General features: G+C 43.5%; 1 protein-coding gene across 1 annotated transcript; it reads right to left on the bottom strand.

Moving 5' to 3' along the window:
• Positions 1-7,434: 7,434 nt before the first annotated feature.
• LOC124045056 (protein bassoon-like) lies at positions 7,435-51,570 on the bottom strand. The gene is made up of 2 exons (XM_046364276.1): positions 51,293-51,570; positions 7,435-8,656 (listed from the first exon to the last, which is right to left on the bottom strand). The coding sequence occupies exons 1-2, from the start codon at positions 51,460-51,462 to the stop codon at positions 8,101-8,103; spliced, it is 726 nt and encodes a 241-aa protein (XP_046220232.1). The 5' UTR covers positions 51,463-51,570; the 3' UTR covers positions 7,435-8,100.
• Between the last annotated feature and the right edge of the window lie 9,197 nt (positions 51,571-60,767).

Here is a 60,767-nt window from a genome sequence, read left to right as displayed (position 1 = left end):
AGGGAGAGAGAGAGACTAAATGAAACAGAAAGAGAAAGAGAGAGCAGTACAGGCCTCACTGTGGTTCTATACAAGGAAATCTATCCTGACACTGGCTTGGATCCAAAGGCCTTCAGCTCCTCTGTACTCGCTCCTCTCTCCTCCTAAACAACAACAACACAGACTCTACATCATCTCTGCTGCTTTGTGATTGACAATCTATCTGCTCCTGTCCTGGACTTCTGCAAGATTATGGGTAAATGAGTAAAAAGGGGTCTGGGGTGGTGTGGTGTCTTGTCTTCGCTGCGTGACATGCAAGTACAACAGGCTCAGTGGAGGGAGGAGAGAGAGAGAGAAGAGAGAGAGATAGAGAGCAGAGCAGAGCCAGAAGGAAGCTAGCTGATGACTTCTAGTGGAAGCTAATGACTCTGAACACACACCTCTATTAACGGCACGGCGTGCATGCTGTGTCTAAATTTAGCACCCAGCCACAAATAACAACAAACATTAGGCAGGAGCCATACGGCAGGTGCTTCATTACCTTGATGTCACTGGTGAAGGGGTTATGAGGTTCCATGTGATTTGGATTTAGCCTGGTCCCAGATCTGTTTGTGCTCTTTTGCCAACTCCTTGTCACTCATCAACGAGATGGCAAGAGAGCAGAAACAGACTGGCACCCAAGCTCATTTGAATGAAGGATGGGGTAAACCCAGGTAGAGTCTACATTGAGGTAGAGAAGGTTGAGGTTGTATATATGTCTTATACGATCCACCCTCACACTATATGCACAGCATTTGACAAGAATATATTGAGATTTCTGGATTTACTCCCTGTAACTAAAGTCGCTCAATCATTTGTAAACACTGCAACAAGGAGCCATTGTTAAACACACTAAATTACAGTATCAAGACGATACCAAAACAAAAGCCAGAGTGCACATGAACATGTTGTGACGGCCCTGAATTTGTCTGAACAGTCTGTGTTTCTCCTTCCAATGGGGCGCTTCCCCCTTAATTCCCAAATAAATAGCCAGCATTAGCTGAGCAAAAGGGTTGTGATGGTTGTGATGGTTGGTGGTGCCAATGAGGATGTGTTCAACCCTCAGTTCCGAAGCGCCTTTACTCCGGCTGTTTAGTTGTATTTAAAAGTCTGCTTTGTAGCCTGGTCTCAAGTTTAACCAGGATCAGATCCACTCATTCCTTCCTTTAGACTACACATATCAGTTGGTCTCTGCTGCGTCGTCGTGGCCTTTCTCCGCAGGAGGATTGGATTGTCTGACTGACCACAACTGTGTTGCATACGGTATTTCATTTGTTTGAGTGTGATTTATACGGTGTTGATTTGTGGTCAGTTGTAGTTGAAGACTCCTGAGATTTGATACTCTTTATGGTTGTGTGGTAAAAGAGTTGATTGTATGATTGAGACTGGGTTTAGTCTACACTTTTAAGAACGGACAAACTTTGCGTGACCTAGGTCACTTGAGTTCACTGAACTCACTGAACCTGACTGGACTCTTTTAGGCCCGAGATATGGGACTTTTCTTGAGGAACCAGAGCTCATTGTTTGTGATATTATCATGTGTGTGATCATTTATGTTGGTAATACAACCCACGCAGTTTTGAAGTTATTTTCAATGTTTCAAGGGTTTATGAAAAGTGTATGTCCATACTGACTTTTACGGACCAGACGGGACTAATTCCCTCACAATCAATGAGTAGAAAGCAATATTTCCCCTGCTAGACACAACCTACCTGGCACCCCTGCAAACAATAACCTCAAACCCGTTACAATGTGTTACTGTACATTACAGTCAAACACAGTGTAGTGGCTCTAGCATAATCCCTGCCTAATAAGCATCTTTGGCCTCATAAACTCTATAAGCCAACAGCGTGTTACGTCGTACAAATGTTCCTGGATCCAATTAAAATCAGAACCCGATCAGGTTGAGTGTATATGAGATTGATTTGATCTGTTAATGAACAAGCCAGTGGTTACATGGATACATCCGGTGGAGGAGAGGAAGGAAGATGGAAATATGTGTTCCCTAGTCACAGAAAAGCACCAGTGATTCCTTCAATTAACTAAAAGCCTAATTTCATTACAACGACTGCATGAATGACATTTATTACACAAGGGCCACACAAGGGGAGCACAGAGATAGAGTAGTGGCTTTTTAACAGACATGAATGACATTTATTACACAAGGGCCACACAAGGGGAGCACAGAGATAGAGTAGTGGCTTTTTAACAGACATGAAGGACATTTATTACACAAGGGCCACACAAGGGGAGCACAGAGATAGAGTAGTGGCTTTTTAACAGACATGAAGGACATTTATTACACAAGGGCCACACAAGGGGAGCACAGAGATAGAGTAGTGGCTTTTTAACAGACATGAAGGACATTTATTACACAAGGGCCACACAAGGGGAGCACAGAGATAGAGTAGTGGCTTTTTAACAGACATGAATGATGCTAGTCACTCTCACTCAGATATCATATTAAAAACTGTAAACATTTCTCTCCTCCCCTTGGCGAAATATGTAGAATTGCAGCAAAATGTCATTTAGGGCCCCCGAAAGGCTAGTGCTCTGACTGCATTTTTGGGTATGGATGTGGGTACGCAGACCTACGAGCGACTGCGGCTCCTATGATGAGTTCAGATTTTTGGTACCTTCGACCCCCATCAGTTGCCCATCCCTGCTGTAGCGTTTGGGTCTGTTCAGCCTGGGGTCTACTGCAGCTTATCAGCCACCACCACACTGGTGCCTGGTGATAGGGCCTGCAGGCTGGCACACACACACACACACACACATTCACACAGGTGTACAGAGTTGTGTGTGCCATTAGAATAGCAATAATTGTAAAATAATCAAATTATTACGCATTATTATTGAAAGTAACAGTCCCCAATGTGGATATGGAGATTACGTACAGTACCGTTCAAAAGAAAACCAACTCATTCAAGGGTTTTTCTTTACATTTACTTTTTTTCTACATTGTAGAATAATAGTGAAGACATCACAACTATTAAATAACACATAAGGAATCATGTAGTAACCAAAAAAGTATTAAACAAATCAAAATATATTTGAGATTCGTCAAAGTAGCCATCCTTTGACTTGATGACAGCTTTGCAAACTATTGGCATCCTCTCAACCAGCTTCACCTGGAATGCTTTTCCAACAGTCTTGAAGGAGTACCCACATATGCTGAGCACTTGTTGGCTGCTTTTCCTTCACTCTAAGGTCTAACTCCAAAACCATCTCCAAAACCATTTCAATTTGGTTGAGGTCGGGGTATTGAGGAGGCCAGGTCATATGATGCAGCACTCCATCATGTGCCTTTTTGGTCAAATAGTCCTTACAGAGCCTGGAGGTGTGTTGGCTCAGTGTCCTGTTGAAAAACAAATGGTTGTCCCACTAATCCCAAAACAGATGGGATGGCGTATCGCTGCAGAATACTGTGGTAGCCATGCTGGTTAAGTGTGCCTTGAATTCTAAATAAATCATCACACCTCCTCCTCTATGCTTCATGTGGGAAATACACATGCGGAGATCATCCGTTCGCTCACACTGCATCTCACAAAGACACATCGGTTGGAACCAAACATCTGAAATTTGGACTCTAGACCAAAGGACACATTTCCACTGGTCTAATGTCCATTTGCTTGTGTTTCTTGGCCCAAGCAAGTCTTATTGGTGTAGTAGTTTCTTTGCAGCAATTCGACCATGAAGGCCTGATTCACACAGTCTCTTCTGAACAGTTGATGTTGAGAAGTGTCTGTTACTTGAACTCTGTGAAGCATTTATTTGGGCTGCAATTTCTGAGGCTGGTAACTCTAATGAACTTATCCTCTGCAGCAGAGGTATCTCTGGGTCTTCCATTCCCATGGAGGTCCTCATGAGAACCAGTTTCTTCATAGCGCTTGATGGTTTTGCGATTGCACTTGAAGAAACTTTTCAAAGTTCTCAAAATATTCTGTATTGACTGTCCTTCATGTATTAATGTAATGATGACTGTCGTTTCTCTTTTCTTATTTCAGCTGTTCTTTCCATAATATGGACTTGGTATTTTACCAAATAGGGCCATCTTCTGTATACCCACCCCCCTACCTTGTCACAACACAACTGATTGTCTCAAATGCATTAAGAAGGAAAGAAATTCCACAAATGAACTTTTAACAAGGCACACCTGTTAATTGAAATGCATTCCAGTTGACTACCTCAAGAAGCTGGATGAGAGAATACCAAGAGTGTGCAAATCTGTCATCAAGGCAAAGGGTGGCTACTTTGAAGAATCTCAAATATAAAATACACTTTTTTGGTTACTACACGATTCCATATGTGTTATTTTGTGGTTTTGATGTTTTCACTATTATGTAGAAAATAGTAAAAATAAAGAAAAACCCTTGAATTAGTAGGTGTTCTAAAACTTTTGACCGGTAGTTTATGTCCATTTATAATTTGCCGGATGTTGCTTACAATGGGTGCATTCGTAAATTTGCTCTGTGTATGTACTCTGATTTCAGAGCACTCTCGTCTGAGTATCCCAGAGAGCAGAATAACGGATGAATTCACAAACGCTCAATATGACCGGTGTCAGTAATAAATAGTGTGCACTCTGAACGCTTCGATAGTGAAACACTCTGAATTTATGAACGCCCAGAGCGCACTCTGACCGCTCTCTGGCACTCCAGAGTGAATTTACGGACGCACCAAATTGAAGTGAACAGACCCAGAGAGAAGAGAAGGTAATGGGTGAACATTTGAGAGGTGAGAGGCGGAGAGCAAGATTACAACAGTTCACTGTCGGCCATGCCAAGACCATAGAGTGAGTCAGAGGGCGGTAAATGGCTTCCACAATATGGTGGTGTTTACACACACAGACACAGTGTGGAAGTGTTCATACTCACATGATTGGTGAGGGGGAAGCTCTGGTAAAAGTCTTTCATTTCCTGGAATTTGACTGGTTCAAGAAGACTGGTTGTTTTCCAAATGGCACCCTGTTGCCTATAAAATGCACTTATAGAGTGTGTGGGTTCTGGTATTTTCTATTTTACCCTTATTTAATCAGGTAAGCTGACTGAGAACACATTCTTATTTACAGCAATGACCTGGGGAGTAGTTACAGGGGAGACAACTATTTAAGAGTGTAATTTGGGAGGCAACCAGCCTCGTATTGCTCCCCGCTATCTGTACTGCAGGCCACATTCTCTGCCCCCACTGACTTACAAAGCAGTATTAATAGCTGTTAGAAGCAGATGTATGCATGTTAGCTGTGTCTCCTATATCCATACAGGGTGAACACTGGCAGAGGGGTTGATTAAAGGTTATAGGGATTGACTTCGATTTGCTCAAAGACTCTACATCTAGTTTTTTCCACTTCCCCGTACTGTTCCCAGTACTCTTCCCAGTACTCTTCCCAGTACTCTTCCCCGTACTCTTCCCAGTACTCTTCTCCGTACTCTTCCCAGTACTCTTCCCCGTACTCTTCCCAGTACTCTTCCCAGTACTCTTCCCCGTACTCTTCCCAGTACTCTTCTCCGTACTCTTCCCAGTACTCTTCCCTGTACTCTTCCCAGTACTCTTCCCAGTACTCTTCCCCATACGCTTCCCAGTACTCTTCCCCGTACTCTTCCAATACTCTTCCCCGTACTCTTCCCAGTACTCTTCCCAGTACTCTTCCCAGTACCCTTCCCAGTACTCTTCCCAGTACTCTTCCCAGTACTCTTCCCAGTACTCTTCCCAGTACTCTTCCCCTTACTCTTCCCCTTACTCTTCCCAGTACTCTTCCCAGTACTCTTCCCCATACTTTTTCCCGTACTCTTCCCCGTACACTTCCCAGTACTCTTCCCCGTACTCTTCCCCGTACTCTTCCCCGTACTCGTCCCAGTACTCTTCCCCGTACTCTTCCCAGTACTCTTCGCAGTCCTCTTCCCCGTACTCTTCCCCGTACTCTTCCCAGTACCCTTCCCAGTACTCTTCCCCGTACTCTTCCCCGTACTCTTCCCAGTACTCTTCCCCATACTCTTCCCAGTACTCTTCCCCGTACTCTTCCCCGTACTCTTCCCAGTACTCTTCCCAGTACTCTTCCCAGTACTCTTCCCCGTACTCTTCCCAGTACTCTTCCCCGTACTCTTCCCTGTACTCTTCCCAGTACTCTTCCCCGTACTCTTCCCAGTACTCTTCCCCGTACTCTTCCCTGTACTCTTCCCAGTACTCTTCCCAGTACTCTTCCCCGTTCTCTTCCCCGTACTCTTCCCCATACTCTTCCCCGTACACTTCCCAGTACTCTTCCCCGTACTCTTCCCCGTTCTCTTCCCAATACACTTCCCAGTACTCTTCCCCGTACTCTTCCCAGTACTCTTCCCCGTACACTTCCCTCTTTCCCAGTAAATATATATATTTTTCTACTATTGTGTTATTGACTGTACATTTGTTTATCCCATGTGTAACTCAACGTTGTTGTTTGTGTCGCACTGCTTTGCTTTATCTTGGCCAGGTCGCAGTTGTAGATGAGAACTTGTTCTCAACTGGCCTACCTGGTTAAATTAAATTAAATTAAAATAACACCTCCCTCTCTTCCCTCTCTCCCCTCTCTCCCCTGTACACCTTCTTTTCCATCTCCACCCTCTCTTCCCCGTACACCTCCCTCTCCTCTTATATCTCCCTAATCCCCCTAGTTTTAAATCCTGCTCAATTTCTTTTTTCCCTCCTCACTCCTTCATCTACCTCCTACTCCTTTTCCTCTCCAGTCTCTCTCTTCATTCCCTCCTCCTCTTATTCATCCTCTTTTCCATCCTCCTCCTCTTATTCATCCTCTTTTCCATCCTCCTCCTCTTATTCATCCTCTTTTCCATCCTCCTCCTCTTATTCATCCTCTTTTCCATCCTCCTCCTCTTATTCATCCTCTTTTCCATCCTCGTCTTCTCTATTCTCTCTTTTTCATGTTCATTTTCTCTTCCTCCCTCCTCCTCAGCACTGAGGGGTGAATGTTTTCTCCGCATCCTCTGTTTTGCTGCCCCTTCTTCACATTACACCTAAGTGCACCTCCGGGCATTCATCCTACACCCTCCACCCTCTGCCCTACACCCTCTGCCCTACACCCTCCACCCTCTGCCCTACACCCTTTGCCATACACCCTCTGCCCTACACCCTCTGCCCTACACCCTCTGCCCTACACCCTCCACCCTTTGCCCTACACCCTCCACCCTCCACCCTCCACCCTCTGCCCTACACCCTATCACAAAATTTGGCCTGCATATTGTATAGTACATATCACTAACAGTGTAAACATGCACATACATATTCCATCATCAGTTTATACATGAACAGACACACTCTTCAAATTGTATACGCTCTCCCCCCTTCTCTCTCTACTTCCCTCCCGTCTCTCTATTTCTCTCTCCCTCCCATCTCTCGCTCTTGGCCCAGTTTCTCTAACACTCCACTTCCCACTCTCTCTTCATAATTTCCCCACATTCTCTTTCCCCTGGTTCTGCTCTCAGAATATAATGCATATAAATGTCCCTCACAATAAAACATGATGGCAGTTGGGACCAGAACTCATCTCAACACTACAGTGGCATTGGCACCGTGCCTCGGAGGCTCTCACAGCTCCGGAGAGAATACCGCTTCACCCACATCCTCGGGGCAAACAATACCCCACGGTGCCTCCTCCCTCACTTCCTCTCTCTGAAACCCACCTGCCTGGTGCCGCCCACATGTTCAGGGGAAGGACAGAGAGACAGCCCCTCCGTTACTCTCCTGCTGTCAAAACAGAGGCTGAAAAACCAGGGAGCGAGCCCGACGGAGACGCTACTGACAGCAGGCTCTGCTGGGCTCCCTTTGAGAAAGAGGTCAGAGGTCACTGACGGAGGACAGGACCTTCATACTCATTAAGGAAGGGCCTTTTCTATGTCTGGGACTTAGAGATTGGAGAAGTCAAAATGACTGTGCATGCCTGCCTGAGAGAAATAGGAGGCTAGATATATGAGGATGTGCCTAATTTTGTGACTTAACATGATGCCCCTTAAGAGCTTATCTGTTTAGTAAACTGGTTTAATTCCCTAAGTATTAAGGTATAGATAACTGATCCTAGATATAGCTGTAATAGAGTCAGCATGTTAACAGGCAGTGGTTTTTACTTACTTCTGTGAGGTGGGGGTTGGGGTTGAAGCCACACTGGTTGCAGACGGTGGAGCGGCACTGTGTGCAGGTGTTGTAGTTTGGCAGGGCCGGCGGATTGGTCAGCTCTGTGGTGGAGCAGAGGGGGCACAGCTTGCTGACGGGCATGGGGGCGATCTGAGGCACCGAGTAGGGTGAGGTGGGGGTGATCCCCCGGTCCGGAGACGCTGAGGAAGAGCGACCCGTCCGGCCTCCCGAGCTGCTGAAGTCCACCTGGAGGTTCCGTCTGGAGGCGTGCTGACCGGGCTGACTGAGGCTCTGGCCATGCTGACCCTGACCGCCACCCATCCCAGAACCCATCCCACCACCCATCCCTGGCCCATGGCCCTGACCCGGGCCAGAGCCATAGTCGGGGCCTGAGCTAGATTGCTGCAACGGCCTGTGGCTCTCTTGGTTGGCCAGTCTCTGACCTCCTCCACCACCCATTCCTCCAGCCATGCCTCCATAGCCAAGCTGCATCCCAGGTTTAGGACTCCCCATAGGAACCCTGAAAATGGGGGGTGAAAAACAGGAATCAAATTAACTTCAAATAGAACATCCCTTCTGTTTAGACGGGACCTAGAGTACAAAGTTAAAGATGCCAACAGGACAAATAAGTTCCATAGATGTTATGGGTAACTATACTAGATCTATACGGTAGTATGACTATGAAGTTCTATCTATTCAGGAGACATAGTTTAGTCTATATCTAGTCTATATCTATAGTCCTATATACATAAATCTACAGGAGCCTTACATAGCCTCTGAAAGTGTTCCTGTTCAGCAGGATTCCTACAACCATCCTGGCTGTGTAGAGAGAACATGGGACATTAAACGAGTTGACATTAGCAGGGAACATTTGTCAGAGAGACTTGGGGCAAAGTATGGAGCCTCACATACCAGGTTAACAGCTCTTATACAGACAGAGAACCAGACAGGCAACTTTATCAGGCAGCTTGTCCCTGTGAGGGACGTTTTGTGTAGCCGTGTATTATCTATTCATTTCCGGGTTTGGTCAGTGTCACTAAATCTTTGCATTTTACTCTACCACCTAAAAACTGCTAGAAGAGAGAGTCATTACTTATACATTCACAATGAATTTCCAAAGGATATGACCTAGCCAATGGAAACACAAAGGCACCAACAAGAGCCTACAAAAAGGAATCAGGAAAGGAATCACAGAACTACATCAACACAACACAACCAAGACACTGAAAAACAACAAGACACTGAAAAACAGAACTGATCTGGGAACAGTGTAAATGTGGAATGGATCAAAAAGATCCACGGTAGTTCCAGCCAATCAGTTGATTCAGTTGTGTCATGTGAGTTTGGATATAAGTATTTGTAGTAAGGACAGACAGGCATATTTTGCGACAGCCCGAGTCGGTAGGAGACATTTGCTTTCAGCTACATGTGAATGTCACGAAATGGCTCTCATCCAACCCCACGCCTTTGCTCTGGAGTTACTGTCTCCAAATGCACATCTACTTAGAGCCCTGCGAGCCAGACTTCACCCAGTGATCATTACATACAGAGGACATATGGAAGCCTTAGTGTGTATGGGTGTGCGTGCGGGACTGCATGGGTGAATGTCTGCTTGCTTCCCTGCATGCCTGCCTATGCACTTAATGCAATCTCATCTGGTCTAATGATGTTAAATGTCTCCTTGCAGCTCTCACAACAGTGTGCCCTCTTCACTCACTGAGAGGTCTATCCTACCCAGGTAAAAGACTCCAACGGTCACAGCAGCTTCAAACCAAGCAGGCGGATGGACCAAAGTGCTATAATGAGGGGTTCCACGCATAGAAAGCAGGCTAAAGTGCATTATTTACCAAAACTGCTGCAGGCTGTCAGGCAGCTTGTACAGGGCTTGACACATTTCAGCACCACATAGCTGTCCATTTCAGCCACATGAGCCATTTCAGTACCACTGAGCTGTCTATTTCAGCCCCATGAGCCAATTCAGCAGAGAGGAAGAGACGATGCGAGAGGGATAACTAGGCCAAATATCTGTGTTCTCCAGCAGGTGGCGCTATTTCGTCCGCGCACCATGCAGGGAGTTTTTGTTTAGAAATCAATGAGTGTCGAATTTGGTCAACAAAAAATGGAATGGCTTATTTGCTACTGATATAAATAGGACACGTGACATCCCAGCAACTTTGAGAAAAAACACTTTATATCAGAGTTGTCTCGAGATTTAAACGATAAAATAGATAGATAGTAAAATACAGATACCCCAAAAAACTACTTAAGTAGTACTTTCAAGTATTTTTACTTAAGTACTTTACACCACTGCGGGGGATGACTGCTCCCCTCCAACGCTTGGAAGAGCACTTTGGGACGGACTTCTCAATCCATTTAACTGTGATCCTGGCGCAGTTGACATACTGGTAAGTGAAATCGAACAGCTGATCGAGCTGTCATGTGACCGTCTCCCTCTGAAAATGTTTGCCGCATTCAAAACAATTGGGAACTCAGATTTCAGTGCGTTCAAGACAACTGGGAACTCGGAAAGAAACGAGCTCCGACTGGAAAAATCGATTTGAACAGCCATCCAACTTGGAATTTCAACTCGGAATATCATTGACATCATGATTTGACTTGAGTTCTCAGTCGTCGTTCTCAGTCGTCTGAAAGCACCATAAAACTCATGGTAGGCTACCCTTCGCCAGCTCATATCTGCTCTCGTCTGCATTAAAACCAAATATGGATCCAGGTTGGATGTGACAGCAGAGATGAGGTGTGCACTGTCAACCAAGCGCCCTGACTGTTAAGAAGCTCCGACGCGACATGCATCAAGCACACCCATCTCATTGGTGGTGGTGAGTTAAGAGACATAATGTCAGACTCATTTGCTATTGACTGCCCCACATTAAAAGTATGTGATGGTGAGTTGAGAAGACAATCAGAAATACTGTTAGAACGTTTTTAAATTGACTGCCACAGCCCCAAATAAAAAAGTAAACACAGGCTGTTTAACTACATACTTTTTTCACATCGGTGTGGTTGCCAAAATCTTCAGATGTCAAATGTGGTTGTGGGCCAAAAACGTTTGAGAACCCCTGGGTTAGGGCCAGGTAGGGCCTGTTTATTCATCAATAACTAGGGTACGGGCAGAGCTCGGGTATCACTAAACTGATCATTCAAATGTTGAAGCTGAGCCATTTGTGCGTGCTCTGCTGCACAGTACAGTTGTGGCCAAAGGTTTTGAGAAGGACACAAATATTAATTTCCACAAAGTTGGCTGCTTCAGTGTCTTTAGATATTTTTTGTCAGATGTTACTATGGAATACTGAAGTAGAATTACAAGCATTTAATAAGTGTCAAAGGCTTTATTGACAATTACATGAAGTTGATGCAAAGAGTCAATATTTGCAGTGCTGGCCCTTTTTTTTCAAGACCTCTGCAATCCACCCTGGCATGCTGTCAATTAACTTCTGGGCCACATCCTGACTGATGGCAGCCCATTCTTGCATAATTAATGCTTGGAGTTTGTCAGAATTTGTGGGTTTTTGTTTGTCCACCCGCCTCTTGAGGATTGACCACAAGTTCTCAATGGGATTAAGGTCTGGGGAGTTTCCTGGCCATGGACCCAAAATATTGATGTTTTGTTCCCCGAGCCACTTAGTTATCACTTTTGCCTTATGGCAAGGTGCTCCATCATGCTGGAAAAGGCATTGTTCATCACCAAACTGTTCCTGGATGGTTGGGAGAAGTTGCTCTCGGAGGATGTGTTGGTACCATTCTTTTTTCATGGCTGTGTTTTTAGGCAAAATTCTGAGTGAGCCCAGACCCTTGGCTGAGAAGCAACCCCACGCATGAATGGTCTCAGGATGCTTTACTGTTGGCATGACACAGGACTGATGGTAGCTCTCACCTTGTCTTCTCCGGACAAGCTTTTTTTCCGGATGCCCCAAACAATCGGAAAGGGGATTCAGAGACAATGACTTCACGCCAGTCCTCAGCAGTCCAATCCATGTACCTTTTGCAGAATATCAGTCTGTCCCTGATGTTTTTCCTGGAGAGAAGTGGCTTCTTTGCTGCCCTTCTTGACACCAGGCCATCCTCCAAAAGTATTTGCCTCACTGTGCGTGCAGATGCACTCACACCGGCCTGCTGCCTTTCCTGAGCAAGCTCTGTACTGGTGGTGCCCCGATCCCACAGCTGAATCAACTTTTGGAGATGGTCCTGGCACTTGCTGTAATTTCTTTGGCGCCCTGAAGCCTTCTTCACAACAATTGAACCGCTCTCCTTGAAGTTCTTGATTGTCCGATAAATGGTTGATTTAGATGAGCTAAAATGTAAACGGCAAACCGTCTTATTTTCACCCAATGCAGAAAGACTCTTGCCCAACTATTGATTGTTATGTGGCCTTTCAAACATGTCTTCCAAGAGAAAGGTTCACAGGGAAATAAAATATGAATGTACAGAAAGGCACTGAAGGGGGTGGTATTTGTTCAGACTGCTGTGACAATCTATCTACAACATAACCTGTTGGAGGAGTAGCAGTGTGTATAAGAGAAGCCTTAAAACTGTTTTCACCTTGTAACAGTCGACTCCTTTCTCTTCCTTGTTTGCCTTTGTGTTATAGTTTCAAAAACAGTTCCTGACAGTACTGAACACAGAAAAACTCACAGAAAAATGATGTACACACACACACACACACACACACACACACACACACACACACACACACACACACACACACACACACACACACACACACACACACACACACACACACACACACACACACACACACACACACACACACACACACACACACACACACACACAAGCCCTAGCAGTTTTGAACGGTTTTGTTTTCTGTTACAAATACATTTTTCTTCAGGGATAGGCTCCTCTATAGGGATTGTCTCTCTCACTCTCCAGATGCTGTAGAAGAAGTAGGACACAAATGTTGTACACATGGGATCTCATCAAAAGAACACCTGGGTTTATTCAGCTTATTACTAGGAGTGGGCGTGTTATTACACATGCAGAGGAGCACATCAAATTAAAGCAGCTCACAAAGGAGACTGCCGCCCAAACTGCTGCCAAGTGGTCATGCCTGCTCGGGTAAGGGGGTGTGGAGAGGGGGAGGGAGAGGATGGTGACTCAACTTTAAAGCCTTTTCATTGATTCACCCAAAGTGCTTGAAGAAAAGAGCATGAAAGAGAGCCAGGGCTGTCAGAAGCTCTCTCTGAGCTCTCTCTAAGCTCTCTCTCTCTTATCTGCGGCAGCAGGAAAACCAGAGAAGCAGAGGGAGGCTTAGGGTGCATCAGCCCCGTTATGTTTCACCATGACCCGGGTGGGTCTGAGCGTGGGCAGAGCAGCTCTTTGTGAAGCTGTCGAGGAGCAGAATGCGACCATACAGACTCGTAGACATCCCGACGGACGCTAATGCCACACCTTGCCACAATAATGCACAAGTCTCATAATTACTCAGCAAAGATGACTTAAAAAACACACTGCTCTGGCGTTCATTTCCCATGGGTCATTTATCAGTATTGCACAAGAAGTAAATGAGTCCGACCTTGCTAGCCTCCTTCTCACTTCAACTGGCTAATACAGGAGGTTAGATTCAGGGTTCGCCAATTAAAGCCGATGTAGCTAGCTGTGCACTAGCTGTAGCTAGCTGTGCATTATGCTGTCATACTGTGGAGCTGGGTCTTCACTGTGGAGCTGGGTCTTCACTGTCATGACTAGGACTAAGTACTATATTTTCCTCAGTCTGTAGCCCTGAATATCCACTGTAGGATATTAAACAAAGTTGTCAGACAGGGCGTAGAGAGATGGTGTAGTCTACTCAGTGAAATCCTTGTGACTGCATCTCAAAAGGCACCCTATTCCCTATTCCCTATTCCCTATTCCCTATTCCCTATTCCCTATTCCCTATTCCCTATTCCCTATTCCCTATTCCCTATTAGGGGGCTATTTGAGATGCATCCTCTGTGACACTGATACCGGCAGAGCTGAGCACGTCGGCGGCGACCTTGCATTAAGGCGTCACTCGATCAGGCAGGCGTCCCATGGCATGCAGGCAGACAGGGACAAACAGCAACCTTATAACTCTGGTCTCAGCACAGCTACAGTGGCCCCTCAGGGCCAAATCTACACCACTGACATTCACAGTCATAGTTCTAACAGACATAGTACATACACTGTACAAAACAAACACACACACAGAGAAAGTGTCACGCGGAGCGGAACAGGTGAACCCAAGAGCAGACTCAGACGAGGAGACTGGGATGAGGTAACCAAGATGTTTATTGAAACACGGGGGAAGATTGAGTGCAGGCCAGGGGAAGCTTGGGTGGGTTACCGGAAACCAGGTTTGGAGGCTGGAGCGAGAGGTGTGGGGCAGAATAAGCAGGTCCGGAGGGGAATCCAAGGGAGCGTAGAGTGGGGAATCCAGGACAGAGTAGCAGAACTGATGAGAAGTCGGACTGGAGACAGGGACCAGAGTCAGAGTGGGCAGAACTGTAGCTGAGAACTGAGAGGAAAACATCGTCAGGCAAGGAGAAACATGGACTGACTGGGCAGAGATTACGATCTGGCAGTGTGGAAGTGGCAGGACTGAGTATTTGTAGATGTCTTGATTATGGAACAGGTTGCAGCTGGTGGGAATCTGCTCTGACTCCAGCACACCTGTCTCCGCCCACACAATCACACACAGAGAGAGGGAGAGGGAGAGAACACTGGGGGAGTGGCGGCAGGTCAGGGAGACACCGGATGAGCACTAGAGGACATGGCAGGAGCAGATGTGACAGAAAGATAGTGTACACAAGGGAGTGTTTACACACACACACACACACACATAGAGATAAAGACGCTAACACACTGGCCTTGATGTGGATAGATCGTGAGGATAGATCTACCAGACACAATGGTTTCATCATAACATCCGTGGTGGAAAAAGTACCCAATTGTCATACTTGAGTAAAAAAATGTAAAGATACAATTTGTAAGTCGCTCTGGATAAGAGTGTCTGCGAAATGACTTAAATGTAATGTAAATGTAAAGATACTTAATAGGAAATGACTCAAGTGAAAGTGAACGTCACCAGTAAAATACAGCTTGAGTAAAAGTCTAAAAGTATTTGGTTTTAAATATACTTAAGTATCAAAACTAAAAGTAAAAATAATTTAAAATTGCTTATATAAAGAGAAATCAGATGCCACAATTTTCTTGTTGTACATTTTTTTTACAGATAGCCAGGGGCACACTCCAACACTCAGACATCATTTACAAATGAAGCGTTTGTGTTTAGTGAGTCTGTCAGATCAGAGGTAGTAGGGATGACCAGGTGATGTTTTCTAGATAAGTGCGTGAATTGGACCATTTTCCTGTCCTGCTAAGGGTTCAAAATGTAACAAGTACTTTTGGGTGTCAGGGAAAATTTATGGAGTAAAAAGTACATTATTTTCTTTAGGAATAGAGTGAAGTAAAAGTTTAAAAAATATAAATAGTTATGTAGAGATACCCCCAAAAAAAGACTTAATGTAACGAGATTCGTCTTCCTCTGACAAGGAGTATGAAAGATTGGACCAATATGCAGCGTGGTACGTGTCCATGTTGATATTTATTAACACTGAACACAAAAAAAAAAAATAACAAGGAGAACGAACGAAAACAAAACAGTTCTGTCTGGTGAAGACACAGAGACAGAAAACAATCACCCGCAACTAAAATGGGGAAAACAGGCTACCTAAGTATGATTCTCAATCAGAGACAACGAATGACACTTGCCTCTGATTGAGAGCCATACCAGGCCAAACACATAAATACTACCTAGAAAAAATAACATAGACTACCCAACCCAACTCACGCCCTGACCAAACTAACACAAAGACAAAATAAAGGAACTAAGGTCAGAACGTGACAGTTAAGGAGTACTTTTAAACCACTGCATAACATTCCTTTACTTTATAGGAGCCATGCCAGAGCACCATATTAAAAATGATGATGAATCAAGTTGCAGGAAGCCTGTATTCCAGCAGTTCTACAAGATGCTCCAACAGATGCTCCACCTTATCCTTTCATTCCCTCTACCTCCTAGCATCCTTATCCTTTCATTCCCTCTACCTCCTAGCATCCTTATCCTTTCATTCCCTCTACCTCCTAGCATCCTTATCCTTTCATTCCCTCTACCTCCTATCATCCTTATCCTTTCATTCCCTCTACCTCCTAGCATCCTTATCCTTTATCTACCTCCCTTTCATTCCCTCTACCTCCTAGCATCCTTATCCTTTCATTCCCTCTACCTCCTAGCATCCTTATCCTTTCATTCCCTCTACCTCCTAGCATCCTTATCCTTTCATTCCCTCTACCTCCTAGCATCCTTATCCTTTCATTCCCTCTACCTCCTAGCATCCTTATCCTTTCATTCATTCCTTTCATTCTACCTCCTAGCATCCTTATCCTTTCATTCCCTCTACCTCCTATCATCCTTATCCTTTCATTCCCTCTACCTCCTAGCATCCTTATCCTTTCATTCCCTCTACCTCCTAGCATCCTTATCCTTTCATTCCCTCTACCTCCTAGCATCCTTATCCTTTCATTCCCTCTACCTCCTATCATCCTTATCCTTTCATTCCCTCTACCTCCTAGCATCCTTATCCTTTCATTCCCTCTACCTCCTAGCATCCTTATCCTTTCATTCCCTCTACCTCCTAGCATCCTTTAACAAACGGGTCTCATACATTTTCTGGAACCTAACCAGATTCATGGCCTTGTCATTTTACATCACTCCCACGTGGGTGGACGCATCTGGCCCAGCCAGATTTAGCACCTACATGCATGTAGCCACATAGTACAGTTCACACTGACACATGTATAAATACACACGCTTGCTTACACATAAACACACACATTGATTTCCCTGCGGCTGCTACATGCACACATTTCTGGGGGAGAACAGGCTCTCTGCTTCCTGCAGTTACATACACCATCAGTACTTCTGTGTGAAAAAGATCATGCACTATGAATCCCAACAACAGATGCGCGCACACACACACACACACACACACACACACACACACACACACACACACACACACACACACACACACACACACACACACACACACACACACACACACACACACACACACACACACACACACTCAGCACATAGGCTGCACTCGCATGCTTGCACACGCTTGTGCATGCACATCAACAAGGTCTCCCGGTTTGACCAATTTGACTTCAGATTCCTACGTTGCCAAACGTCAAATTTCGATGTTGCTCCAAACGTAAAATGTGTAGGGCCCCCAAGGTTGACCCTCATGCTGCGGCTGCACCTGGTTTGCTCCGCTGCTAAATTTAGCATTAACTTAATGATAATAGAGCTCAACGTTGCCTCTAGTGGCCAGTTTTGAAGGAATCTACTGAAATCCTGGATACCTGGACTGGTGGGTCGTAATGTGCAGGTCCCTGCAGTTATATACGTGTGTGGGTTTAGGGTCATGAAATATTGTGTGGATGAAGGGCGAGTGGGTGGCTGGCAGGTTGAATAAATAGAAAACAATGTATTAAAAATCCATATATGTATAATTCTTGTGCAATTCATATCTATAGGCCACATTGAGGTTTTTCTTTCATTATTTCTATCTCTCGTTAGTGTGTAGCCTCTGCATTAGGACCTAACTGTAGTGCTGAACACATGCCAATTGCCAAATTCTTTTGGGAACTTTTGAGAGGAGAAAAAGTTCATGTCTATCCACTGAGGCAAAGGGGACATTGTGGGAGTTAAATTTAATAAGAGAAAAGCTGTGAAATGGAGAGATGAAAATAAAGACAAGGGAGGGCCAGAACAGTATTCCAATGTTTGGGAAAGATTTGGTGAGGTGTTAAAAGAGGATGGAAGCAGTGCCGACTACGTAATCTGTGCTGATTGTGGCGCTAAACAAATTCAATAGTCACAAGACGGGGTCTTCAAAATGCCATTTAAATTTTATTTTTTTTTACCTTTATTTAACCAGGTAGGCTAGTTGAGAACAAGTTCTCATTTGCAACTGCGACCTGGCCAAGATAAAGCATAGCAGTGTGAACAGACAACACAGAGTTACACTTGGAGTAAACAATTAACTCCCGCAGGTAGTATAACTTTTTCATTACATTTCATTACATTTCATTATAGCACAACGGTTTGATTTGTCTAATCTTAGCAATTTCCTCTTAGCTAGCTACATAGACGTCTTTGTATCAAAGATAATTGCGTAATTATCGTATTTCGCAGTCCTAACGTAGTCTTCACTAGCCAGCTAGCTAACGTCCACTGATTAGCTGCACTGGAGAAACTATTACACTCAACTGAACGACTTGATTAGTGTAGTGTTAGCTAGCTACATAGCTGTCTTTGCTGTCTTCGTATCCAAGATAATTGTGTAGTTTAGAGTGTGTATTCTTAGAGTGATTATCTTAATTTACCGAGGTTAGCTATCCAGCTATTTGTCGTCCTTAACGTAGGAGACTCTGCTAGCTAGCCAACAGCTAGCCGACAGCTAGCCAACAGCTAGCCAACGTCTACCGAATAGACTCACAACCCGGTCGCATTCACAGGTAGTATCACATTTTCATTTCATTTCATTACAGTACAACGGTTTGATTTGTTTGATCGTAGCTAGCTACATAGCCGTCTTTGTATCAAAGATAATTGTGTAGACTAGAGCGATTTTCTAGGTTAGCTAGCCAGCTATTGTCGTTCTTTTAACGCAACGTAACGTAAACAACACTGCTAGCTAGCCAGCTAGCCCCCGAATAGCAGCACTGCAGAAACTATTACACTCAACGGAACAACTTGATTAGTGTAGTGTCAACAACGCACCCACTGCCAGCTAGCCTACTTCAGCAGTACTGTATCATTTTAATCATTTTAGTCAATAAGATTCTTGCTACGTAAGCTTAACTTTCTGAACATTCGAGACGTGTAGTCCACTTGTCATTCCAATCTCCTTTGCATTAGCGTAGCCTCTTCTGTAGCCTGTCAACTATGTGTCTGTCTATCCCTGTTCTCTCCTCTCTGCACAGACCATACAAACGCTCCACACCGCGTGGCCGCGGCCACGCTAATCTGGTGGTCCCAGCGCGCACGACCCACGTGGAGTTCCAGGTCTCCGGTAGCCTCTGGAACTGCCGATCTGCGGTCAACAAGGCAGAGTTCCTCTCAGCCTATGCCTCCCTCCAGTCCCTCGACTTCTTGGCACTGACGGAAACATGGATCACCACAGACAACACTGCTACTCCTACTGCTCTCTCTTCGTCCGCCCACGTGTTCTCGCACACCCCGAGAGCGTCTGGTCAGCGGGGTGGTGGCACCGGGATCCTCATCTCTCCCAAGTGGTCATTCTCTCTTTCTCCCCTTACCCATCTGTCTATCGCCTCCTTTGAATTCCATGCTGTCACAGTTACCAGCCCTTTCAAGCTTAACATCCTCATCATTTATCGCCCTCCAGGTTCCTCGGAGAGTTCATCAATGAGCTTGATGCCTTGATAAGCTCCTTTCCTGAGGACGGCTCACCTCTCACAGTTCTGGGCGACTTTAACCTCCCCACGTCTACCTTTGACTCATTCCTCTCTGCCTCCTTCTTTCCACTCCTCTCCTCTTTTGACCTCACCCTCTCACCTTCCCCCCCTACTCACAAGGCAGGCAATACGCTCGACCTCATCTTTACTAGATGCTGTTCTTCCACTAACCTCACTGCAACTCCCCTCCAAGTCTCCGACCACTACCTTGTATCCTTTTCCCTCTCGCTCTCATCCAACACCTCCCACACTGCCCCTACTCGGATGGTATCGCGCCGTCCCAACCTTCGCTCTCTCTCTCCCGCTACTCTCTCCTCTTCCATCCTATCATCTCTTCCCTCTGCTCAAACCTTCTCCAACCTATCTCCTGACTCTGCCTCCTCAACCCTCCTCTCCTCCCTCTCTGCATCCTTTGACTCTCTATGTCCCCTATCCTCCAGGCCGGCTCGGTCCTCCCCTCCCGCTCCGTGGCTCGATGACTCATTGCGAGCTCACAGAACAGGGCTCCAGGCAGCCGAGCGGAAATGGAGGAAAACTCGCCTCCCTGCGGACCTGGCATCCTTTCACTCCCTCCTCTCTACATTTTCCTCCTCTGTCTCTGCTGCTAAAGCCACTTTCTACCACTCTAAATTCCAAGCATCTGCCTCTAACCCTAGGAAGCTCTTTGCCACCTTCTCCTCCCTCCTGAATCCTCCTCCCCCTCCCCCCCTCCTCCCTCTCTGCAGATGACTTCGTCAACCATTTTGAAAAGAAGGTCGACGACATCCGATCCTCGTTTGCTAAGTCAAACGACACCGCTGGTTCTGCTCACACTGCCCTACCCTGTGCTCTGACCTCTTTCTCCCTCTCTCTCCAGATGAAATCTCGCGTCTTGTGACGGCCGGCCGCCCAACAACCTGCCCGCTTGACCCTATCCCCTCCTCTTTTCTCCAGACCATTTCCGGAGACCTTCTCCCTTACCTCACCTCGCTCATCAACTCATCCCTGACCGCTGGCTACGTCCCTTCCGTCTTCAAGAGAGCGAGAGTTGCACCCCTTCTGAAAAAACCTACACTCGATCCCTCCGATGTCAACAATTACAGACCAGTATCCCTTCTTTCTTTTCTCTCCAAAACTCTTGAACGTGCCGTCCTTGGCCAGCTCTCCCGCTATCTCTCTCTGAATGACCTTCTTGATCCAAATCAGTCAGGTTTCAAGACTAGTCATTCAACTGAGACTGCTCTCCTCTGTATCACAGAGGCGCTCCGCACTGCTAAAACTAACTCTCTCTCCTCTGCTCTCATCCTTCTAGATCTATCGGCTGCCTTCGATACTGTGAACCATCAGATCCTCCTCTCCACCCTCTCCGAGTTGGGCATCTCCGGCGCGGCCCACGCTTGGATTGCGTCCTACCTGACAGGTCGCTCCTACCAGGTGGCGTGGCGAGAATCTGTCTCCTCACCACGCGCTCTCACCACTGGTGTCCCCCAGGGCTCTGTTCTAGGCCCTCTCCTATTCTCGCTATACACCAAGTCACTTGGCTCTGTCATAACCTCACATGGTCTCTCCTATCATTGCTATGCAGACGACACACAATTAATCTTCTCCTTTCCCCCTTCTGATGACCAGGTGGCGAATCGCATCTCTGCATGTCTGGCAGACATATCAGTGTGGATGACGGATCACCACCTCAAGCTGAACCTCGGCAAGACGGAGCTGCTCTTCCTCCCGGGGAAGGACTGCCCGTTCCATGATCTCGCCATCACGGTTGACAACTCCATTGTGTCCTCCTCCCAGAGCGCTAAGAACCTTGGCGTGATCCTGGACAACACCCTGTCGTTCTCAACCAACATCAAGGCGGTGGCCCGTTCCTGTAGGTTCATGCTCTACAACATCCGCAGAGTACGACCCTGCCTCACACAGGAAGCGGCGCAGGTCCTAATCCAGGCACTTGTCATCTCCCGTCTGGATTACTGCAACTCGCTGTTGGCTGGGCTCCCTGCCTGTGCCATTAAACCCCTTCAACTCATCCAGAACGCCGCAGCCCGTCTGGTGTTCAACCTTCCCAAGTTCTCTCACGTCACCCCGCTCCTCCGTTCTCTCCACTGGCTTCCAGTTGAAGCTCGCATCCGCTACAAGACCATGGTGCTTGCCTACGGAGCTGTGAGGGAACGGCACCTCAGTACCTCCAGGCTCTGATCAGGCCCTACACCCAAACAAGGGCACTGCGTTCATCCACCTCTGGCCTGCTCGCCTCCCTACCACTGAGGAAGTACAGCTCCCGCTCAGCCCAGTCAAAACTGTTCGCTGCTCTGGCCCCCCAATGGTGGAACAAACTCCCTCACGACGCCAGGACAGCGGAGTCAATCACCACCTTCCGGAGACACCTGAAACCCCACCTCTTTAAGGAATACCTAGGATAGGATAAGTAATCCCTCTCACCCCCCCCCCCCTTTAAGATTTAGATGCACTATTGTAAAGTGACTGTTCCACTGGATGTCATAAGGTGAATGCACCAATTTGTAAGTCGCTCTGGATAAGAGCGTCTGCTAAATGACTTAAATGTAAATGTAAATAACACAGGGTAATAGCATCAAGGTAACTGTACTGTTCAGATGGGTTAAATGGAATAGTAGCCGAACTGAAATCTGGACACTGACTGTAGGTCTATAACCTCTCTATAACATTAACTCCTACAGCATTAGGCGTTTCTTGCAGTAAAATGTTACACCAAATACACATTTTGACTCAGCATCTTGAAAAAATGAAATTCACAGTTAGGGACCGTCTGTAAAGGTGCTATCTTTATCAGCATCATAAAAGCTGATAGTATTTCAAGCTCATAAATATGCATCCAAGCTGAACTGAAATCTTATCCAAATATGTTGGGTCATTTTACCAGCTTATCATTTCCTTAAAACAAGTCAAACTGATGCGTTTTGGAAATGGTCCTATTTTTATTTGAGTAATTGCATGTTATTCCCGGTCCCGAAACATCTTTGCTGAGCAAGAGAAACAGAGATAAAGGAGGAAAGGGAAAACAAATAAAAGATCCCAGAATTGTTTGATGCATACAAAAAGATTATTTCTCTAAAGTTTTTGGGAACAAATTTGTTTACATCCCTATTAGTGAGCATTTTTGCCAAGATAATCCATTCATGCCACACCTGAATATCAAGAAGCTGATTAAACAGCATGAACAATACACATTTGCACCTTGTGCTGGGGACAATACAAGTCTACTCTAAAATGTGCAGTTCTGTCACACAACACAATGCCACAAATGTCTCAAGTTATGAGGGGAGCATGCAATTGGGGTGACAGGGTAGTCTAGTGGTGAGAGTGGTGGACTAGCAACCAGAAGGTTGCAAGTTCAAACCCCTGAGTTGACATGGTACAAATCTGTCTTTCTGCCCCTGAACAGGCAGTTAACCCACTGTCTTGCCTAGTTAAATAAAGGTTTTTAAAAAAAAATGGCATGCTGACTGCAGGAATGTCTGCCAGAGTAGTTGCCAGAGTAGTTGCCAGATAATTTAATGTTAATTTCTCTACCATAAGCAGTAAGTCCAACTGGCCTCACAACGGCAGACCACATGTAACCACGCCAGCAGAGGACATCTGGGTAATTCACCTGTGGGATGGTCTGAGAGCAGCCACCTGGACAGCTGATGAAACTTTGAGTTTGCACAACCAGAGAACTGTCATAAACCATCTCAGGGAAGCTCATCTGCATGCTCATCATCCTCACCAAGGTCTTGACCTGCCTGTAAAGGCTCACCTCCGATGGCCACTGGCACGCTGGGGAAGTATGCTCTTCACGGGTTAATGCTGGTTTTAACTGTACTAGGCAGATCACGTAGTGTAGGCTAGCGATTTGTTGATGTCAACATTATGAACAGAGTGCCCCATGGTGGCGTTGAGGTTATGGTACGGGCAGGCATAAGCTACGGACAACGAACACAATTGTATCTTATCAATGTCAATTTGAATACACAGATACTGTGACGAGATCGTGAGGCCCATTAATGTCGTACCATTAATCCGCAGCCATCACCTCATGTTTCAGCATGATAATGCATAGCCCCATGTCACAAGGATCTATACACAATTCCTGGAAGATGAAAATGTCCATGTTCTTCCATGGCCTGCATACTCACTGGTTTTCTGATCCACTCACCTACTTTTTAAAAAGGTATCTGTGACCAACAGATGCATATCTGTATTCCCAGTCATGTGAAATCCATAGATTAGGGCCTAATGAATTTATTTTCATTGACTGATTTCCTTATATGAACTGTAACTCAGTAAAACTTGCCTGTTGCATTTATATTTTTGTTCAGTGTACATTGAAGCATTCATTCTATCGATTGAATAAATGATTCTGGTGAGCAAGGGTTTATTTAGTCTTCTAGGGCAACGGGCAATGGCAGAAGAGAAGCTGCATGCATCTTATTATAGACAAGTTGACGAACAAACAGCATACCAAAATATTGAAAATGAATAGCAGAAGGACAGACCTATCTAAAAAGGCAAAAGAAAACACCATCTCTGCCTCAGATTTGTACTATATCACATACAGATGGGCGGTTGCGGATGGGCTATTACCAATTGCGGGCTGGTGCAGTGAATAAACAGTTGACATGTGCATCACTAACGCACGATCTCAGACTTTCACATAAACTCTCTCACACACAGCTGATTGAAGGGTAGAGCGCTTCAATTAGAATTTCCAAAATTCAATTTTATTTCTGCAGCATATGCTGTGCGGTGGTTCCGATCCGTGCGCGGTGGTGAAATCACTCCGCTCTGATAAATGGATGCTTGTGTGAAATGTATCAAGGGAAGAGCTCAGAGGCACTAAAGGAGAAGGTGCTCTCCATGAAGAATCCTTAAATTTAGCAATTCCGCTTCACACCGCAGAGAGCTGGGAAACGATCCTTTTCAATGTCATCTTCCTCACCACACTATCAAGAGAACAAGGCTTCCAGTCGGGGAGACAGGCACACACACGTATGCACGTATTCACACACACATCACTTTACACACACTTTACACACACTTTACACACTTTACACACACACTTTACACACACACTTTACACACACACTTTACACACACACTTTACACACACACTTTACACACACTTTACACACACTTTACACACACTTTACACACACACACACACACACACACACACACACACACACACACACACACACACACACACACACACACACACACACACACACACACACACACACACACACACACACACACACACACACACACACACACACACACACACACACACACACACACACCCTGTAGGCCCCTGTACACTCCTGATCACCCTCAGTGATACTGGTATTGTTGTAAAATCGAGATCTATATAGATGATAAAATGTATGTGGACACCCCTTTTAAATGAGTGTATTTGGCTATCTACGCCACAACTGTTGCTGACAGGTGTATAAAATCAAGCACACAGCCATGCAATCTCCATAGGAAACATTGGCAGTAGAATGGTCTTACTGAAGAGCTCAGTGACTTTCAACGCGTCTGTCACGTTCTGACCTTTATTTTACTTTGTTTTGTCTTTATTTAGTATGGTCAGGGCGTAAGTTGGGGTGGGCAGTCTATGTTTTGTGTTTCTATGTTTGGTTTCTGTTTCGGCCTCGTATGGTTCTCAATCAGAGGCAGGTGTTGTTAGTTGTCTCTGATTGAGAATCATACTTCGGTAGCCTGGGTTTCACTGTTGGTTTGTGGGTGTTTGTTTCCTGTGTCAGTGGCACACGGGACTGTTTCGGTTTGGTTTATTTCATGTTATTGTTTATTGTTTTGTATTTCATAGTGTTCAGGCTTTTCTTATTAAAATTCGTCATGAACACTTACTACACCGCATCTTGGTCCGATCCTTACTCCTCTTCAGACGAAGAGGAGGAAATCTGCCGCTACAGCGTCACCGTCATAGGATGAAGCGCGTCGTGAGTAAAAATCATCTGTCCTCGGTTGCAACACTCACTACAGAGTTCCAAACTGCCTCTGGAAGCAATGTCAGCACAATAACCGTTTGTCAGGAGCATCATGAAAAAGGTTTCCATGGCTGAGCAGCCGCACACAATTCTAAGATCACCATGTGCAATGCCAAGAGTCAGCTGGAGCGGTGTAATGCTCGCCGCCATTGGACTCTGGAGCAGTGGAAACGCGTTCTCTGGAGTGATGAATCACGCTTCACCATCTGGCAATCCGACTGACAAATCTGGGTTTGGCAGATGCCAGGAGACCGCTACCTGCCTGAATTCATAGTGCCAACTGTAAAGTTTGGTGGAGGAGGAATAATGGTCTGGGGCTGTTTTCATGGTTTGGGCTAGACCCCTTAGTTCCAGTGAATGAAAATATTAACGCTACAGCACACAATGACATTCTAGACGATTCTGTACATACAACTTTGTAGCAACAGTTTGGGAAAGGCCCTTTCCTGTTTCAGCATGATAATGCCCCTGTGCACAAAGCGAGGTCCATACAGAAATGTTTTGTCGAGAAGAACTTGACTGGTCTGCACAGAGCCCTGACCTCAACCCCATTTAACACCTTTGTGATCAATTGGAATGCTGACTACGAGCCAGGCTTAATCGCCCAACATCAGTGCCGACCTCACTAATGCTCTTGCAGCTGAATAGAAGCAAGTCCCCGCAGCAATGTTCCAACATCTATTGGAAAGCCTTCCCAGAAGAGTGGAGGCTGTTATAGCAGCAAAGGGGGGACCAAATCCATATTAATGCCCATGACTTTGGAATGAGATGTTCGATGAGCAGGTGTCCACATACTTTTGGATGTGTATATTGACTGTAAATCACTATGTACTGTATACAGTATGACACTAACCTAATCAAGTAGGACTATGCACTTTTTGGCATGATAAGTATTGCATACATTACAGTAATATAGGCCATTGTGAGTCCACTAAATGTCCTGGCTATTAGGACAATCTATTCTGTTATAGTCCATACAGATACTCCCTTTGTGTGGCATACATGTGGAGTTGGCTGCAGTTGCTATAGTTCCCTAAATATCATTTTTGTGGAGCTAGTCATGCTCTCACTGAGAGTAGCTGTGCACTGTCTCATCTGCCAAACAATTACATCTGAATCTGAAAGGCTGAAACTTCCCCTCCAATTCCTCTGTCCTCTTTAATTGAAATTCTTATCAGTTCAAATACGCTTGAAGAGATGAATAAATGGGTATACACATGTAGGTAATCATTTTTTCTCTCAAGGTTTTTTTTTCAATTAATCTCAGCGTTCCCATTCACTTAACATTCTGTGCTGGGTCTCTCTGCCCTTGCTGAACAATGCTGGAGCCTTGTGGTAGTCCAAGCCTAAAAACCAGTGGATTATGTGCTAGCCCTGTGTGTGTGGGGGTGGGGGGTCACTAAGCTAACATATGGAATTGTTTTAAGATAGTCATACCATGGATAATTTAGCTATGTGAGTTGGAATTTTAGGACCCCTTTAGGTATCCCCAAAAATATATATTTTTACATGATATAATATAGAATTAGGCTTTTTACTTCTCGAGCCCACAGAAATGTGTTGAATAACACATTCATAAATGGCAAAAAAGACATCATAAAGAATAGGGTTTTGAAGTGTCCGATATCTATGAAATATAATAAAGGTCAGTTAAAAGAATGTGGACACATATTTAACCTCTTATATTTGTTGGAACAAAACTACCTCCATACTTCATTTGTTTGTATGGGTTACCTTCAGATGAGTCCCGTGACACTTGTGGTGGTCGTAGAGAAACACGGAGACCACCACCATGTTGGTTACAGTCTCCTCTTTCCGTTTGGATGTTACCCATGTTTTCAGGAGGAGACCGATTTTCGGGATGTCTCATCGTCTGACAAACCGCTGTCAAACCAAATGAACAATTTAAGGATTTTTACAAAAAGATTTATAGGTACAAATAGTTGTACTGGATCTAAGCCTACTTACAAGAGGTAAAATGCAGACGTAGCTGTACCTTAATTGCACTATACAGTGAACTATAGCTACAAGGCGTTTTGCAATGAAAGGAAACAAATGAACATATAGATAAGGTCATTCTCATGTAAATCCATCTTTATTTGCTGATCTCATGTCTGTGTTCCGCTTCCTCCGCCGCCATGCTGAGCTATAATGGCTGTGTTGTACATGTCTTTTAGCTTCTCACTAGGCCCACCACTACTCTAGTCTTCTACTTTGATGTGCTCCAACATAAGGCGCTTTGTATTGTAGCCTGTAGTTCCCCTTGAGAACAATGTCATCTGTTTCATATAAAAGATTCAGTGCTGATTTTAATTTCAACAGCTTGAGAGTAAATACTTGTCTGGTAAAGGCATCAGGACAGACTGAGACAACAAAATGAAAAGGTCATGGAACGTACCCATGAATGGAACATACAGTATCTATGAATGCTGTTCCCTAAGACTAGTTAGGTTACACATGTCAATGTTTAGTCAAATTTATTGTTGTTGTATTCTTGACTTAGCGTGAATATGATGGGCCTGGTAGCTATCCCACTGTATAGTCAGTATGGCAGGTAAGGCCCATGCAGGATTCAAACCTACAACCCTGGTGCTACAAACTATTGAGTGTCCGAGTTGCCATGACGGTGTAAGTCATTGCAGCAATTGGATAGTCGGGCAATCGCTGTCAAGTGGAGATGTCGGGGCGTTCATTAAGGTAGCATCTGCATTTGTAGTGACCTCCATGGAAAGACAAATTAAAGTAAATAAACGAGGGAGGAAGGGAGGGAGGGGGATGAATAGTGGTTCCTGGAACCTTCTTTCATCTTTCCAATTTCAACCCAAATCCCCCTTTACACACACACACACACACACACACACACACACACACACACACACACACACACACACACACACACACACAGCCATTTACCTCTGAACTTGACCTCATCCTTCTCTCCCGTCTCCAAGGCCCTTCAGTAGTCATTAATGTGTAGCATGAGTTTATTCCTTCATTGGACCTGTGTGTGCTTCTGGAAGAAAAGGAACACTGTAACCCTCAGGCTATCAGTGTGTGTGTGTGTGTGTGTGTGTGTGTGTGTGTGTGTGTGTGTGTGTGTGTGTGTGTGTGTGTGTGTGTGTGTGTGTGTGTGTGTGTGTGTGTGTGTGTGTGTGTGTGTGTGTGTGTGTGTGTGTGTGTGTGTGTGTGTGTGTCCATGCGTGTGTCCATGCGTGTGCGTGTCTTGCATGCTGGGAGCTGGCAAATGGAAAATGTCATACTATACGTCCTTCCTTCGCTGCAGAGAAATGACAACATAATGTGGCATCTTTTTCAGTCCTTTTTTGCTGTCTGATGTTTTACCAACCTTCAAATCCATCCACATAATCCCCAATACACACACATTACACACAAACCACTATCCTCTGTTCCTAAACCTGTCACCTTCTCCCTTGGACCCAGCAGTGCTTCTACAACACACACTAAACAAACAACATACTTTTATATGAAACATTTTCTGAATCATGGTGAAACAAATCTGCCCCTTGCTCCTCATATTTAAATATTTCCCCATCCCCTTTGCTTCAGCGAGTAGGCTATTTCATGCTATGGGTAATAAAGGGATTAATTTGATATGCTCCGGCTGAGAACAGAACTAAATGGGGCAGGAGATATAAATAGATTTACCTCAGAGCTTCTCATTTCAGCAAAATTTCACTTTTCACAAAAGTGCTTTCTCAATCTTGGACACTTTTATCAAGGTTCAGCGGGGCTATAATAAATGGCAGCCACGTATGGGCTTACAGTGAACCTCTTTAAAGGTGGACTGAACTTCGTGATTTAGTCTCGGTTTTAATTCTCCTCAATATGAAATGTGACTGAGAAGAAGATGATTTGGGTTTTGGAGGCGTGCTTTGATGTAGATGTCTCGTGTGTGTGTGTTCGAACATGGGAAGCGTTTATACTTTCACTCTGACAAAACAGTGCACATTTACAGTCACTCACCCTTCTAGATAACTTGAAACAGTCAAACCAGCTCTTGTGTCTGGAATTAGCCTAGACTAGCTAGCAAGCCAGCCAACTTATTTTGCCAATTAGCTTCAGCCGGCCGGTTTGCTACTGTGGCAAAGTTGGTTTGACTTTGAATATCTGGGGGGCTAATTAGGGACCTTCAATAAATATCACAATGTAATTGGTACAATATTTTTATGTTGCACACCTTTTAGTTGCCTCATTAAATGCTTCAATATTTGTATATGAATTTATATAATTTATAGTTGGTTTGAGGATTTGAAGTAATTGAAATTTGGAGCTATTGACGTTTTAAAATAATGTCCTATTGTGATGGTCCTTAACTAGCCACATATGGATATGAAATGTCAAACTAAATTAACCATGGGCATTACGATCAGCATTACAGCTGTGCTCAGAATGAATGATTACTTGAGGGCTGCCAACTGTGGGCAGGATTGAAATAAACAGAACCTTAGGAAGAATGTTACGGTGCCCTTTGTTCCATTAATATTTTTTTCTATCATAATAAATCTCATAAAAATCAGTATTCATCAAAATCAGAAAATTACGAAAATGATCTTATATACACTTTGTAGTCAATTTTGTCCCTAGAATAAATGATTCTTTCAAACACAACGTTGGAAGTCTTCCAAGTCAAGGTAAGCTTTTGGTATTACTCATTTACTGCCACTGGGGCCGCTGGAAGTTCTCTTAACTTTGGTCGACCCACAGTGTGAGGTGGGGAGGAGCACCTGTCCAATAGCATGAATAACAGACCTTTATTTTATTACTTGCATGCCATATAGTTAATATGGCATGATCAGATGGGGCTGCTCCATAGAAATAGATAGTGGACTCATCTTTGTATCTGTGCAATTATAGTGCCTATGACAGCACGGGCAGCGCCATTAAGGCAGTATCCATTTTGAAGTAGTACATTTTCTTCTTCATGATTGGCTGATCCCTCCTGATGACCAGGGTTGGACATGATGCTAACCAGGAGGGATCAGCCAAGGAAGTTGGAAGTCCCACCTAGTTTACTACATTAAAATGGTAGATGCCCTCAATGGCGCTGCCCATGCTAATACGGCCTTTTGGCCACTAAAGGCCTCTATCATTCTCTACGGGCTGCTCTTAGCCAAACACTCATTCCTATCCCTTAATTCAATTGGATTGAGGTGGCGACAATAGATCACAAGGAGGAGACCGGGCTGACAAATGTGGCACATTTTGGGAGCATTGAGAGGCCAGAGATAGCCAGACTAGTCAATGGTTCTAAGGAACAGAAGGATGATATTGGAAAAAGTAGATTAGTGCATTTTCTGCAATGAATACAGCGAATGAAAGAGCGGAATGAGCGTGGTGAACGGATAGACGTGGTTATGGCCAGTGAAGGAGAAGAGCCAAGTGCAGTGGGAAGATGTGTGTTGAGGACGAATGGCACCAAGTACAAATCGTCTTCTGCTGTCTGATGGCTTAGAAATTGAACCTGACGAGAGTGAGGATGAATTACCTGTGGTTGCAGGTGTGGTGAAGACCTCAGTGTCTGAGCCTCACCCCGATGGTCACCTGCCCTCCAGGACACCTACACCACCTGATGTCACAGGAAGGCCATAAAGATCATCAAGGACAACAACCACCCGAGCCACTGCCTGTTCACCCCGCTATCATCCAGAAGGTGAGGTCAGTATAGGTGCATCAAAGCTGGGACCGAGAGACTGAAAAACAGCTTCTATCTCAAGGCCATCAGACTGTTAAACAGCCACCACTAACATTGAGTGGCTGCTGCCAACACACTGACTCAACTCCAGCCACTTTAATAATGGGAATTGATGGGAATTGATGTAAAATATATCACTAGCCACTTTAAACAATGCTACCTTATATAATGTTACATACCCTACATTATTCATCTCATATGCATACGTATATACTGTACTCTATATCATCTAATGCATCTTTATGTAATACATGTATCACTAGCCACTTTAAACTATGCCACTTTGTTTACATAATCATCACATATGTATATACTGTACTCGATACCATCTACTGCATCTTTCCTATGCCGCTCTGTACCATCACTCATTCATATATCTTTATGTAGATATTCTTTATCCCTTTACACTTGTGTGTATAGGGTAGTAGTTTTGGAATTGTTAGTTAGATTACTTGTTGGTTATTACTGCATTGTCGGAACTAGAAGCACAAGCATTTCGCTACACTCGCATTAACATCTGCTAACCATGTGATTTGATTTAAAGGATCATTTTGGGCCTGTGGGAGTGAAATGCTTGGAGAAAGTGGATCCCTGCCTTTTGGCTGATCCATATGTAGTCTCAGGCTGAGTAAAAAAGAAGTTGAGGACTGTTCAATCAGTGAAGTAGCCTTTGTGTTTTCTGTGTTTATTTTGTCCAGAGGAAGCAGGCACTTTGCCTCAAGTGTTGAGGTGGAGCAACTGAAATGGAAGATTCCCTGTGTCTGTGATGCCAACTATTTGGTGCGAAGCAGACACTGTCTGTCCTTTCACCTGATAAAGTCAAGTTAGGATATATGTCAGCTATCCTGTGAAAGCTTTTGTGCCAAACCCACTAATGTGCTTTAATTTAACTAGGCAAATCAATTAAGAACACTTTTTTATTTACAATGATTGTCTACTCCAGCCAAACCCAGACAACTGTGCACCACCTTATGGGATTTCCAATCACAGCCAGATGTGATGTAGTCTGGATACGAACCAGAGACTGCAGTGACGCCTCTTGCACTGAGCTGCAGTGCCTTAGACCGCTGAGCCACTCGGGAGCACTCTGCTTAGATGCCAAGCTTCTGGTCATGTTGCAGCAGTCTGTTGGAGGGCGCTTCAGAGATGTGACAAGTGATCAGGAGGGCATGGGACAAAGGAATGTGTATTATTGGTGGAAGAGACTGTGTGTGTCAATTGTGTGGGTGCCCATGTTGCTGGGGATCAGAAGTGCCCAGTGCAAGAGAGACAGGTTGAGGTTGTCAGGGTCAGTGTCAAACAGAAGGTGCAGTATGCTGAGGGAGTAAAAACAGTAGAGGATTATGGGTCAAGGGTGAACAGTAGAGCTAGGCCAATACAGAGTGATATGCATTTGTAACGGATGTGAAACGGCTAGCTTAGTTAGCAGTGTGCGCTAAATAGCGTTTCAATCAGTGTCGTCACTTGCTCTGAGACCTTGAAGTAGTGGTTCCCCTTTCTCTGCAAGGGCCGCGGCTTTTGTGGAGCGATAGGTAACGATGCTTCGTGGGTGACTGTTGTTAATATGTGCAGAGGGTCCCTTATTCGTGCCGGGTATGGGCAAGGGGATGGTCTAAAGTTATACTGTTACACATTTGTGCTTCATAAGGTTGGCATCTTAACGTTCATTGCCATGTTTATCAACTGTACCGCAGAAATAGAACGTCATTTATAGAAAATAAATGTTGTGGTGGCATCTGCAGAGAAGTACTTGGGTGTTCTAGGTTTTACTGCAGAAGAGTTACAAGATGTGTTCAGCGAAAGAGTCCCGTCCTCCCATGCTGTCGGCCTGGTGTAGGATCAGTTAGGTTCAAAGTAATGGGATGGGGTGGTATATAGATGGAGGGTTAGTTAGGGTCAAAGTAATGGGATGGGGTTGTATATAGATGGAGGGTTAGTTAGGGTCAAAGTAATTGGATTGGGTTGTATATAGATGGAGGGTTAGTTAGGGTCAAAGTAATGGGATGGGGTGGTATATAGATGGAGGGTTAGTTAGGGTCAAAGTAATTGGATTGGGTTGTATATAGATGGAGGGTTAGTTAGGGTCAAAGTAATGGGATGGGGTGGTATATAGATGGAGGGTTAGTTAGGGTCAAAGTAATTGGATTGGGTTGTATATAGATGGAGGGTTAGTTAGGGTCAAAGTAATGGGATGGGGTGGTATATAGATGGAGGGTTAGTTAGGGTCAAAGTAATTGGATTGGGTTGTATATAGATGGAGGGTTAGTTAGGGTCAAAGTAATGGGATGGGGTGGTATATAGATGGAGGGTTAGTTAGGGTCAAAGTAATGGGATGGGGTGGTATATAGATGGAGGGTTAGTTAGGGTCAAAGTAATGGGATGGGGTTGTATATAGATGGAGGGTTAGTTAGGGTCAAAGTAATGGGATGGGGTGGTATATAGATGGAGGGTTAGTTAGGGTCAAAGTAATGGGATGGGGTGGTATATAGATGGAGGGTTAGTTAGGGTCAAAGTAATGGGATGGGGTTGTATATAGATGGAGGGTTAGTTAGGGTCAAAGTAATGGGATGGGGTGGTATATAGATGGAGGGTTAGTTAGGGTCAAAGTAATGGGATGGGGTGGTATATAGATGGAGGGTTAGTTAGGGTCAAAGTAATGGGATGGGGTGGTATATAGATGGAGGGTTAGTTAGGGTCAAAGTAATGGGATGGGGTTGTATATAGATGGAGGGTTAGTTAGGGTCAAAGTAATGGGATGGGGTGGTATATAGATGGAGGGTTAGTTAGGGTCAAAGTAATGGGATGGGGTTGTATATAGATGGAGGGTTAGTTAGGGTCAAAGTAATGGGATGGGGTGGTATATAGATGGAGGGTTAGTTAGGGTCAAAGTAATGGGATGGGGTGGTATATAGATGGAGGGTTAGTTAGGGTCAAAGTAATGGGATGGGGTGGTATATAGATGGAGGGTTAGTTAGGGTGAAAGTAATGGGATGGGGTGGTATATAGATGGAGGGTTAGTTAGGGTCAAAGTAATGGGATGGGGTTGTATATAGATGGAGGGTTAGTTAGGGTCAAAGTAATGGGATGGGGTGGTATATAGATGGAGGGTTAGTTAGGGTCAAAGTAATGGGATGGGGTGGTATATAGATGGAGGGTTAGTTAGGGTCAAAGTAATGGGATGGGGTTGTATATAGATGGAGGGTTAGTTAGGGTCAAAGTAATGGGATGGGGTTGTATATAGATGGAGGGTTAGTTAGGGTCAAAGTAATGGGATGGGGTGGTATATAGATGGAGGGTTAGTTAGGGTCAAAGTAATGGGATGGGGTGGTATATAGATGGAGGGTTAGTTAGGGTCAAAGTAATGGGATGGGGTTGTATATAGATGGAGGGTTAGTTAGGGTCAAAGTAATGGGATGGGGTGGTATATAGATGGAGGGTTAGTTAGGGTCAAAGTAATGGGATGGGGTTGTATATAGATGGAGGGTTAGTTAGGGTCAAAGTAATGGGATGGGGTGGTATATAGATGGAGGGTTAGTTAGGGTCAAAGTAATGGGATGGGGTGGTATATAGATGGAGGGTTAGTTAGGGTCAAAGTAATGGGATGGGGTGGTATATAGATGGAGGGTTAGTTAGGGTCAAAGTAATGGGATGGGGTGGTATATAGATGGAGGGTTAGTTAGGGTCAAAGTAATGGGATGGGGTTGTATATAGATGGAGGGTTAGTTAGGGTCAAAGTAATGGGATGGGGTGGTATATAGATGGAGGGTTAGTTAGGGTCAAAGTAATGGGATGGGGTGGTATATAGATGGAGGGTTAGTTAGGGTCAAAGTAATGGGATGGGGTGGTATATAGATGGAGGGTTAGTTAGGGTCATAGTAATGGGATGTGGTGGTATATAGATGGAGGGTTAGTTAGGGTCATAGTAATGGGATGGGGTTGTATATAGATGGAGGGTTAGTTAGGGTCATAGTAATGGGATGTGGTGGTATATAGATGGAGGGTTAGTTAGGGTCATAGTAATGGGATGGGGTGGTATATAGATGGAGGGTTAGTTAGGGTCATAGTAATGGGATGTGGTGGTATATAGATGGAGGGTTAGTTAGGGTCATAGTAATGGGATGGGGTGGTATATAGATGGAGGGTTAGTTAGGGTCATAGTAATGGGATGTGGTGGTATATAGATGGAGGGTTAGTTAGGGTCAAAGTAATGGGATGTGGTGGTATATAGATGGAAGGTTAGTTAGGGTCATAGTAATGGGATGGGGTGGTATATAGATGGAGGGTTAGTTAGGGTCATAGTAATGGGATGTGGTGGTATATAGATGGAGGGTTAGTTAGAGTCAAAGTAATGGGATGGGGTTGTATATAGATGGAGGGTTAGTTAGGGTCAAAGTAGTGGGATGGGGTTATATACACATTACCTTTCAACAGTTTGGACACACCTACTCATTCCAGGGTTTTTCTTTATTTTTACTATTTTCTACATTGTAGAATAATAGTGAAGACATCACAATTATGAAATAACACATATGGAATCATGTAGTAACCAAAAATGCGTTAAACAAATCAAAATAAATCTTATATAGCATATTATTCAAAGTAGCCACTCTTTGCCTTGATGACAGCTTTGCACACTCTTGGCATTCTCTCAACCAGCTTCAGCTGGAAAGCTTTTCCAACAGTCTTGAAGGAGTTCCCACATATGCTGAGCACTTGTTGGCTGCTTTTCCTTCACTCTGCGGTCCAACTCATCCCAAACCATCTCAATTGGGTTGAAGTCAGATGATTGTGGAGGCCAGGTCATCTGATGCAGCACTCCATCACTCTCTTTCTTGGTCAAATCGCCCTTACACAGCCTGGAGGTGTGTTTTGGGTCATTGTCCTGTTGAAAAACAAATTATAGTCCAACTAGCGCAAACCAGATGTGATGGCGTATCGCTGCAGAACGCTGTGGTAGCTTTGCTGGTTAATTGTGCCTTGAATTCTAAATAAATCACAGCCAGTGTCACCAGCAAAGCACCCCCACACCATCACACATCCTCCTCCATGCTTTACGGTGGGAACCACACATGCAGAGATCATCTGTTCACCTACTCTGAGTCTCAGACAGACACGGCAGTTGGAACCAAAAATCTCCAATTTGGATTTATCAGACCAAAGGACAGATTTCCACAGGTCTAATATCCATTGCTCGTGTTTCTTGGCTCAAGCAAGTCTCTTCTTATTATTGGTGTCCTTTAGTAGTGGTTTCTTTGCAGCAATTTGACCATGAAGGCCTGATTTCACACAGTCTCTGAACAGTTGACATTAAGATGTGTCTATTACTTGAACTCTGTGAAGCATTTATTTGGGCTGCAATCTGAGGTGCAGGTAATTGCCGATTTCTAAGGCTGGTAACTCTAATAAACTTAGCGTCTGCAGCAGAGGTTACTCTGGGTCATCCTTTCCTCATAAAAAGGGAAGTCTTCCTTTGCCTGTTCCATCATAGTGCATGATGGTTTTTGCAACTGCACTTGAAGAAACTTTATCTTGAAATTTTCCGGATTGACTGACCTTCATGTCTTATGGACTGTCGTTTCTCTTTGCTTATTTGAGATGTTCTTGACATAATATGGACTTGGTCTTTTACCAAATACCGCTATTTTCTGTATACCAACCCTACAATGTAGAAAATAGTAAAAATAAAGAAAAACCCTGGAATGAGTAGGTGTGTCCAAACTTTTGAATTATACTGTAGGTGTAGGATCAGTTAGGTTCAAAGTAGGTGGATGGGTGAAGGGCAGTGGCAGTTAGTGCCGTTTAAGATGAGGGAGGCTGATTACAGCATATTGGATGACTCTCATTCATATTCCATTCACCCAGTTCAATGTAACAGCAATAGGTTTAGGCTACTACATGATTCTAAAATTATACCCATCATGAGGTTGCTACAACCGAGCCTATAAATGAAAGTTTGCAACGTAGGTGTACACAGGTTGAGAGACAAATTTGAGGTGACAGACAGTGACATTCAGTACCGTCTCGCATCTAGCTGATATAGGGTGTAATCAATAGCCAAACAGTTGCAAACGAGAGTTTCTATTGTACAAATTCAGGTATGTTTTTCCCCGTTTTGTTCCATTTGCTTCTGTTTTGGAAAATCTTTCAACAGAATCGGCGGAATGAATACACCCCTGATCACGCGTAAACACAGTTCACTTTCATAGCAGCCATGTATTCCTTCTCGCATCCATGCGCTCTCCTCCTCTCACCTCTTCCCTTCGCTTGTGGACTTCAACGCATAACACATCAGCTGTATGTGACCAGACAAAATAACCTTTCCAAACCAAACAGCTACACACAGCCTACATCGTTGTCACCATATTAGCTAAAGTAACATGCTGGTCAGCATAGCTAATAGAACTAGCGTGTTAGTGAACCTGCTACAATCATGCAGTAACTTTACAGTGTATACTAGGTTAGCAGTTTAGTAGTTACACCAGCGGCCCCAGTGGCAATAAATGAGTAATACCAAAAGCTTACCTTGACTTGGAAGAGTTCCAGTGTTGTCTTGGAAAGTCATAGCCAGCTGGCTAACATAGCATCCCTCTGTTTGAGCAGGGTGTTTCAGTAGGCTAAACTAGCTAGCTGCATTTGCTAGCTAAGTAAGTGAAACTGAAAGTGAAAAAAAAGCCTCCCCTTAATTTTGGAAGAAATTAATTTGTTCAACTATTGTCTTTCTCTCTCTTTGAGTCATCAACTCACCACATTTTATACACTGCAGTGCTAGCTAGCTGTAGCTTATGCTTTCCGTACTAGATTCATTCTCTGATCATTTGATTGGGTGGACAACATGTCAGTTCATGTTGCAAGAGCTTTGATATGCTGGAGGACGTCCTCTGGAAGTTGTCATAATTACTGTGTAAGTCTATGGAAGGGAGTGAGAACCATGAGCCTCCTAGGTTTTGTATTGACATCAATGTACCCAGAGGAGGACGGAAGCTAGCTGTCCTCCGGCTACACCATGGTGCTACCCTACAGAGTGCTGTTGAGGCTACTGTAGACTTTCTTTGCATAATACTGTGTTTTAATAAATTATTTGGTGATGTGATTATATTTAGAATAGTTTTATCTAAATGTTTTATCATTTTACATTTTATGAAATTCACTGAGGAGGATGGTCCTCCTCTGAGGAGCCTCCATTGGTGAAGGGTTAGTTAGGGTCAAAGTATTGGGATGGGGTGGTATATAGGTGGAGGCTTAGTTTAGGTCGAACTAGTGGGATGGGGTGGAGGGTTAGCTGGTGGTACAATTTTTTCATTTTTGTATGACAAAATACAACATGATCGATAACACCCTACCGCACTGTAGGTGGCGGCATGCACAAACAAAATGTGCGAACGCTATGAAACCAAATATTAATACGAAAATGCAGTTGGAACCTCTCACATCCAGTGTGTGGGTTAGTGCTATACGGGATCATTTGGACGTCTCTAACCTATACCATTACCCTAACCATAACCCTGACCAAACCATAACCCTAACCTTAACCGTTTTCAATTACAACTTCAATGGGTGATGTCAGTTGGGACATCCCAAGGATTCCGTTTAGACTTTTCCCAGTGTGTGTCAACAGTCAGGACATAATACAGATTGATAGATTATTCTGGTCCTCAAGGGGCCAGATTGGTGTCACACGTTTTCCCATATCCTTAGCGCACACACCTGATTAAACTAATTGCATTCTTAACTGAAGACCATGGTTAGTTGATTATTGGAGTTAGCTATAGTGGCGGCTAAAGTGTGACACGGATCAGGACCCCAGAGGACTGGAGTTACCTAACTGATACTGGACAGCAGTCTCAATTACTGAGCTGGAGAAGCCTTCTCTGAACCAATGATTTAACAGAGTTGAACAAAAGCTTTGGCAAACTGCTGTAAGAACTGTGAACAGAGGCTGCCCATGACAATGACAAGTGTTTTGCAGTGCGTACAGAAAAACTGAATGCGAGGGAGGAGTGCTTTTAACACTTAATGTTTATGCATTCGGTCTTAAGTGTCAATGTACTAGTGATTCCAGAGTGAATTGAAGAAATTGAGTGGAAAGGAAAGGAGAGGAAAGGGAGGAAAGGGAGAGGAAAGGGAGGAGAGGAAAGGGAGGAGACTCGTATAGAGCAGCAGTGTTTCTTAGAGTGCAGCCTGGTATAACAACTAACTCCTCACCATTATCTATTATTAATATAGTAATAATATTTCATTCACATCATATTTTACAGTCACTGAAAGCAATGATCAAGAAACAGTATTTAAAAAAGCATGTTGATCTTTATGGGATAGAATCTCTCAAATCTATGTTTGACAAAGATGTGCAGTATATAGACATGATAACCATGGATATGACACACATTTGTCTCCACTTCCTGTATGATAGAAACTGTTCTTCACTAATTATCACATTGAGACAGGCGTCGGTTGGACTGCAACCACCACTCTGCGCCTCAACATAATTAAATCAACCAGGAAAATTGACTTTGAGATGACGGCTACAGAACAACAGAGAAGCAAAGGAGACACATGTCCTTTCGGCTTAAAATAAAACCTAAATCCTCTCTCTTTGTCTCTCCGACAATAGGCAAGCCTCTCTCATTCTCCAAGGCTCAGATAAACGAAGAGCAGGAGAGCAGTCCCAGACTTGATACAAAAGCTTGCTTAATGAACACTGCCAAAGGATTTGGCTGAGAGTCGGTTTTCCTTCCGCCTCCCATTTAGCCACCCTCTTTAGTGCACTGACTACCATCCACCCTCTGTAGTGCCCTGCTACAGTACCATCCACCCTCTGTAGTGCACTACTACCAGCCCAGTAGTAGGCAGCAGCAGCATCACACTCACACCCTACAATCAACCCACTGGGCAAATATTGGTTGAATCAACATTGTTTCCACATAAATTCAACTACAAAATTCAATGTGATGATGTTAAATCAATGTGGAAAACTGATTAGATTTGCAAAAAGTCATCAATGTAAGGGAATTTACTTTTTTTTTACCCACATTTTTACCTAAATCAAATTACCTGAAATTCATTTCACATTAGTTGACAACTCAAGCCAAATGTAAATCAAAACTAGACATTGAAATGACATCTTTGCCCAGTGGGAAGGACCTGATTCATTCAAATCAGACCACTCATTCACTCCCTTCTCTCTGCTCTCGTTGACTAGCCTCCTGAAGGCCCCAATCTAAATGTGTAGCTATTGTAATTACGCAGAAAATGATCTCACTTATGTAATTAGTCTAACCAGAGGGATAGTGAAGGTATTACCATTCTGTTTACAACATCTATCCTTTTCAGATCTGAGTGGAAACAACAACAAGGTGGAGAAAAGGGAAGGAGTCCGAGGATTCGCCTTCTACAGCGACCCACAGTTCTGGGGTACACAGATTGTTCATGGGAATTGGGGTGAAGGAATCCAGCATGATTTGTGTGATGAAAGAGGGAGTGGTTTAAGCCAATCAAACCAACCAATCAGAAAGCAGAAAAAAATATTTCACCAAACTAAGGCTGTGGCGGTCATGAAATTTAGTCAGCCGGTTATTGTCAAGCAAATAACTGCCGGTCTCACTGTAATTGACAGTTAATTAACATAAACACACAATTCCTGGCTTCCAACGCATAGCCTACAAGCCAGTGATGCAGACCTTTGGAACATCAACATTTTAAAAAGTCTAATAAATCCATTTAATATCGCCTACACCATCACAATAAATCCATTATTTCATTTAGACAGGTCTAAAGAAACATATGAAGAAAATGTAGTCTATTTCAGAAGAACAGAATAGCATACTCTGAGCTGTCCTTATGTTAGGTCCTGATGTGGCTCTGCCAAATGGCTGTGGGCTACATTAGTTCATTTAGCAGACAAGATTTGCTTAGAAATGTGCGGAATAATTGTTTACTTTTTTATAGTATGAAAAATACAATTGAACATAGCTGAATAAAATAGGATATTTTCTCCAAACAATTTCCAAGGAAGTGCACTCATGCGTCTATTCTGTGTTGAGCCGTTAACAAAGAAATAGGTCCTCCTATATGCTTCATTTAGAGCTATTTATGCAACTTTAGTTGTGATACAAACATATATGTTTTGATTTTAATACATTCTAAGGCAGCATGATGCGGCTCTAATGATTTGAATGAAGTTAAATAAAAGGCATGAGCTCTGATTTGTTTCTTGTGCAGGCTGCACACACTTTGACAAGCACATGATAATATTATCACCAGTCTTCGAATTTCCGGGAAGCATCCCCCTTGTGTGGGCAAAGTGGCCGTTGTGCGCTTGGAATGAATAATTATATAATTATAATTCCCTTCTCCTGGCTGCCATGCTCCGAAGCACATCTCACACACATGGCTCGCTCAGATATCTCAATTCTTATTAGCCAATGCCTGTCATGTGATCGGATCCTTCTCACAGGCATCTCAGCTAAGAATTAGGCTACAAGTGAAGACAAACACATCAGGAACTCAACTGCAGCGTCCCACTTATTGAATTCCGAGGAGTATATTGAAGATGTTAGAACTGTTCACATTTAGACTACTTTTTGTCAGCCAACAAGATGAGTAGACTTAACCAACAGCAAAATCACTCGCCTATGTCAATCTACTATCCCCCATAGTACAAAGTTGACCTTTTTCTATTCTTAGTGAGAAATAAATATTCAAACATACTCTGTGACAGTTGTGGGATGCGATAGATCCCAAACTACTACAATTACTTGCATTTTTAAAAAATGTAAAAGGAATGAGGCAGATGCAACAGATCAGAACGTTTAGCTTAAAATGTTGATGAACTATTAGGCTACTTCTTCACTAGCAATGTGCACACGGCAGTTGGCTATAAGCGCAAATGTTCCAAAATGCAATCAAATAGCGAGAAAACACTGTTCTCAAAAGTGACCACAAATGCGATTATGTATGTAATGCTTTTATCATAAAGGTGCATTTTTATGGTGACAATTATGAAACTTGCGCACTGCCTACAGTTGAAGTCGGAAGTTTACACCCACTTAGGTTGGAGTCATTAAAAATCGTTTTTCAACCACTCCACAAATGTCTTGTTAACAAACTATAGTTTTGGCAAATGGGTTAGGACATCTACTTTGTGCATGACACAAGTAATTCTTCCAACAATTGTTTACAGACAGATTATTTAACTTATAAGTCACTGTATCACAAGTCCAGTGGGTCAGAAGTTTACATGCACTAAGTTGATTGTGCCTTTAAACAGCTTGGAAAATTCCAGAAAATGATGTCATGGCTTTAGAAGCTTCTGATAGGCTAATTGATATCATTTGAATCAATTAGAGGTGTACCTGTGGATGGATTTCAGCCGTCATACCGCTCAGGAAGGAGACGTGTTCTGTCTCCTAGAGATGAACATACGTTGGTGCGAAGTGCAAATCAATCCCAGAACAGCAAAGGACCTTGTGAAGATGCTGGAGGAAACAGGTACAAAAGTATCTATATCCACAGTAAAACGAGTCCTATATCGACAGAACCTGAAAGGCCGCTCAGCAAGGAAGAAGCCACTGCTCCAAAACCACCATAAAAAAAGCCAGATTAAGGTTTGCAACTACACATGGGGACAAAGATTGTACTTTTTGGAGAAATTAGTATATGTAAACCACTGACCCACTGGGGACGTGATGAAAGAAATTGAAGCTGAAATAAATTATTCTCTCTTGTGTTATTCTGACATTTCACATTCTTAAAATAAAGTGGTGATCCTAACTGACCTAAGACAAGGGTTTTTACTAGGATTAAATGTCAGGAATTGTGAAAAGCTGAGATTAAATGTATTTGGCTAAGGTGTATGTAAACTTCCGACTTCAACTGTATGTATGCCAGTTAGGCTCTACGCTGGTTGTAAAGCAAATTAATGTGCTTAATTTAAATAAGTTATTTGTTATGTTACTGCCTTATTCAAAAATGTATTTTTAAAATCCCCTCATCAATATACACACACCGAAACTGGATTACTGACCTCTTCCTGCCCTGAGCCTGCTTGCCATTTGGACATTTTGGACTCTGCTCTGGACTACTGACCTCGGCCTGCCCTTGACATGTCGCTTGCCTGCCGCCCTGTTTTGTTACTTCAAAACTGTCTACATCTGGGTCTTCTCCTGAGCCTTGACAGGATCAGAAATGGTCCACCCACACAGTGTGGTGAAGGCACAACAGCGTCTTTTCAAGCTGAGGAGGCAGGGGAAATTTGGTTAGTCACTTAAAACCCTCACGAACATTTACAGATACACAATTAAGAGCATCCTGTTGGGCTATTTCACCGCCTGTTGGCAACTGCATCGCCTGCAACTGCAGGACTCTCCAGAGGGTGGTGCGGTCTACCCAACGCATAAACGGGGGCAAACTACCTTCCCTCCAGGACACCTACAGCACCCGAAGGCCAAAAAGATCATCAAGGACAATAACCACCCGAACCACTGCCTGTTCACCCCGCTATCATCCAGAAGGCGAGGTCAGTACAGGTTCATCAAAGCTGGGACTGAGAGACTGAAAAACAGCTTCTATCTCAAGGCCATCAGACTGTTAAATAGCCACCACTAGCACATTAGAGGCTTCTGCCCTATATACATAGACTTGAATTCACTGGCCACTTCAATAACAGAACAATAGTTACTTTAATAATAATGTTTAAATATTTTGCATTACTCATCTCATCCCATATTCTATTCTACTGTATCTTAATCTGTGCCGCTCTGACATTGCTCGTCCAAATATTTATATATTCTTAATTCCATTCCTTTACTTTAGATTTGTGTGTATTGTTGCGAAATTGTTAGATATGACTTGTTAGATATTACTGCACTGTTTGAGCTAAAAACACAAGCATTTCGTTACACCCGCAATAACATCTGCTAAACACGTGTATGTGACCAATAAAATTAACAAAATACCCCACAATGACAAAGCAAAAACAGGTTTTTAGAAATGTTTGCAAATTCCCATTCTTCTCTGCAGATCCTCCAAAGCTCTGTCAGGTTGGATGGGGAGCGTCGCTGGACAGCTATTTTTAGGTCTCTCCAGAGATATTCGATCGGGTTCAAGTCCAAGCAATGGTTGGCTCACTTAAGGACATTGAGATTTGTCCTGACGCCACTCCTGCTTTGTCTTGGCTGTGTTCTTAGGCTCGTTATCCTGTTGGAAGATGAACCTTCACCCCAGTCTGTGGTCCTGAGAGCTCTGGAGAAAGTTTTCATCAAGGATCTCTGTGTACTTTCCTTCGTTCATCTTTCCTTCGACCCTGACTAGTCTCCCAGTCCCTTCCCCTGAAAAACTTCCCCACAACATGATGCTGCCACCACCATGCTTCACCGTAGGGATGGTGTAGGTCAGGTAATCAGTGGTGCCTGGTTTCCTCCAGACGTGACACTTGGCATTCAGGCCAAAAGGTTCAATATTGATTTCATCATACCAGAGAATCTTGTTTCTCATGTTCTGAGAGCCCTTTAGGTGCCTTTTAGCAAACTCCAAGCGGGCTGTCATGTTCCTTTTCCTAGTTCTAGGAAGAGTCTTGGCGGTACCAAACTTGCACTGTATAGGCCTTTGGCCTAGGCTATATGAGGTGTGCAACTATGATTTGAAAAAGTTGCAAAAATAAGACATGCACTATTATTTGCCTTATTGCACACGTTGGGTATCATTCACAAGTTATAATACATCATTCACAAGTAATAGACTAATATTGTCAACTATCAGACCATTCTTAATTTAATGTTGTCTTCACATATCGGAGGGCCTGTTGTCCGGACCTCTGGCCGTCTCTATGGGGGTGCCACAGGGTTCAATTCTCGGGCCGACTCTTTTCTCTGTATACATCAATGATGTCGCTCTTGCTGCGGGTGATTCTTTGATCCACCTCTATGCAGACGATACCATTCTGTATACATCTGGCCCTTCTTTGGACACTGTGTTAACTAACCTCCAGACGAGCTTCAACGCCATACAACTCTCCTTCCGTGGCCTCCAACTGCTCTTAAACGCTAGTAAAACTAAATGCATGCTCTTCAACCAATCGCTACCAGCACCTGCCCGCCCGTCTAGCATCACTACTCTGGACGGTTCTGACTTAGAATATGTGGACATCTACAAATACCTAGGTGTCTGGTTAGACTGTAAACTCTCCTTCCAGACTCACATTAAGCATCTCCAATCCAAAATCAAACTCAATCAAAATCAATCTTTCTATTTCGCAACAAAGCCTCCTTCACTCATCCTGCCAAACATACCCTCATCCTACCGACACTTGACTTCGGCAATGTCATTTACAAAATAGCCTCCAACACTCTACTCAGCAAATTTGTCAGGATTTGGCCAGGGTTGTTCCGGTTTTTGGTCACTAGATGCCCCCATTCTGCCTTTTGACCTTTTGTTTTCCCTTGATCCCCATTATTATTTGCACCTGTGCCTCGTTTCCCCTGATTGTATTTAAACCCTTTGTTTTCCTCAGTCCTTTGCTCTGTGTTTGTATGTTAGCACCCAGCCCTAGTACTCTGTGAACTCTTGTTGATCCCGGTGGACTCTCTTGTGGAATTCTGTTTTTTGTTCTTGTTTGTTTGTTTTTGAGCATTTTTTGAGGCTTTTTGTGCTATACCTTCCACCTTGTGGATTTACCTTTTTGTCTTGGAGGATTACCTTTGTTCTTGTGGAATTCCTTTTGAGGTTGTGGAGTTACATGTTTTCCTGAAGAACTTCACTTTTTACTTCATTATTACACTGTCTCAATACACCGTCTCAAGTACTGCTGTGTCTGCCTCATCTTCTGGGTTCTGCCAATTATTCGTGGCTCAGTTGGTTAAGTGACTGTTTCTCACTCCGGAGACCCGGGTTCGCAACCGGGTCCTGACAAAATTGAATGCAGTGCCATCCATTTTGTCACCAAAGCCCCATATACTACCCACCACTGCGACCTGTATGTTCTCATTGGCTGGCCCTCGCTTCATATTTGTCGCCAAACCCACTGGCTCCAGGTCATCTATAAGTCTTTAATAGGTGAATCTCCGCCTTATCTCAGCTCACTGGTCACCATAGCAGCACCAACCCGTAGCACGCCCTCCAGCAGGTATATTTCACTGGTCACCCCCAAAGTCAATTCCTGCTTTGGCCGCCTTTCCTTCCAGTTCTCTGCTGCCAATTACTGGAACGATTGCAAAAATCACTGAAGCTGGAGACTCATATCTCCGTCACTATCTTTAAGCACCAGCTGTCAGAGCAGCTCACAGATCACTGCACCTGTACATAGCCCATCTGGAAATAGCCCATCCAACTACCTCATCCCCATACTGTTATTTTTTGTGTGCTCTTTTGCACCCAAGTATCTCATCTTCTGCACATCTATCACTCCAGTGTTTAATTGCTAAATTGTAATAATTTTGCCACTATGGCCTATTTATTGCCTTACCTCCTTTATCTTACCTCATTTGCACACACTGTATATATACTTTTTCTATTGTGTTATTGATTGTATGTTTGTTTATTCCATGTGTAACTCCATGTGTTGTTGTTTGTCACACTGCTTTTCTTTATCTTTGCCAGGTCGCAGTTGTAAAAAATGTTTTCAACTAACATACCTGGTTTAATAAAGGTGAAATAAATCAATAAAAACATTTAAATTAATAAAAAACGTGTGAAATTAGTTTTGATTAAGAATGAACCATTATCATGCAGCTGTCTTGGAACATGGGATAAAAATTAATGTCATCTATGCACTTATATAGCGTATGGAGGACACTTTTCCCGTGGTTCACTTTCATGCCAGCCAGGTACTGTAGGCTATACTCCTGTTGTAAAGCAAAGCAATGCGCTTAATATTAGGAAAGTTGAGAAATAATAGTAGGCCTAGCCTATAGAAAGCTAATGGGATCCTCCTCTTTTTTATAGAGGCCATCACCCTGTTTTCTTTCAATTTCATAGCCTATAGAAATGTTGCGCAACATGAGCTCATAGGTTCTCGTGAAATGTTTAAAGGACAATAGAGTGCTGAGTACCAGGCAGTTATCAAATTTGGTTGGCTACTAATGACCATCAGCAGCATCAAAGCCTGGAGAAGCCTAGTTACCGTGACTAAACGGTCACGTGGAATTTGACTGCAGTCATGACTGGTGAACGACGGTGTGGTGGTAATACGGTCACCGTAACAGCCCTAGACCAAACCTTTGGGATCATTCCTGAATGGAAAATACACTTACTTAAATTCATGGTAATAAAACAGTACATTATTTGTGTTTTTCTCTGAAAAACTCTGCAGCTTCTAAATTGCCATGGGTGCAGTGCAGTTCATAGAAAAAGGTAAGCTGAGTGACATATGGGTTGTGAGGTCACAGCTTTCACTCACTGTAGATAGAAAGGGTATGAATAAAAAGCAGAGGCTGTTCTTGGGCAATAAACCATAGTGACGGAAATAGGACACCACAGTGCCTGTTAAATGTGCCATAACAAACCAATTGAAAAGGATGGGACTATTGACTGTGAATAATACCCATCTCTGAACAAATCATCACAGCAGGCTACTGTTAACTTAGGAGTCATGTTGAGGAAAATCTGTGGAATTTAAGTGCTGCTGCCCTGACTGGGTCAGAAATGGTAGAGGTTGGCATGTTCTCTCATCGTTCATGTTTGGCAGTCAGAGTATGAGACTCTGACACCTGTGGCCCCTGCAGATGGATGCTGGTAGACAGGTCAGAGCTGAGCAGACAGGCTATATTACAAAAAGTGCCTATAAATCCAGTCAAGTCAAGAAGGTATAAATCCCTTTCTAGCTTTGTGGGAAGAGCCATCCAGGACAAAACTAAGGTCATGAGTATGGTGTCTCTGGTCATGGACAATCAGTTAGAGACAACCAACACCATCGAACACTGTTTCAACGCAGGTAGTTGTAACAGCTGGGTAAGCATTTAAAGGCACTGACACACACACACAACTATTTAAAAACCCTTTTCAATGACTAAAACAAGGACCAAGCTCAACCACTGGGAGCCACAAGGCCTTTTAAATTGTTTTTTATTTAACCTTTATTTAACCAGGTAGGCTACTTGAGAACAAGTTCTCATTTGCAACTGCGACCTGGCCAAGATAAAGCAAAGCAGTGTGACACAGACAACAACACAGAGTTACACATGGAATAACATGGAATAAACAATAAACAAGCCAATAACACAATAAACAATTCAATGACACGGTAGAAAATAGAAAGTCTATATTCAGTGTGTGCAAAAGGCATGAGGAGGTAGGCAATAAATAGGCCAATTTAGGCAATTTAGCAGATTAACACTGGAGTGATAAATGAGCAGTTGACGTGCAAGTAGAGATACTGGTGGGCAAAAGAGCAGAAAAGTCAATAAAAACAGTATAGGGATGAGGTAGGTAGATTGGGTGGGCTATTTACAGATGGACTATGTACAGCTGCAGCGATCGGTTAGATGCTCAGATATCTGCTTTAATAGAGCAGTGGAGGGGATGCTATAGCCTACTACAGTAGCCTAGTATGATGCTCTTTTAAGGGAGGGATTTGTTTATTGACACACATACTCACATTTGATCTATGTGTCAGTCATAATGAACATGGTAATTGTGGCCCATGCATGCAAATCTAAGAAACATATTGTGATTAAAACCTTCAGGCCTACATCCTTACAAATGCAAAAGCTGTCACGCCTGCTCCCTCTCCCCGGTCCATCATCATGCACACCTATCACCATTGTTACACGCATCAGCACTTCATGGGACTCACCGGGACTCTATTACCATTGATTGCCTCCCTTATATCTGTCACTTCCTCAGTTTCTTCCCCTTGTCTGCATTACCGTTGTTTTGTTCCCCTTATCCAGACACTGTCCATGTTTTGTTTCATGTCTGTTATATATTAAATATTCACTCACTTGCTTCTCCGTCTCCCAGCGTTTGTCCTCACAAAAGCATGGTAGCGTGATAAGATGCACACCTCATCTCAACACAGACTGAGTAAGTCTACTTATTACCAAGAACAGCCAGAGTCACTGTGATTTGTAGTTTGTTTGTAGTCCATTTAATGTTATGACAAGACTAGACGAAGGTGACATAAGGGTGATTTCGAATGAAACTAGAACAAAACAGGGCCATGATTTGGGGAATTTTCACGAAATGTAATACATAGAAGGGTCCTTTGGAGGAAGGATTGCTGACATATATTTGGCATTTGTATCTTAAAGCATAATTGAGAAATAATTCCTAAGAGTTGGAACATTTGTGACATTTTGGCCTTACCCAGGCCTACGTTAAGACTCCATGAGGTTTAGGGCTATTTGTATGGGCTATGAAGGAAAAATGGTTGATGCTTGTCATATGAAGATTTCACGCCTACTTGGAAATGGGAGTCAAATTTTGATTTGACTTACACTAATATATGAATATTGAAAAATCTAAACATGAATATTGCAAATATAACATTTTTGATTTGGCTAATCCAACAATAGAGTGATAAGATCACCAATAGTGATAACATCACCAATAGAATGATAAAATCACCAACATCACCAATAGTGATAACATCACCAATAGAATGATAAAATTACCAACATCACCAATAGTGATAACATCACCAATAGAATGATAAAATTACCAACATCACCAATAGTGATAACATCACCAATAGAATGATAAAATCACCAACATCACCAATAGAATGATAAAATCACCAATAGTGATAACATTACCAATAGAATGATAAAATCACCAACACCACCAATATTGATAACATCAACAATAGAATGATAAAATCCCCAATAGAGTGATATTCATTCCAATAGTCCAATAATATCTACTGCATAAAGTAGCAAGACCATTGCCTAGATACATGCATTTCAAATTATATTCATTATTGGACAGATTAGTAGAGGGAGTTATCATTATAATGTGTATGGTCCATAGGACATGGCTTAGATAAGCCTTGCGTTTCAGAATATCATTTGACAGAGCTTAAATTCTCAAATAGCTGTCTTTAGAGATCCAGATTGCATTGAGACATGCACACAAACAAATCAAATGTAAACGCCCTACACCACCCTGGGCCAATCGGTTACATTCAGAGAGAAAGAGGTCCATGGACCACACTTGGAGAACCCCTGGTCTAGCCTATTAGGCTATATAATGATGGATATGTTGGGTTGGGCTACACATTATCATCATGCCAGGAATGTCTGTCTTTCTACAACACAATGTTAAAATCGAAATAATCAAAGGACTGATCATTCGATGTTTTTTAAAATTCAATGTTTGTTATTCATTGCTTATGAATGTCATTCTGCACACAGCATCCCGACACTGTTGCGAGCTGGTACCCACAACATCTGAAGATGATGTCGTTTGCACAACATTATCGAAAGAGTGGCGACACTGACATGAATGTCTTAGATAGCCGAACTACTACTAGGCTACACACACATATAGCAGCAATAGCTTCTCCCATGCAAACACCAATGCGGAAACGGAGGAGCTCGAGCATCCTTTATGACAACCTCGAAATAAACTATAATTCAGTGGAGGGTCATGTCCTCTAACGCTATAATTTCATGGTTGTACTTTTTACCAATTACATTACACTTGGAGGGGAAATGCTACCCATTTCGCATTATATGATATGAATGACACGTCCCAACTGCGAACCCATGACAGGCAAAAAAACAAGTAAATTGTAAAAGCTTGTAAAATCCAACTGCCGAAGCCTAACTGCATCGTTTCACTACACAACGAGCAGATATAAAGCATCGTATGCAATGTCAAGTGTATAAGGATATGAAATCTATCATTGTTAGTGATACTTGATATCAACTGCACCGTTGCTTATAACAGGTCTTACCTATTCATCCCCGGTCCGCCACCCATTCCTCCCCCGGCAACAGCACCATTGGCGGGCTTGATGTGCTGTCCAGAACCCGGTGCTGAAAACGAACCGGGAGCTCCAACCATAGAGATGGAGCCCGGTTCTCCGGGTTGTCCGCTTCCCTCGATGCTTCCTTCGTTGCCCATCGTCTCTGGTTAGGAGACCAATGAGACTAATTGTATTATTCGATAGTTTTTATAATTATATTAACATAGAAAGCTCAGAGGAGCGAACTCAGCGATGCTGCTCATCCACCGCCATCATCACCTACGATCCAGAGACCTGCGTGAGGCACGCGCACAGATGCGAGAAAGAGCCAGGGCACGAGCGCTGGTGCTGACGCTGAGATTGGCGTGCGCGTCGATTTATCAGACTATTCTCATGTTTCTTGGAGGAGAGGGAGCGCCCAGAGATCTTGGGATGATGATGATCTGTTTGTTATCTGTTGTAGGCTGCTGATGTAGGCATCATGTGAACGACACATCCACCACCAAACACCCAAATCAAAATAGATTTTTTAGAAACGCACCCACATGAATTAATCAAATAACCATAACCATAGCACATCAGGCCTAGGCTTGCATACTGCCATAAAAGGGGGCCACCAACAACACCAATGAAGTAAATGCATCCAGTACTATATTTTCACATGAAAATAGCACTTGATATGTGTGATACTTCTGTAGCCTAAGCCTAAAGCAACGTATTTTTTAAAATAATTTGAATATAGGCCTACATTTACAAAATATTACATAACAACAAAAACGAAAAATAGGGTATAGACTAATAAGTTATTAGTTTTCAATCATGGTAAAATAAAACAAGCGTAGGCATCTAGTATGGACAGTGTTGGATTAGGCCCTACCAACCGGGCATGAAGGGCACATGCCGTGGCACCCAGACCTCCAGGGGGACCGCACTGATTTTGTTATAAAGTTTGAGTTACTCAGATCGCATAAGAACACGGCATAAGCCATGGTAAAACGTGTAGAATTGCAGTAAATTTGTTTTAAAACAGCAACATTTTCCTCCACCAATAAGAGGGGAGCCTCTAAAGTGTTCTTGCCCACGGCCCCAGATTTGGTTAGTCCGGATGCTTCATTTCCTCTACACATCTTCAATAGATACAGTACCTCTGGTTTGAGTAAAGAGGGGTCTTTCCTTTATTGAATTAGTCTACAAGCCAGGCACCTTTCCAATAGAAAAAAAAACATAGACCTATACTCTTAGAAATATGGCTACAGTTAGTTTCCGAGGGTTCAAAATATACATAATGTACCTTGAGGTACACAAAGTTTATTGGGGCGGCAGGGTAGCCTAGTGGTTAGAGCATTGGACTAGTAACCGAAAGATTGCAAGTTCAAATCCCTGAGCTGACAAGGTACAAAATCTGTCGTTCTGCCCCTGAACAGGCAGTTAACCCACTGTTCCTAGGCAGTCATTGAAAATAAGAATTTGTTCTTAACTGACTTGCCTAGTAAAATAAATACAATTTGGCACATGCTCCAAATTTTTATTTCACCTTTATTTAACCAGGTAGGCAAGTTGAGAACAAGTTCTCATTTACAATTGCGACCTGGCCAAAATAAAGCAAAGCAGTTCGACACATTCAACAACAGAGTTACACATGGAGTAAAACAAACATACAGTCAATAACATGGTGGCAAACAGCAAACAGCGGCAAACAGCCGTTACAACCTTACAGTTGTAACGGCTGTCTTGGGTGGAAGAAGGAGAGGACCAAAGTACAGCATGGTTAGTGCTCATCTTCTTAATAAGAAACTGAACACTTCAAAAATACAAAAAAAAACAACCGAAACAGTTATATCTAGTGCAGACACACAAAGACTGAAAATAACCACCCACAAAACACAAAGGAAAACAGGCTACCTAAATATGGTTCTCAATCAGGGACAACAATAGACAGCTGCCTCTGATTGAGAACCATATCAGGCCAAACACAGAAATAGAATAGAAATATAGAAAAACTAACATAGACTGCCCACCCCAACTCACACCCTGACCATACTAAATAAAGACAAAACAAAGGAATAAAGGTCAGAACGTGACAATAGTTAAATACTTACTTACAAGCCCTTAACCAACAACACATTTTTAAGAAAAATAAGTGTGAAGTAACAAATTAAATAAACAACTAACAAATAATTAAAGAGCAGCAGTAAAATAACAGTAGCGAGGCTACATAGAGGGGGTACTAGTACTGAGTCAATGTGCGGGGACACAGGGTAGTCGAGGTAATTGAGGTAATATGTACATGTTAAATGGACTATGCATAGATAAGATAATAAACAGAGAGTAGCAGCAGCGTAAAGAGGGGGTAGATAGCCATAGTCTGGATTAGCTGTTCAGGACTCTTATGGCTTCGGGGTAGAAGCTGTTAAGAAGCCTTTTGACATACACTTGGTGCTCCAGTACTGCTTGCCGTGCGGTAGCAGAAAGAACAGTATACGACTAGGGTGGCTGGAGTCTTTGACAATTTTTAGGGCCTTACTCTGGCAACGCCTGGATGGCAGGTACTGAGTCGTACGAACTACCCTCTGTAGTGCCTTGCGGTTAGAGGCCGAGTAGTTACCATGCCAGGCAGTGACGCAACCAGTCAGGATGCTCTCGATGCTGTAGCTGTATAACTTCTTGAGGATCTGAGGACCCATGGGCTTTGTTGTGCCCTATTCACGACTGTCTATTAGCTTACATGGTACTGTTCGGTACCATTTAGGGTACATGTGCGGATACAATTCAAAAAATTGCACCCAATATTTTGAATATAAAAAGGTACAATCAGTGGTGACCTGTCATTCAGGGCAGGTGGGACTCTGTTTTGAGCCCCATATTTTTAGCTAAAGTATGGGGGAGGGGGTTTGACTGTTTTGCATGTTATTTTAGCATTAATACATGTCACATATCAATTTGTAAACAATGTAAAATAAAGATAATTGTACTTAATAAAGCCGCATACAAATATTTTTTTTGAGTAAGGCAGCTCCATAATCAAGGTGTTTCAGCTTAGCTCAGTGCTTTTTGTGATGGTGGGGCAGCCAGGGAAAATAGGGAGCATAGGGGTTGGTAATGTTCTCTAGTTGCGCCATGACTGGCTCAGTGGTCTGTCACTCATGGGGACACTACGTCGCCGCCAAATCTAAGGGTAGAGCTAAACAATTCAATCCCCTTGGGTGCTGCCATAGAGTTATATTAGAAGTGCCCATCCAAGAAAGCTCAAGGTCGTTGGCCACAGATAAAATGACGTCAAATCACGTTATATCTACAGTAGCTTTGATTGGACGGATCACGTCAACATCATACTTTCAAAATCTTAGCTAGTAGTCATCATCATGAATCAAGTCGACAATCTACTGGCAAATCCTGTTTAATCCTTGTCATATGAAGAGAAATAATGAAGAGAAATTATAGATAAAACGTATCCGTACTCATCGGCCATTGAACATAAACATTACACAACAAGTTGGAAATCGCAAATTCAACAATGAGTGGTTTGGATGGAATCAGTGGCTAACTGCAAGCATTGCAAAGCAATCACTAGCCTGTAATTCAGTGGAGTAGGTCTGTGGTCCCAAGTCTGGGTTTAAGGGTCTCTTTTCCAAGTTGAAAATGATAAACATTCAACATTGGCCATGCTATCAATCCAGCATGATTTCTGCTGCGCTCACAACTGTTAATTTGGAACTAGGAAATCTGACTTCAGTGAGTTCAAGACAACTGAGAATTCGGGAAAAAACAAGCTCCGACTGGGAAAAGACGTTTTGAACGGTCATCCAACTCAGAATTGTAAGTTGGGAACTCGGCCTCTTTCTAGAGCTACGACCTGAAGATCACTGGCGTCATCATGATTCAACCTTATTTTTTTTAGTTCCCAGTTGTCTTGAAAGCACCATAAATGCAGAGAATGGCAGGAAGTTGATGACAACATTTTCCCACGAAGGACCGCCACACCACCTTCCTATTCAAGTGAGCACAGCATAACAAGGTGAGTCTTGTATGCTTCTGCACAAATGATGTAATATGCCAGGTAGATATCTAATCCAATCTCTCTAATCAGCTTGCCATTCCCTCATGCCATAGTTTGTACATAGTTTGTACATCTCTTGGTTGTCAGTAGATACCAAATTTGTTTAAGCAAGTCAACCATATCAACTATGTTTTAAAAAAAGGCAATAAATAAGACTGAATGAACTGTTTCGCTGCCAGACAAGGCTCACCTGATAGCCAGGTGTAGCAGTGGTAAGGCCCTAACAGTTTGTAGTCACCATTTGTCACCGTTATAGTGGAATTAATGTATTGTTTAGTGTTGTATTGTGTAGTGGCTTTGCTGGCCCCAACAAGATTTACATGCTAAAATTGTCACTGGATACAATCATCACACATTCTCAAAAACCACACCCATCATTATCATATTTTCCACAATTGTTTCTTTCAATATGTGTGTTTTTGTATGCACATTGATTAATTGATCTTATGCTACTCAAAGATAAATATATATATATTTTTGTTAACATATCCAATCGGTTAGTAGTTGGATTTATTGCACACATTACTGAGATGGTTGTTCCCATCTAGTCTCATTTATACATTTTTCTCACCTTTTTCTCACCTTGCAGTCACAAAGTCAGGTTGTGGTGATTATTTCGAGCTATCCTAACTCTGGCTGGTTTCCAATAGGAATTACATATCACTTCGCAAGGCAACATAATGTGACTTGCCCGATGTGAGTTTCAGACCACTGTGTTCAGGTAAAACTAAGCTGTCAAAGTGTGGCCTTATGATATAGTATGTAATGTATTGTCATACAGGGTTTAATTTAAATGATAAAATATTCACTTATGCACCTACTTGGTGAAGGCTACAGGACTGAAAGACATTGAATGCAACAACCATGTCTCTGTCACTAGTACAGGTTACTCTAAAATTCACTTGAAAGGCACTCTGGGAAATATGCAAAAAAGGCTTTACCACCCTTTGTTAAAACAACACACCCCCAAAAATTTTAGTGGTACATTTTTGCCACTTAAAGGAACAAATGGCTTTGTCACTGTGGTCGTAGCCTAAAAAGTAACTTTGTACATTTTCCAAAAGTAAAGTTTTGTACCTGTACTATCCTGTTCCCCTACGGTACACTATTGGCTCTTTTATTAAGGTACAAACTGCAAAAAAAGCAAACAAAATAAACGTCCTCTAACTGTCAACTGCGTTTATTTTCAGCAAACTTAACAAGTGTAAATATTTGTATGAACATAACAAGATTCAACAACTGTTGACAGACATGTGTCACAACAGAAATGGAATAATGTGTCCCTGAACAAAGGGGGGGGGGGGTCCAAATCAAAGTCACAGTCAGTATCTGTGTGGCCACCAGCTGCATTAAGTACTGCGGTGCATCTCCTCCTCATGGATTGCACCAGATTTGCCAGTTATTGCTGTGAGATGTTACCCCACTCTCCACCAAGGCACCTGCAAGTTTCTGGGGGGAATGGCCCTAGCCCTCACCCTCCAATCCAACAAGTCCCAGACATGCTCAATGGGATTGAGATCCGGGCTCGTTGCTGACCATGGCAGAACACTGACATTCTTGTCTTGCATGTTCATACTACCTCAATCAGCCTGACTAACCGGTGACTGTATGTAGCCTCGCTACCTTTATAGCCTCGCTACTGTTTTTCACCGTCTTTTTATGGTTGTTTTTATTTCTTTACTTACCTATTGTTCACCTAATACCTTTTTTGCACTATTGGTTAGGGCCTGTAAGTAAGCATTTCACTGTAAGGTCTACACCTGTTGTATTCGGCACGTGACAAATAAACTTTGATTGGATTTGACATCACGCACAGAACGAGCAGTATGGCTGGTGGCATTGTCATGCTGGAGAGTCATGTCAGGATGAGCCTGCGGGAAGGATACCACATGAGGGAGGAGGATGTCTTCCCTGTAACGCATAGCGTTGAGATTGCCTCCAATGAAAACAAGCTCAGTCCAATGAAGCTGTGACACACCGCCCCAGACCATGACGGACCCTCCACCTCCAAATCCATCCCGCTCCAGATTACAGGCCTCGGTGTAACGCTCATTTCTTCAAAGATAAACGTGAATCCCACCAACACCCCTGGTGAGAAAAAACCGCTTCTCGTCAGTGAAGAGCACTTTTTGACAGTCCTGTCTGGTCCAGCGACGGTGGGTTTGTGTCCATAGGCAACGTTTTTACCGGTGATGTCTGGTGAGGACCTGCCTTACAACAGGCCTACAAGCCCTCAGTCCAGTCTCTCTCACCCTATTGCGGACAATCTGAGCACCTTTGGAGGGATTGTGCGTTCCTGGTGTAACTCAGGCAGTTGTTGCCATCCTGTATCTGTCCCGCAGCTGTGATATTCGGATGTACCAATCCTGTGCAGGTGTTGTTACACGTGGTCTGCCACTGCGAGGATGATCAGCTGTCCCTCCTGTCTCCCTGTAGCGCTGTCTTAGGCGTCTCACAGTACGGACATCGCAATTTATTGCCCTGGCCACATCTGCAGTCCTCATGCCTCCTTGCAGCATGCCTAAGGCACGTTCACGCAGATAAGCAGGGACCCTGGGCATATTTATTTTGGTGTTTTTCAGAGTCAATAGAAAGGCCTCTTTAGTGTCGTAAGTTTTCATAACTGTGACCTTAATTGCCTAACGTCTGTCAGCTGTTAGTGTCTTGACGACCTTTCCACAGGTGTATGTTTAGTAATTGTTTATGGTTCATTGAACAAGAATGGGAAACAGTGTTAAAACCCTTTACACTGAAGATCTGTGAAGTTAATTTGTAAAAATCCAAATACCTTTCTAAGACAGGGTCCTGAAAAAGGGACATTTCTTTTTTTGTTTAGTTTATGTACCTACAACTAAAGGTACAAAGGACATACCTTACAGGGTACCCTGACAGCGTTGGTAACCCTTTAAGAACAAATCTAAACCTTTATTTCTGTGAGTGTATCAATACTTATGGTAACTTCAATGTCCTCTTTGAGCAGGAAATGAACACAGTAGCTCTCTCAAGCTACTGCAGGACTAGCTTTGTTCCAGGTCGTTTGTGCGCATTCATCCAATACTTCAGGTCCAGGGCAAGAGCATTTTTTCTGTTGTGTCGCTAAGACTTTAAGAACCCCAACAATACAGATGAATAAATCACGTCAGGTTATGGCCCCACTTCAAGGTTGATCGAATCTCTTTTATGCTAAATAAACAATCACTTTGTTCCTAAACTTCCATCCACCATCAGAGCTGATATTCTGATCCAAAGTCATCAAATAATCTGCCAATGGCCAGCAAAGCATCTTGGATGGACAGCCTCAGGCATTATCAGTCACACTGATGATATGGAGGTTGTGGTGCATACTTAAGGAGATAAAAATGAGGCATGTGCCAACACACCACTCCACCTCAGGTGGCACGCATGGGGAAATACCATTGGCTTGGCTGGGATGATTGATTGGCAGTAAGTCGGCCTTGATCAGCACTTTGGCTGCACACCTGTTCCCTGGACCGCAGAGAAGAGCAGAGGCTGGGCAGTGCCAGTCTGCCAGTAGTTTGTCTGATCCCCCTCTTCCCCTTCCATCACTGTCAGACCAGACTACAGCTATAGACAGCAATGAACAGATCCCTACTGTAATGCCATAAATGAGCTAAACTAAAGATGTTCTCTCTGTTTTCATTTGGACTGTAGTAGGCCTATCACTGGAATCTAAAACAGAACTTCGTACCTGAAACTCCAAATGACTTGATCACCTTCACTACTGTATAATGAAGAACTTGTGTTGATCAATACACTGCCCCATAGGCCCGTCAACCACAGAGCAACCGGTCTATATCTGTCATATCAGTTTCAACATGATTAGGAAAGCCTGGGCATTGCCAGAAGAGGAGAGTAAATGTGATGCCAGAGGAACACTTAGCACAGAGCCATATATAAAAATACGGTATACTGTATATAGTTAAATATGGCTCTGAGATCAAGCCCTGCCTATATTAAAGTATATTCATATAAGCTATAGCATATAGGCTAGCCTAATCCACCTGGAATTTACAGGACACAAACCCCCACCTATCCCTTTCATGAATGGGTTAATTCACTACCTGCCCTACATTGAGGTCTCTCCATCCCTCTTCACCACTCCCTCCCTACTGCTACCTTTCCCTCTCTTCCCCTGTCCTCCCCATCTCACTCTCCACCTCTCCTCTCTCTCACAATAGAGTGGATATTTGACCGTCTCTCCCTGCTGTCTGAACAGAACATGTTGCTGGCGTGCCAATGCTGTATAAAGAAACCCAAGGGAAATCTGAGAGACAGATGGCTGAGAGAGAGAGAGAGAAAGAGAGAGATCCTGAGCAGTCAGTCACCACCACTGCAAGACGTCCACATTTTCCCTGCTGGGTAATTGAAGGCCCGTTTCTGACAAAAAAATATATCTACTCAAAGCATTGCAGAGGCTTGGTGGGAGCTGTGTTGAAATATATTTTGACATTTGATTATGTTTGTGGCATGTTGGAATGTTGGAGTGTTTTCAGACTTCAGGACACGTAGAGCTGCAACAAGTGTAGTCTGAGGAAAGGTTTGGGAGGGAGGAGAGTTTGTGAATGTCTCTTAAATGGGTTTAAAACTCCACATCAGCAGGTTCTCAAATTAGTCCAAATTTGGTTTATAATTGCATAATAATAAAAAGGTTTTTAACCCCTCATGATGATAACGTGGTATCTTGCCAACAATGTATAAAACAGCCATGTGGTAATTAATATGGCATGTTAGCCCTATATGCACTCTATAGAACAACTTACAGGCTGTGATGGTATGGCTTGTAATACGCATGATGACGTAAGACCCTGATTTGATTTAAAACAGCATATGACACCACTGAGAAATAAGCAGTGAGGCAGTCATTTGATTCTACACTACAAAATAAAAGCAGAGGGAATTATCAAGGGTAAAATGCACTGTTTGGTTCCTACAGGTCTATTGAGTCCAGCTGTGCTCCAAAACAGATTTGTTATAATGACTTAATAAACTTACAAGCATGGTGGCCTATAGCTACATGAGAGCATGTTTGGTGGTAACCATGGAACCTAAATGCTGGTCGGACTGCACTAGGAAAATTACCATGGTGAGCTACCACATCTAGTGGAGGAATACCATCATTGCACTAACAGCTGCAAACAGCATCATTATCATCAGTAATGTGATAAATTGGTGTAGAAGAACAAGGGTTATTCACCCTTCTCCTGGAGAGCCACCCTCCTACTGGAGAGACCCCCTTCTCCTGGAGAGATCCCCTTCTCCTGGAGAGACCCCCTTCTCCTGGAGAGCCACCCTCCTACTGGAGAGCCACCCTCCTACTGGAGAGCCACCCTTCTCCTGGAGAGCCACCCTCCTGCTGGAGAGCCACCCTCCTCATGGAGAGCCACC

Source organism: Oncorhynchus gorbuscha, linkage group LG10 (assembly GCF_021184085.1).
Source record: "Oncorhynchus gorbuscha isolate QuinsamMale2020 ecotype Even-year linkage group LG10, OgorEven_v1.0, whole genome shotgun sequence".
Taxonomy (NCBI): Eukaryota; Metazoa; Chordata; class Actinopteri; order Salmoniformes; family Salmonidae; genus Oncorhynchus; species Oncorhynchus gorbuscha.
Note: the sequence above shows the minus strand (reverse complement) of the source record. Positions and strands in the feature narration are given on the sequence as shown.

Coding starts and splice junctions, on each gene's coding strand:
- LOC124045056 (XM_046364276.1), bottom strand. CDS start 51,462: ATGGGCAACGAAGGAAGCATCGAGGGAAGCGGACAACCCGGAGAACCG. Junction 8,657..51,292: donor GGCGGACCGGGGATGAATAG/GTAAGACCTGTT, acceptor CCCCATTTTCAG/GGTTCCTATGGGGAGTCCTA.